This window comes from Cryptomeria japonica, chromosome 8, assembly GCF_030272615.1.
Source record: "Cryptomeria japonica chromosome 8, Sugi_1.0, whole genome shotgun sequence".
Lineage (NCBI taxonomy): Eukaryota > Viridiplantae > Streptophyta > Pinopsida > Cupressales > Cupressaceae > Cryptomeria > Cryptomeria japonica.
In genome coordinates this window covers 631,369,026-631,441,114 of record NC_081412.1, presented here as the reverse complement: position 1 = coordinate 631,441,114, position 72,089 = coordinate 631,369,026, and the positions used below count along the sequence as shown (strand labels likewise).

The window sequence follows — 72,089 nt, the reverse complement described above, 5'->3', positions numbered from 1 at the left end:
CATGTGTAATTTTTATAATGTATTTTATTGTGTAACTTGACACGTGCTGATTAGTGTCATTGATTTTGGCTTGTCTCTTGGAGGGAGTTTGTTTCTACCAAAGCCCATTCCAAACATTTGAGTGTGGTCCCAAATTTGCCTTGGGTAGGGAGTCTTGGGAGTGGTCAACTCAGGTTTGACCCGTAGGTTAACTTCAATTGGGTTTCTAAGGGGTCAAATGGGCTCCTAGGGTTAGTTTTAGGGCTCTTCCAAAGGTCCAAAGGGTATACCTATGGGTTAGGGGTATTTTTAAGCATGTGACTACTCCAATGTTACTGTTTAGTCACCTCAAAAAGTGGTTTTTCCAAGTTGAGCGAAAATTCAACTTAGAAGGTTCCTCCTAGGATAGACTACCTTCCCTTTTCATGTCAGATTCTCTTCCCCATCCTCTCTTACCTTTTCTCTTTCCAATTTTAGCAACATGTAAGAGGTTGGAAAGACCAACCAATGGGGACTCTCACTCTATCCAAGGGGTTGAGAAGAGTGAGAGAGGCCTTCTTAGGCAAGGATTAGGGACTTAGTGAGTTAATCACCCACTCTCCATTGTTGGAGATTATGCAATTTTGAAGAATAGTTGTAGGATAGAATTTTGGCTAAGTGTTCCTGAAAAGATTGTGTAGATTTGGGCGTCTCATCCCCAACTAGATCTAGCAAAACCTTTGGGTAGATTAAGGTTGGTTCTTACTCTCTTTTTGTTTATATTGCATATGTATGTTTGAAGAAATTCTTGTATGAAAGAAGTTGTTTATTGTATTTTACTTTGTGAAAGAATATGTGATTTTTCCCTTTCATTTCCTTTATGCATTTGCTTGTATTGGGAGTATCCAAGGCCTTCTACTCTGGGGAGAGTAGGATGGTCTTGGGGTGGAAGAAGTTTGACAGCCTTGGGTGAGAGGCTCTCATTGAGAGAGTGATCTCAAGGGTGTTCTTTTGTGACCCTTGCTGCATAGCCTTGTTTATGCATTTGGGGGTCATAAGGAGACATGATATGGCTTGTATGCCTTTGGGGGGCATAAGGATGTGGGGATGGACTTGTGTTGTATTTGGTTGCCATGAGGTGGCTTGAGGTATTCCATGCTTGCAGTCTCCCCAATGCTATTTGGTCCACTTCCACCCTTGGAAAATCATCACAAGTCATGGTGAAGTGTAGCCTTGGTTGGGAAAATTGTTTGTTGTGTGTTTATCCCTTGCTTGTTGTGGTTGTATGTGTGTAACCCATCTAGTGCTTGGTTCTCCAAGCTCAAGGGTGGCTTCTAGTAAGCCTAGGCTGGGAGGTAAGCACTCCATAGTCAAGTCATATGTTTTATTTGCAGGTTACTTGGGAGAAAGAAAAAAAAAGAAGCTAGGAGTTGCTGGTTTTTATTTAACTTGCAGAAAAGTTTGGGAAAGGGAATATTGTATTTTTAATGGTAGCAATGTAAAAAGGAAAGTTATATATTGTATTTATTTCAAAAGGAAATGTATTAATTTTTATTTCAAGTCCTCATTTAATGGAATGAGAGACTAGTTGGGCTTCATATCCATTTGTAATGTTAACTACATTCTATTCTAAATATGCTTTTAAGAAGTGCTTTATTTTGTTAAGTTACTTTTGCAAAATGAAATGTATATTCTTTTATTGAGTACCTATAGTTACTAAAATGATGTTTTGTGGTATTCTTGTTATATTGGAAAATAAAAGTTTATTTTATCCCTTCATGCAAATTGAAATTTTGGAATGGGAAAAGCAAGCATTTAGGCCTATTTGAGATAGATACAAATACAATGAATGGTTAAATAGGTTTAATATGTTTACATCCAAATTGATTTTAATTTTACATAGGCTAAAGTAGTTGTTGTTAGAATTTATTACATTCTGTCATTTATTTATTACAAAAAATATATTTAAAAAAAAAATAGATACTTCTAAAGTTAGCATCTAGACTTAGTAAAAAAAAAAAAAAAAGAAAATATTTATAGATTTAATATTTACAGATGTAATATTTACAGATTTAATATTTACAAATGTAATATTTACAGATTAAATATTTACAGATTTGATTAGTAGATTTAATTAGTAGAGGAAATGATTAGTTTGGGTTTAGTATTTCATATGTAACAAAATTGAAAGCCTAAATATTAACATAATAGAAAATGAAAATATTGCATCTATTATCATGCTGCTAATAATTTATTACTTTCTATATGTTATAAAGAGTAAAAAAAAAAAAGAGAATAAATAGAATGCTAAGGTGTGTATAAGTATATATACATATACATAAATATATATATACCAATATATATATATATAAAACCTCATATTTTATTTATATAAAAATGATCTCATCCTTCTGGAAAAAAAATAAAAAATGCTAATTGTGAACCATGCAGCCATAGAAAATGTATATATACATATATATATATATACATATGCATATAATAATTTATTTTTTTAACAACAAAAAAAAATTAATTAGCAAGCGATTTCTACGTGCAGGCGGGTTAGGAAGAATTACCGCCATGGGTGGTGACCCCAACAGCGACCGCAGCCGCTCTGTGGGCCACAACCCACAGTCGGGGAGGCTTTGGCCTTCCCTTGTGGGTGGTGCCCCACAGAGACGGCAGCCGCCATGCTGCGGGCCACGACCCACAGCGGTGGGCAAGCCATGACCCGTAGTCATAGCTGCGGTTGTGTCTATGGGGAGCCCCTGTAGGAACCGCCTCCTCTCCCCCCATTCTATAACCCCTCCACCTAATCCCCTGCAGTTGTAGTGAATTGTTTGCCACCACCTCTCCCCCTTCGGCTCTCCCAAAAAACTAGGCCGCTGCCTCCTTCAATCTGTACATTCACACACACACACAACACTACAAAAAATAAGATGTTTAAGAAAAAGGTATAAGATTAGGGTTGCTACACCCAAAAATATATATGCAACCCTAACCCAATTCGGGTTAGGGTTAGCATAGAGGCCTTTTAGATTCTTCATTAAATAAATAAATAAATAAAAAAGGGGGGGAATTCCCATTCAAATTTTGAATAGGGTTTTCCCAATCCCTTTAACTTAATAATATGTGTTAGTTTGGTTTTAATAATGAATCTCTATATCCTTCATATATATATATATATATATATATATATATATATGTATAATTATATGTATATATATATGTATAATTATATGTATACATATATATATATATATATGTATAATTATATGTATATATATATATGTATAATTATATGTATACATATATATATGTATAATTATATGTATATATATATATATGTATAATTATATGTATACATACATATATATATATATATATAGACGTATAATATCTAATCTTAGATTAATTAATTTACGTTCATATTTCATATGTATGTATAAACATTTAAATATGATGCCTTAAATTTTAACTTCTTTTGAAGATTAATCTTTAGGGATTTATAATGACGTTTGTAAGTCATGATGGCCCTTTAATTGAGTTTGTTAGGCACATTTTAATTAATGTTAAATTTGCATAATATGTTTTAATAATCTAAGTGTTAGGACTCATTAATTTATTTCCTTGCAATTAATAGGCTATTTGAGATTAATAATATCTCTTGAAAATTTATTTAGAGATTTTTGTTTAAATGAAATTATTATTATTTATTATTTGATGAGATAATAATAATTCTTTGGAGAATTAATATTCTGTATTTAATTTAGATTATCTCACTTACTTGTTCTAATGTTTAGATTACTGTTAGTTGAAAAGAAACCAAACTTAGTTAAGACAAGACTTGTTAATGCATTATTTAGCAAATTTAGTTTTATTAGGTTAAGTTTTAAAAAAAAAAATTATTCTATTTGTGCCCAAAATTTTGGGCATGACAATTTACCTCTTCAAATAAGAACAGGTAATTTACCTCTTCGAACAGGAACAGGTAACACTTACCTCTTCAAATAGGAACAGGTAATTTACCTCTTCAAACAGGAACAGGTAACACTTACCTCTTCAAATAGGAACAGGTAATTTACCTCTTCCAACAGGAACAGGTAACACTTACCTCTTCAAATAGGAATAGGTAATTTACCTCTTCGAACAGGAACAAGTAACACTTACCTCTTCAAACAGGAACATGTAATTTACCTCTTCGAATAGGAAAAGGTAACACTTACCTCTTCAAATAGAAACAGGTAACACTTACCTCTTTGAATAGGTAATTTACCTCTTCAAACTGGTGACACTTACCTCTTCGAACGGGTAATTTACCTTTTCGAACCGGTGACACTTACCTCTTCAAACAGGTAATTTACCTCTTCGAAAAGGTAACACTTCATTTCCAGAATTATTTCACGGGCACACACATACAGTGCCAATTTCCAAAATTTCAAGGAAGAGTTTACTAGTAAGGTAAATGGTGAAATAAACATACTGGAACTATTGACTAACCAAATCATGACATAATAGAAATAAGGATGCACCCAGCAAGCCCAATCTAAAATTCTTTCTTCTCAAAGAAGGGATAAATCAATAAATTGATTTCCAAGAACAAAACACACAACAGATAGAGAAATGAACCATTTCTTTCCTGAATGCAACCATATGATATAGATTTCACAAAACTAGCAGTAGTAAACTCTAATCCTTCCATTTCAATCATTCCACAAACATCTACGGGAAGATTGAATAAATTTCCATGCACAGGAAGCAAACTGAAAATTACAAAACAAATTCAAAACAAGAAGGAAACCTCCCACCTTGAAGCAATTAGCAAGAAAAAGGGATGAGGAAACTTCAGTCTTGTAGCCAGATCGAATTTCCAGCTCCTTTTGGAAGTTTTTCCAGAATTTTCTCTCCAAAAATCCTCTTCTTCTCCTATCGTAAATGCCCAAAATGGATGCCCAAAACTATCTTTTAACCCAAGCTTCTAGGTTAAATTTTTTCATCCAATCAAATTTAAATATTTTAAATCTAAAAGGCAATCAGATTTATTTCTTTTCCAAAAATATTAATTCTTTCCAACAATTAAAATGAAAAAGCAAAAGTCAAATGGAAAAGCAAAAAGGAAAACTTTTATTAATTTATTTTTCCATAAATATTTCCTTTCAACCTAAGCATTTAACCTTTTTAAATGGCTAGGAAATTTATTTGTTTCACAAAAATATCAATGCAACTTTACACAATAAATTAAGCCATTTAACCATTTAATCTAGCAATCATTAATTTAAACAAATCAATAATCACAAAGCATATTAATTAAATGATTATGCCAACACAAGATAGCATGATCCATTTAAATTAAATAACCATTTAAATAAATAGAAATATGCAAAACCAAGACAGATGAAATGATGACTCTCAAATGACCAAACCAAGGCACCATGACACGCCTAACAGCCAGACGGAGAAACACAACCGACTAACAACACTCACACGAGTGTAACTATGGTCAAGCTAGGGTACAACAACTATCTCCTCCACTCCCATTGGATATATAAGGCATACTCAAACTTACAAAACTAGGTGGAGTCAATACCCCATACCTACCTGGTACTAGTACCTACAATGTCCTGCACCAAAGAACCACACGTGCATATCGACAATATACATAAATACAAACATGGCACAGACACCGATGAAGGAGAATCATGATGTTACATGTCTCACTGGAGTGAGTGAAGGAAAATCATCCCCTCGCATCCCAATACACTTGCAAATACGCAACATATAAATAACGCATCACAATATAAGGGAAAAGTGTCAGTCCATGATAACGATCCATAAAAATAACATTACTCATAAGCACTGAAATACTGTATAAAATCATACACCATAACTCCAGATAAAGCATGAAATAACATCGCATAATATCTTAATCAAAATACAATAATGTTCCACAGAATAGTCACTAAAGTAACTCTAAAGATACAAAAGAGGCTGATCAAGGAGGGGTACTACATCCTCTCCCCCAAGCCTAGGCTTACTCCTGGAAGCCTAAAATAGATAAGAATAAATCTCTCTCATCTTAGCTACATCTTCCCAAGTCCCAGAGGACTCACCACTGGGGTCCCATAGGACCCTTACCTACTCGATGGTGTGACCACTGAGGGTCAAATCCTGATGTTGAAGGATGTGCACGAGCTCCATGGAAAGCTGCCCATCCTTGACTTGCAAAGAATTCCAATCAGGAACATGGGTCACATTACAATGATAAAGATGAAGAACAAAAACATGAAAAACATCATGGATGCGGGATAGACTCAACGACAAGGCAAGATGGTAGGTAACAGGTCCTATCCTCTCAAGGATCTCAAAAGGGCCTACAAAATGAGGTGCCAACTTAGAACCCTTTCCATAATGGATCAGACTCTTCCGAAGATGCACTCTCAAGACCACATGGTCGCCAACCAAAAACTGGCGATTGACTCTATGAGCATTGGCATACTTCTTCTGCCTATCCTAGGTAGCAACCAAATGCACATGAATCTGCTCAACCTGCTGCTCCATCTCATGAAGCAAATCCGGGCCTAAACACACCCTATCCTCCAACCAATCCCAACTCAAAGGAGTATGACAAGGATGATCATACAATGCCAAGAAGGGAGACATGCCTACAGAGCTATGATAACCGTTATTATAAGAAAACTCCACAAGGCAAAGATATTCCTCCTAGTGCGACTGCTGATCCATAACATACATGTGAAGCATGCCCTCCAAGACCTGATTCACACACTCAGTCTGACCATCAGTTTCTGGGTGATAAGCTGAACTAAAATTGAGCTGGGTCCCTAAAGCATGCTGAAGTGAGGTCCACAAGGCCAATGTAAAGACAGGGTCTCTATCAGAAATGATCCACCTTGGGATCCCATGCAACCTCACCACATCTTCCAAGAAGACTCATGCCACCACTGTTGTAGTATAAGAAGATCAAATAGGCACAAAATGAGAAACTTTGGTCAATCTATCAACAATGACCATGATGGCATCATGATTCCGCAAAGAAACAGGCAACCCTACTATGAAATCCATAGAAATGATGTTCCATTTCCAATCCGATATCAAATTCGGCTGTAAAAGCCCTGCAGGGTGCTGATGCTTTGCTTTCACCCACTAACATTCCAAACACTTGGACACAAAATCAGCAATGTCATGTTTCATACCAGCCCAATGATATATCTATCTAAGATCTGCGTGCTTCTTGACACCAGGGTGTGCCGAATAAGGTGCACAATGGGCCTCTAACATGATCAAAACACAAAGAACCTCCAAAGGAGGTACATAGATCCATCCAAGATGTCTAAGAAGACCATCTAACTCAAGAGTATATCCAGAATATCTACCTTCCAATGGTCTTCCAGTGCCACAGCTCTAACATCTTGATACCAAGTGTCCTGAGGAAGAACTCCAAGAATTCTCTCACTCAATTCCACACCAATGGACAATGCTGCAACCTCATGCCACCTACGGCTCAAAGCATTTGCCACCACATTCTCTTTCCCCTAAATATAACGAACTTCAAAATCATATTCGTAGAGGAATTCCATCCATTTTGGCTATCAAGCATTCAAGTTTGACTGCATGAAAATATACTACAAACTGCGGTGATCACTATGCAGCTCAAACCAATGCCCCAACAGGAAATGTCTCTAGTGAACCAATGCATGCACTATAGCTGCCAACTCCAAGTCATGAATTGGATAGTTCAACTCATGGTACTTGAGTTTGTGAGACTCATAGACAACCACACGTCCATCCTACATAAGCACTACACCTATACCTTCCAAAGAGGCATCTGTGCATACCATGAAATCTCTGGATGGGTCAGGAACTACCAAAATCAGAGCACTAACAAGGAGTTCCTTCAAGGTACGAAAAGCTAATTCACACTGCTCTGACCAAACAAACTTATTCCCTTTCCTCTAAAGATAAGTAATCGGATGGCCTATCCGAGAAGAGCTCTGAACAAAGTGATAGTAATATCCAGCGAAACCCATGAAACTTTGAACTTCAGAAACATTGGTCAGCACTAGCCAATCAACAATGGCTTGGATCTTAGAAGGATCCATGGATACACCTTCTCCCGAAACTATATTACCAAGATAGCCCACATCTGACTAGAAGAAATCACACTTTGTCAAATTCACAAAAAGTTGATTCTCCCTCAAGCACTGCAATACCTGACGCAAGTGACCCTCCTGCGCTTCCATGGATATAGAATAAATTAATATGTCATCCAAGAACACAAGAACAAAGTTGTCATGGTAGGTGTAAAAAACCCCATTCATAAGACTCATAAACACTGAAGGTGCGTTCGTCAACCCAAATGGCACCACTGTGAACTCATAGTGACCATAACGAGTATGAAACATCATCTTATGAATGTATGCATCATGAATGCACAACTAATGATACCTAGACTTCAGGTCTATTTTAGAGAACACTTTGGCTCACTTCACCTGATCAAATAGGTCATCAATCCGAGGCAATGGATATCAGTTTTGGATGGTTACATTATTCAACTGTCGATAATCAATGCATAATCGAAGAGAACCACCCTTCTTCTTGACGAAGATAATTGACACACCCCAAGGAGAAACACTAGGGTGAATGAATCCCTTGGCCAACAACTCCTCAACTTGCAATGTCAACTCACTCAACTCCTGAGTAGTCATCCGATATGGTTCTCTTGAAATAGGTTCTGCACCAGGAACCAAGTCAATGCGAAAATCTATGTCTCATTTTGGAGGCATACTGGGAATATCCAAAGGAAACACATCCGCATACTCTCGAACAATAGGGTGACCATCAAGAGTTATTTCTCGACTCTCTCCCTCATCCACATCCTCAAGAGAAACTGCAAAACGTTGACACACTTGACACATGCACTGCCTAAGCTGCATAATGGAAATCATACGTAAGGATATCGATCACTAAACTCCAACGATCCCCACTCCCCTGCCATGGTCATCTACACACTCTACTATCTTCTCACGATAGTCTACATGAGCACTATGAGATGATAACCAATCCATCCCCAACACAACTCCATAGGACTCCAAAGGAATGAATCGAAGGTCCACTGAAGTGACAAAGGGTCCTAGGTCCAACTCACAACTGGGAACAAAGGCATTTACAAACACTTGCACATTGGTAGCCAACTCTACTTGCCACCTATCTGCCTGCCTAGCAGACACGAGCCCACACCGCTCCACAATGGATGTAGAAATAAAAGAATTTGAAGCATTGAAATCAAAAAGTACAGAGATAGGGGTACCACGCAACACACCTGTGGTCTCAATCATAGTACTCTAATGCTCAGCCTGGCGGTCATCCACCACTACAAAAAATCTATGGGATCTACCTACATACCCCACTCTCAGTTCTGATGCAACTGGCCTCTGACTAACTGACTGATGTGAACATTTAGGACACTGAGTGGCCTTATGGCCAGACTGGCCACAAGTAAAGCAAGCTCCACTGCCAGGTCCTCTACTCCCAGACGGTCCACTAGACTGTTGAAAGCTCTTCCCACTAGGGGCCTAAGATGCTCCCTAAGAAGACTACCCTAGAAAGGTTTGCCTACCCCTCAGCCATCTCTTTCTCTTTTGGGACTAAGGGATGCCACCCTGTTGGCCCTAAGACTACTTCAGTCTCAGTGGCTACTGCTGCTGCTACTATCCACCCTTGGTGGGTACATGAGGACACCTAAAAGGTGCAGTAGTATGGGACTGATTCTGTCTACCTCTAGATCCACTGAAAGGATCACTCCCAACCTAAACTCTAGATTGGCCGCCATGGGCATGGCTAAGGTTCTACTCTAGCAACCTGGCTTTCGCCATGACTACTTCTACTGAAGCAGGCTCAAAAATTCTCACTCCTCCACTGATGCGGTCATTAAGACCCCTCAAGAAGTGTTGCACAAACATAGCCTCATCATTGTTGATCCCGACATACTATTTGAGCTCATAGAACTTATGCTCAAACTGATCCACTGACAACCCAAATAGGGGTAGAGCATAGAATTCATCTTCTCATGACTGCCTCCACTAGGGTGAGAGGAATCACACCATGAACCTCTCCAAAAAGATCTCCCAAGATGCAGTGTTAATGCTCACACTAATCCTCTCCTCCTCTAATTTCCACCAGATAGATGTGAAGCTCTCTAGACGCATGATCGTGCATCTCGCCTCCATATTGCTACTGTAAGGATACATAGAAAAACACCGGTCTAAACTGATAAGCTAGGTCTCTGCCTCGCGACTGGTACCTTTTCCATCAAAGAAGGGAGGATTAGACCTCATCATGTCCCTCATGTGCCCAAAGATAGCTAGATCCGGGTCCACTGGGACCTCTCTCCTCCTAGGATATCTCTCTCTCTCTCTCTCTCTAGAAATTTCTGAAATGATTCCTCTACCCAGCCATGGATGGGCTAATCCACCTCGAGTCTAGGGCCTAGTCTAGCTAGCACCTCCTGAAACATCTGACGTAGCTCCTCCCTTTCGGGAACCTACTCTACTGAAGGCAGATCCTCTTGATGAACCAACTGATCACTATCCACACTCGCATGAGTGGGTGGAGGTGAAGGACTATGGTGGTCAGAACCTCAACCCCTTCCTCCTCCTCTGCCTCTAGTGTGACTACCAACATGGCCACCTCCCTTGGCTTTCCTAGCCATGACCTAAACACTACACAAGAGAAAAATGTTCAGATCAAAGGGCTAAGAAAGATACAAGGAAGTCACACCACAAGACCTACACAAAAAGGTCAAGGCAAATGGGCACACTACAAACCCAGAGTACCCAGTGTTGAAACATGGACTCTGATACCAAATGTAATGCCCCGCCAGGAACCCCAAAGGAAAAGCCATAACAAGGGTGAAATGATTTTTTTTTTTTAAAGTATAAACATCATAAGTACATTTACACAACATACACGATAACACAAGTGAAAGACTTACACCAAAATCCTTAAGGGTTACCAACGAATAATTAACTTCAAGAATAACTTCCACAACATCCATAAATTCCACATAGGCATCATAACTCAATGATCACAAGAAGCCATAAGCAAATAAAGATTCATCATTGAAATATTGAAAGGATACAACATAATTTCCACTTCAATAAGCATTTACTAACATCATCAAGGAAAATGATAAAAACAACCAAACATAGGATTACATTGCTCTTCCAATACATAGCTTCTCAATAAACATAAAGGATAGATCTCATCCAATTACAAGGTTACAAAGGATCAATATTACAATGATACAATGACCACATAGGTCTACAAATACCAATAACCAGAAAAACATGAGATGAAGCATGAGTCACAATCCACAAGAACACCTGCGAAGCCAATCCTCTCATGAAGGCACAAATCCAAACATCCGATGAGAAGTGACACTACCACCCGACCATGTAATTCCCAAATGGAATCACCCCACCGTGCTAGCAGATAGCTGAGGACCCTCAAACAAGCATAAGCATGACATGGTCGACAAAACAATATGATTCCATGATAGCACAATAAGACTCCACAAGAATCCAGGTGACTCAACTTCACAAACACAAGTGAAGTGACATCACAAAACACAAGTGAAACAAATGAGAGAGTGTCATCACATAGCTTAAGATGGTTACCCTGGTAGGCCCTCATAGGTCCTGACTCTCTATCTTGGTAACCTCTCCCAAACCTTCGGCTCCAACTAAGTCTCATGCGGACCCTACCACCCTTTCGTGAAGATAAGGTAGTTTGTTTTCCATTCCTGGTGTTCTCACACAATTATGAGCCCTGTACTAGCACTCACCTATGCACGAGGTACATTTATCTTTATTAATGTTATGATACTACCCACCTAATCATTTCATTAGATTATTAGTTATTATCTAACTTTTTCTAGGTCGTAATGCCTACCACTTTGGGTGCAATCCCCAAGTGAAAGCCACTCTCTCAAAGGACACTACAAAAGCATGGTCACTCCCTGAGGACCCTATGGCGAAACAGATAGCCATAACACCACTATCAGAAACAAGTGGTCAAACAAGGACATACTAACTCTTGACTAACCATAAGGCAAAGATACTACATGGTTAAGACAATGGAGCCAACATATATCACTTGGTCAAAGGTACCAAATATACCACCACAGGATGATTGAACCACAGACTAAAATATCACAATAAACACTTGCAAGGATAGCTAAATACATCAAATCTGCACTCAGACAATCTTTAAGAATATTAGCATTATAAGCACTTGCAACATCATTGATTGAAATTAAATATAACACTCTTGCAATAGTCACATTATTCAATTTCCAAATAAATATTCCATCAGTAATGAAATTCACATTTAAACATTCAACCAGTTACAACATGAATTCCAAATAGGCATTTGAATCATTTTTAGAACATATCCAAATCTACCAATTTGAATCTCTAATTCGTGCCTTGATTTCCATTGGTAAATTTATTAACCACATAATAAAAATCACATGAAAATCACGTTACATCACACAAAACCACTTTAAACATTCCATTTATAAAATTTAAGTTCTTAACACAAACTGGCTTTTAAGATCGGTGAGGCCTCAAAACCAAGCGGGGCTCAAACCTACCCATGACTGTGCTACTACCAGAACAACAGACACCACTTACCGATAGTGCTGCTACCACTTGTAACACTGCCGCTACCAACTGGTAATACTACCACTTCGAACTGGTAACACTTACCACTTCGAACTGGTAACACTTACCTCTTCGAATAGGAACAGGTAATTTACCTCTTTTAATTGGTAACACTTACCTCTTTGAGCATGTAATTTACCTCTTTGAATCAGTGACACTTACCTGTTCGAACAGGTAATTTACCTCTTCGAACCGGTAACACTTACCTCTTTGAATAGGCTAATTTACCACTTCGAATAGGAACAGGTAACACTTACCTCTTCAAACAGGAATAGGTAACACTTACCTCTTCAAACAGGAACAGGTAACACTTACCTCTTAGAATAGGAACAGGTAATTTACCTATTCGAATAGGAACATGTATCACTTACCTCTACAAACAGGAACAGGTAAGTTAACTCTTCGAATAGGAACAAGTAACACTTACCTCTTCAAACAGGAACAGGTAATTTACCTCTTCGAATAGGAATAGGTAACACTTACCTCTTCAAACAGGACCAGGTAATTTACATCTTTGAATAGGAATAGGTAACACTTACCTCTTCAAACAAGAACAGGTAATTTACCTCTTCGAACAGGAACAGGTAACACTTACCTCTTCAAACAAGAACAGGTAATTTACCTCTTCGAACAGGAACATATAACACTTACCTCTTCAAACAGGAATAGGTAATTTACCTCTTCGAATAGGAATAGGTAACGTTGACCTCTTCAAACAAGGACAGGTAATTTACCTCTTCAAATAGGAATAGGTAACACTTACCTCTTCAAACAGGAACAGGTAACACTTACCTCTTCGAACAGGTAATTTACCTCTTCGAACCGGTGACAGTTACCTCTTTGAACAGGTAATTTACCTCTTTGAACCAGTGACACTTACCTCTTCGAACAAGTAATTTACCTCTTCAAACCAGTGACACTTACCTCTTTGAATAGGTAATTTACCTCTTCGAATAGGTAACACTTCATTTCCAAAATTATTTCATGGGCACACACATACAGTGCCAATTTCCAAAATTTCAAGGAAGAGTTTACCAGCAAGGTAAATGGTGAATTAAAAATACTGGAACTAATGGCTAACCAAATCATGACAAAATAGAAACAAGGATGCACCCAGGAAGCCCATTCTAAAATTCTTTTTTCTTAAAGAAGGGATAAATCAATAAATTGATTTCCAAGAACAAAACACACAGCAGATAGAGAAATGAACCATTTCTTTCTTGAATGCAACCATATGATATAGATTTCACAAAACTAGCAGTAGTAAACACTAATGCTTCCATTTTAATCATTCCACAAACATCTACAGGAAGATTGAATAAATTTCCATGTACATGAAGCAAACTGAAAATTACAAAACAAATTCAAAACAAGAAGGAAACCTCCCACCTTGAAGCAATTAGCAAGCAAAAAGGGATGAGGAAACTCCAGTCTTGCAGCCAGATCAAATTTCTAGCTCCTTCAGGAAGTTTTTCCAAAATTTTCTCTCCAAAAATCCTCTTCTTCTCCTACCATGAATGCCCAGAATGGATGCCCAAAACTATCTTTTAACCCAAGCTTCTAGGTTTAAGTTTTTCATCCAATCAAATTCAAATATTTTAAAACTAAAAGGCAATCAGATTTATTTCTTTTCCAAAAATAATAATTCTTTCCAATAATTAAAATGAAAAAGCAAAAGTCAAATGGAAAAGCAAAAAGGAAAACTTTTATTAATTTCTTTTTCCATAAATATTTCCTTTCAACCTAAGCATTTATCCTTTTTAAATGGCTAGGCAATTTATTTGTCTCACAAAAATATCAGTGCAACTTTACACAATAAATTAAGCCATTTAACCTTTTAATCTAGCAATCATCAATTTAAACAAATCAATAATCACAAAGCATATTAATTAAATGATTATGCCAACACAAGATAGCATCATCCATTTAAATTAAATAACCATTTAAATAAATGGAAACACGCAAAACCAAGATAGATCAAATGATGACTCTCAAATGACCAAACCAAGGCACCATGACATGCCTAACAGCCAGATGGGGAAACACAACCGACTAACAATACTCACACGAGTGTAACTGCGGTCAAGCTAGGGTACAACAACTATCTCCTCCACTCCCATCAGAAATATAAGGCATGCTCAGACCTACGAAACCAGGTGGAGTGAATATGCCATACCTACTCGGTACTAGTACCTACAATGTCCTGCACCAAAGAACCACAGGTGCATATAGACAATATGCATAAATACAGACATGGCATGCACACCAATGAAGGAGAACCATGAGGTTCCCTGTCTCACTGGAGTGAGTGAAGAAAATCATCCACTTGCAAACACACAACATATAAATATTGCATCGCAATATAAGGGAAAAGTGTCAATCCATGATAATGATCCAAAAAATAACATTACTCATAAGCACTGAAATACTACATAAAATCATACACCATAACTCTAGATAAAGCATGAAATAACATCGCATAATATTCGAATCAAAATACAATAATATTCCATAGAACAGTCACTAAAGTAACTCAAAACATACAAAAGAGGCTGATCGAGGAGCGGTACTACATGTATGTTCATCATTTAATTGATCATTCAATGATGTCTCTTCTTCAATTGCATTAGGTTCATATAGTAAATCAATTGTCTCTTCTTCAATTTTATTAGGTTCATTATGTTCATTTGGTAAATCGAATTGAGATGTTGAGGATGACATACCTTCTTGTCCTGTTGTTCTTATCTCACATAATTTCCTCATATGTTGCCTTTGTCTTTCCTTTTCCGCCTCTCATTGTTCCATCATTCCTCGCTTGTTCCTTCCCATGGTTGATATCGGTTGTTCTAAATAGAATTACATTACATATATATGTAAACAAAAGTAATTTTTTGAATCAAAACTATTAAACAATCACAATAATATTGACAAAACTAATAAGAACAACAATTCAATCATTTGAAATCATGCAAAAACAAAAAATCCACTTACTTCTATATATAAAATAGTGACAGAAGTGCAGACATAGTTGCAGTGGGGCCTTCAACAGCCTCAAAAACTTATTTTGAGTCCGTTGAGTCGCTTGGGCAACTAAAAGTATGTCTAAGTACCGTGTACATGGTCTATTACTAACTACGTATGTGCTGTTAGTCCCTAAAATTTTTGCAAGACCAACGGTATTTTTTGGCACCCTATACACACTTAGCACTCATAAATACTACGTATGCACTCCTAGGCCTTAAAAATGTTATGGCAGGGTAGCGAACTAATAAGCTCAGTACCCCATACGTGTTATTTGTAGTAAACAAAATGTGAAGGAAAAGGGAGAGTGGGAGAGGGAGAGGGGTAGGGATAGGGAGAGATGGAGGGAGTAGGAGAGAGAGAGAGAGGGGGGAGAGGGAGAGAAAGAGAAGGAGAGGGAGAGAGAGAGAGAGGAGAGAAGAGGGAGAGGGAGGGAGAGATAGAAAGGGAGAGAGGGAGAGAGAGAGATAGCAATAGGGAGAGAGAGGGGGAGAGAGGGAGAGAGAGGGAGAGGGAGGGATGATTTCCCCAAGCCCACCACAAGAGGAGTGTGGTGAAGGGATGATGCACAATGGGTTTTGTATAGTGAAGCAAATGCTAAGTCTATCAAGGAAAGCATAGGGCCTCTTGAACTCAAACTATGGACCTCGGGATTATTAGGTCTACTGTTCAACGAAATGGTGACCACTACATGACAAACCTAATTACAATACAACAATATAAAGTAAGGGAGATAAAGGGGGTAGGGAGAGAGAAAGAGTGGGGAGGGAGAGAAGAAGAGAGAGAGGGATGGGCTATGGAGGAAGGGAGAAGGGGAGAGAGGAAGAGAGAGTTAGAGAGAGAGAGAGAGGCACCCTGTACATTCTTGAGAGGGGGACACAGGGAGACAATACACACATGTGTATATATACTTAATATATAATATTTTATATATTATTATATACATATATATATTATATATTATATGTATATACACATATTATATATATAATATCATATTATTCATATTGTACACACTCCCAAATTTTAAACAAAAGTAGCACGTATGCACTATTTTAGCTTAATTACTGCATACATGCTTCTTATACCATAGGTACCCCATACATGATTTTGACTATTTAGGCTTGGAAATAGGCTTTGATAACAAAGCTATGGGCTGGAAGTTTGATTTCCCTCCATTTCCCTCCCTTTTGACAAGTTTTATTTTATCAACTTGGTTTCTCGACTTTGTCATCATCAAGTTTACACTTCATGAAGTGGGTATTTATAAAATTGCCACCATATTTTAACCTATCTTCTAAGCTTTATAACCATATATTTTTTTAAAATTTGAACAACAATAACATATTATTATCGAATTTCTTTTACCAGTGTCTCCATAGTTCTCACAGACATACATGTACCATTTTTTTAATAACCTTTGATCTACTTATCCAAATTTTAAAAACTTTATATATTATTGTAGTGAACTTTATTATTTACAATTTAAAAAAAAATTAATTGTATTTTCAATTTTTTTAATGCAAGTTATGCTTCATGCACGAATAGGTACCTAATTTTCAAGATGTGCTCGATTCGAAAAATCATTAAAAACAATAACTCAACAAAAAATTACAAACAAATACACAACTTGTAGTGCTCACTCTTAACTATCTTTCTACAAAAGGATTTTTCAAAATACTAAATCTAACTATGACTTTTTGATGCGCACGTCATACACTATGTTATGTTTTTCAGAAAAAATCAAGGTCTATTTTTTGTGCGCAAAGGATTTGACCCCTTTAATCTTATCCAATTTTTAAAAAAATTAGTAGTTTGGAAACTAGATTCAAAGTAATACAATATTTGTTCTTTTATTATCTTCATATCTTGAGTGGATGACTTTCAAATTTTGCCTCTAAGTTTAGGTTCACTTGATTTCAGAAAAAAACTGTCCACTTATACTCCCCTTTTTTACCACCATCTTTGTGCACTTACCCTAGTGAGAAAAGTTGTTTGATTTCTAAGATAGATGAGAGTTGGTTCTGGCATAGAAGAAAATGTCATGTAAGCTTTGATTGACTGATCAAGATTACTTCTACACATGATGTTAGTGATTTGCCTAAGATTGTTAAACCTATTGCTCCAGTATGCAAGGAATGTTAGTTGGGTAAGGAAACAAGAATCTCTTTCAAGAAAAAATGGTACACATCAAATGGATTGTTGGATCTTGTTCATACTGACCTATGTGGACCTAAAAATGTTAGAAGTGTGTAGGGATAATTGATGACTATTTAAGGATGATGTGGGTTGTCTTTTTGAAGGATAAATCAGATGCATTTGAGAAATTCAAGATATTCATAGCTAAAGTTGAGAGAAAGTCTAGATTGAAGTTGAAGTGTCTGAGATCTGATAGAGGTGGATAATTTTTTTTTAGTGAGTTCAATTATTTCTATGAGATGCATGGAATCAGAAGATATATTTCTACTCCTAGAACCCCACAACAAAGTGGAGTTGTTGAAATGAAGAACCGTACTGTTTTGGATCCTATAGGACTATGTTGATTGAAGGAAATATTCCAAAGATCTACTAGAGAGAAGCCATTAGCACTGTAGTCTACACATTTAATAGAGTTCATATCAAAGGTGATACCGATAAGACCCCTTATGAGCTTTTGTTTGGTCATGTTCCTACTGTGAAATATTTCAAAGTTTTTGGTAGCAAATGTTATATCAAGAGAGATGAGGATATTGGAAAGTTTGATGTGAGAATTGATGAAGGTATCTTTTTCGGATATTCCACAAAGAGTAAAGCATATCGGTGCTATAACAAGAGACTAAGAAATATTGTTGAGAGTGCATGCATGAAGTTGGATGAGATCCTTGGAAAGGAGATTAGATCTAATGATGAAGGTCAACATGTTGTTTTAGCTCATATTCAACCTAAAGGACCTAAGCAAAATGATCTGGTAGAGATAGAGATTGTTAATCCAGATGTTGTTCTTGTTGGTGATGATGTGCATGAATCTAAGAATCAGAAGACTCCGAGTTATGTTAGATTAAATCACTCTAAGAATTAGATTATTGGTGATAAGAATAAAGTTGTGATGAATAGAAGAAGGTTAGCTGCAGAAGAGATATGTTTGATATCCAAAGTTGAGCATAAAGATGTTGCTAAAGCTTGTAAAGATGAGAATTGGATAAAGGCCATGGAAGAAGAATTAGATTAGATGGAAAAGAATAATACTTGGGAACTTGTGCCTAGACCTAAGGATAAAAATGTTAGTCGTACTAAATGGGTTTTTAGGAACAAATTGAATGAACACAGTGAAGTAGTTAGAAATAAAGCTAGACTAGCCTACAAGAATGAATTGATTATGAAGAAGCTTTTGTTCTAGTTGCAAAAATTGAAGTTGTTAGGTTGTTACTTGCCTATGCTTATAAATATTTCAAGGTATATTAGATGGATGATAAATCTGCATTTTTGAATGGTGATCTAGAAGAAGTCTACATTGAACAACCTAATGGATTTTCACTATCCAATGATAGTGATATGGTATGAAAGTTGAAGAAAGAACTTTATGGATTAAAACAATCTTCTAGAGCCTAGTTTGCTAGATTAGATAAATAATTGTTGAAATTAAGATTCACTAAAGGTGTTGCTGATAGTAATTTGTACTTTAAAATTCAAAATGATAACATTTTGATTATTGAAGTCTTTGTTGATGACATTATTTTTGGTGGTGATGATGATGTGAGTATGAAGTTTGTCAGTGATAGGTAAAAGGAATTTGAAATGTCTATGATCAGTGAGACGAAATTTCTCTTAGGTTTGCAGATTGCAGATTGCACAGACAAAAAAAGGTATCCTTATATCTCAAACTAGGTATGTGAAGGAATTGTTGAAGTTTGGACTAGATGGTTCCAAACTGGTTGGAACTCCTATTGTGACTATTGTAAATTGTATAAAAATGATGAATCTCCTAGAGCTATTCAAAGTTTGTATAGATCTATGGCTAGTGGATTATTATATATTACTTAGACCAGGCCTAACATTATGCATGTTGTATGTATGGCTCCTAGATATCAAGCTGATCCGAAGGAAAGTCATGTTACTTTTGTTAGAAGAATATTCATATATCTTATAGGAATTGTGGATTTTGGTTTATGGTATATGAAGAAAGATGATTTTATGTTATGTGCTTACACTGATGTAGAATGGGCAGGTGATGTAGATGACCGAAAGACTACTACCGGTGGAGAACTCTTTTTAGTAGAAGGTTGGTTTGATGGGTTAGAAAGAAACAAGACTCAATATCTTTATCTACTGTTGAAGCTGAGTACATTGTTGCTACTAGTAATTTCACTCAAATAGTTTGGATGAAGCAAAAGTTGAAAGATATCATAATTATTTATGATAAGCCTACTATTATATACTGTGATAATTCCAGTGCTATAAACATGTCAAAGAATCTGGTACAAAATTCAAAGACTCAGTATATATCAATCAAATATAATTAATTGAAAGAGCAGGTCAGTGAACACAAGGTGAAGCTGGAATATGTATCTACAAAGGAACAAATTGTTGATATTTTCCCTAAGCCTTTGCCTATAGATACATTTGTTAAGCTAGGGGTAACCACCCCTCCTAATGAGAACTAGATGCATTGAATTGCATCGATCTGGTGGACTTTAGAGCCTTATTCTTTTTATCTAAATTTATGTATTCATGTTTCTCCTCTGTTGGAGTAGTCTATTGATTTGATTTTAACAAATTCATGTTTCTGTGTTTTGGAGGAGAGAGATCTGCATTTCATATTCAAGGGGGGAGAGTGTGTTTGGTTGTCTATTTTTGGAGAACTTTGGCATTTCTTTCAAAAGGGGAGAGATCATGTGGAAAACCACATTTTTTTTCTTGATCTTAGGGGGAGTCTGCTAGTGATATCTTCTTTCTTTACATTGACTATTTTTCACATTCATATGTTGCCATCAATGCCAAAAGGGGAGATTATTGAGATTGTTGGGGAGGTTATTGTAGTCTGTTAGATTTGGTTGTTGAATTCAGATATGTTATTGTCTTTGATGACAACATATTCTTGTGGGTTATTGCGGTGGTTTTGGGAAGATTTTCTGATCTGGTTTTCCATTCTTTGGTTACCAATTCCTGTTGGTTTTCCTGTCGATACCCCCTCTGGTATATTTTGATATGATCAGATCTTGTGCTAATACTTTGGGATTTTGTTTAGGATTATCTTTTGTATCTTGATTTCAAATGGTTCATGATTTGGTGACTCACAAGTTATCTTTCTTCGTGACAATTATTGTTTGGTTGTGTTCTTGAAATTTGAGACGTTGATCGATGAATATTTGAAAGGTGGAGTTGGTGCAACTATTTTGGATGATTCTAACATGTTTGTTAGTATTTCCTAATTATGTACTATTTGTTTTGGTGATCCACATTCAACATTGAGTGATTTTTGGTGATTTATATCAACCGGTGATGATTTGTGTGTTATATGATATTTTTGGTGGTGTAGTGTGTTGCAGTTGATCTTGGTACAATTTTCGGTGGAAATGATCATTTGGGAATTTAAATTAGGTCCATGATATGTAATATAAATCATAATATTGGTCTAATGGTCGATCCTTGTATCGTGTAATGTAAGTTTTTCATTTATGAGTTGAGGGTTGAGGGTTTAGCTGACCTTGCTATCAAGGATGATGATTTGTATATATAGGTGATATACTTATGTAATTTAGGTGTTGGTTTTATGTATGCATTATTAGAGATATTTGTATGTGTGAACAAGAGATATATCATTCGGTGACGTGTTGTGGTGAGATTGATGTTGTAGAGAAAATGACTATGCTTAACCAGAACTGTCATCTTGCATATGTAGATACTACTATTGCAATTCATTTTGTAAGTCAGTGAGGCTTCCCTAAGGGTTGTAGCCTTCCAAACATATATATCTATTGAGTAGTGAGCTCTAGGAAGTGTGCTTGAATGCATGTGCATTTCCCATTGTAATATTTTCACATACTACTATAGAGTATCATCTTATTGTGGGTAGGATCCACCGTTGTTTTTCCCTTGACCGGGTTTTCCACATCAAAAAACTTGGTGTTGTGTGTTGTGTTGTTCATTTGCTTATCTTTCAGATACTGCAGTTTAGCAATTTATGCTTTGGTATTTGATTATCTGATTTCCAGTGAAGACTGATTCACCCCCCCCCCTTCTCAGTCTTCCTTCTTGATTGCTTCTAACAATATTTTCTCTGTTGCCTTTCAAATTCTTATTTCCCCCACTTTGATAGATTTTGGGAATAGCTAATCCCTTAAATCTCTTAACCATGCGTTTATCCCACAAACTAAATGTTGAACCCTTTTTTTTTTTTTTTTTTCTAGCTTCTAGATTAACTAATTCTACCGCCCGATCTTCTATTTTCTTTATTAGAATTTCCACTAGCATTTATTTATTCTGAAAAATCCTTTTATTTCTTTCCTTCTAGATTTCCCATATCACTACTGAGGGGGTTACTTGCCACACTGATTCAAAAAGGCCTTTCTTCCCCATATCATTCCTTATTTGGAACAGGTTTAATAAATGATAAGGTTTGGGGCTATAAAATTCTAACTTATCTAGGATTGAATTCTAGCATTTACTTGAGTAGTGACAGTCTATCAATAACTGGTCCAGCAATTCTATATCCGCCTTACATAGGACACATCTACTTTCTCCTTGATATCCCATTTTGGCTAAGTGCACTTGTTTTAACACCTTTCCTTGAATTTTTAGCCAAGCAAAAACTCATGCCTTGGGGAGGAAATATTTGCTCCATAGTAACTTACATGGCCAATCCTCTTTAACTAGGGACGTCTCTTTAATTTTATATCTTAGGCCTACCTTATAAGATCCCAATTTTGAACCACACCATCTTATTCTATCTGGTTCATCTATCGGAATGAACAATCACATCCTATGGCTCCGAGTGATAAGGGTGATAGCAGTCAACAACCATTTGGGAAGTTTAAACCGAACAGAGATTCCATCAAATTCAATGAAAACATCATCAACAACAATGTGAATGCAACATCAGGTGTGCCTCCTATTTCTAAATTTTTCAAGAAAGAAAGAAAGTATACTCCTTTGAATGAATCATTGCATAGTATTATGAATAAGTTATTGGAGCAAAATGTGCTTACTCTTCCTCCTATAAGGCAAATTGATCCTGCAAAGATTACTTCACCTTATTTTGATAATAAAGCTTTTTGTCAATTTCATCGTCAGCCTGGGCATGATACTGAAAAATGTTTTTCTTTAAAGGGTAAAATTCAAGATTTGATTGATAATAATACTATTTCTGTTTCTGGAGTGAATGATAAAGGCAACACATCTTTAGCTCCTCCTAACCAAAATCTTCAGATTTTTACTGATCCATTACCTTCTCATACCTCTAATGCGATTGAGGCTAATGATTCCTCTCTCTCATCTGATGGTCTTGTGTCTATGAATCCGAATGTGATTAACTTTGTAGAGCAGCAAGAAAACCCTAAAGAACCTTCCATCACATTTGATTCTAGTGAAACCATTAGAGCACCTGATGGTCCTTTATACATAGTTGCAAAAGTCAAGAATACACCTTGCCGTGGAGTGCTTATTGATCCTTCGTGCATGGTTAATGTTATTACTGAAGAGTTTCTTTTTACTTTGCAATTTAATCAAGTGATCTATGACAAAACAGATGTGATTGTGAAATTATTTGATGCATTTTCTTCTCCTGCAATTGGTTCTATTACATTACCTATTGAGGTCCATAACAAATCCCTTGATGTGAACTTTGCTATTATTCCTTCATCCGAACAATTTCGTGTGAAGCTTGGCTATCCTTGGCTATCTTCCATGAAAGCTATTGCCTCTCCTATTCACAAATGTTTGAAATTTCCCCATAATGGTGAAGTTGTTACTGTCAATCATAGTCTCTTTAAACCAGCTGAAAGAACTTCTAGCGTTCCTATTGATTATTTTTGGCCTAAACAATTCCAGTCTCTTCCTCCGCGAAGTGATCATCTTTTCAAATCTTATCAAAAATGGAAAATAGATATGATCCTATCTCTAAGTGAACCTAGAACACCTAAACTTGATATTCCTATCGTTCTTGAGAAGGAAGTTCTTCCTTTGAAAGATAAAACTAATGTCTTTCCTCAAGAAGATTCCCAACCCATCCCTATGGATGTGACTATGTCTATGCCTAATAAACCTTCTAAAAGTAGACCTATACCTCCTCGTCATGATGGACTTGGTCTTCTTCCTAAACCAAAAATTCCTCCTTTATATGGAGCAGTTCCTCCTCCTTCCTTCTATAGAGAGAAGAGACCTTCTTCTTCTCCTTTTATCCAGCCTAAGAGACCACAACCTAAACACCCAAGTGATAAGGATGAGAACATTCCTCCTCCTCAATCTTCTCCAATTCCTACTAAGACTAGATGAAATCGTTCTGCATGTGAATGCCGACGAAAGCGTTGTCTTAGAGCTCAAGAAACTGCTTCTCAAACTTTGCAATCTCCAAAAACACCTTTAACAAGAATTATTCCATTTTCTCCTCAGCCGGACATTGAGCCTAAATCTCCTAAACATAAGATGCATGATGGTCTTGATCCTATGCGAGTTAAAGATCCTATTTTTATAAATCTTGATGATGATATAGATGAAAATGTTATTCATGATGAAAATGTTACTCCTCTTGCTTCTGATAATGAATATGAACTTGTTGATATTGATAACCATTTATCTAATGAATTTTCTAAATCACTTATCCTAGCTCCTAGACAAGAACAACATGGCTTGGAACATGAACATAGCCCTTGTTTGGATCTTGTGATAGCTCCATCTGCTGTGTTGGATGTTCCTCCTCTAGCGTGTTCCCTACCTTCCCGAAACATTGATCAGCAAGATTGGGGGGTAGATGACGTGCTAGACTAGTTACATTAGCATAGCAGATTCTCTCCCCCTCTCTTTTGTTACTTCTTCTATATGTTATTCTCATTCTTCAATTTGTTGTCCTTAGTGTTGTCTACTTGAGGACGATGCAAAGCATTGAGATCTCTTTTGGTCTCTCTCATGTTGACTCAAAAGACACATGTGTTCCCTTCTTCTAGGTGACCTTCCTTGATTGGGGAATGAAGAACAATTATGCATACATACATATGATATATATACATGACTTATCATACAGCATACTGACCCCGAGGAAAGCGAAGTCACCTCGTGCTTTGTGTTTTGTATCTATTATCCTTGGGTTTATCTCACACTTGGTGGCTAAATCTTTGTGATAATGTGCTCCTTTCCTTTCTCATTTCTTATGTGTATCACTACATTAAAACAATCACCCCCGTTGAGGCGTGTGCGATTGCTTTAACGTAGGGGGGCATACACCCTGTCTATCCCTTCAGGATACTTGAAAATTTCTTGATGAACTTAGCTTTGCCTTGAAAATCTTTGGTATTTCTTTTGCATGACTCATAGTGAGGGAACTTTACTACTAATAGTCATGGTTCTCCCTCATGATCTTCCCTTTTACTTTGTCAATCGAAGTCGTAAGATCCTTAGTCCACTGGGGGCTTGGTGTGTCTTGCCTCCTTGACGTGGTGAAAGTCTTTCAATGTTGTTTCCTTGTACTTTACTGGAAGTATGAGCATACATACTCCCGCTAAAGTGGGGGCTAAATGTAGCGTCCTAAAATTGCGACACTTGCAATTTCGACTGCATTTTGGTCTTCATGATGGCGATGCAACACGCAACCTGAATGGAGACCCCGAAACCTGTTTATGACACCAAAAACTGCATTTTCTTGCACCCTGGCCTGAACCTCCTATGCACCCTACTGTCCCGGGAGGTGGGACCAGAGCGCCCAGTGCCCTGGTCCTTCAGGACCAGGGTGCCCAGCGCCCTGGTCCCCCAGGACCATGGTGCCCAGCGCCCTGGTCCCCCAGGACCATGGTGCCCAGCGCCCTGGTCCCTGGCCCTATTTTGGGCCCAGTCTCCTATGGGGCTTCGGGTCTTTTTGTTTGCAAATTGGAAATTACATTTCCTGGTCGGCCTAAGGTCGGAAAAATCAGTCTATCAGCCCTAATTGACAAGTATATAAACTACATTTTTCTCTTTCATTCGATAAGATGGTACAAGCGTGGAAACTATACTCAAACATTCAAGCATTCAAGCATTCCTTCTAAGTCTCCATTCAAGGCTAAGTGTTGCATTCAAGACAAGGATTCAACCATTGAAGAGGAGATCACTTACTACATACTACTACAACATACAACAAACAACAACATCTATACCTTCGCACATAAGGATACAAACATCCTTACAACAAGGTATTAGTACTTGTTTTACATTACAGACATTTACATTTACAGCAATTTCTCATTTCTTGGTTAATTCCAAAACCGGGGTTTGACCGAAAGGCAAACCCTTAATCCCTAACCCCCCAATCGTCTTTGCTTTTCTATGTGTAGGTTGCAGGTACGCGGCTGAAATTGAAGTCTGGAATCCTTGTGCAGAGATGAACAGATCCCCCTTCGTTTCACGGATTTTTCGGAGGACCGTGTGCACGCCGGGCGCCATCGTCCCGTCAACTTTTGCTCAAATTTGCAGGACAGTGCCGTATCGACATTTTACTACTAATTCCAGGTCCACAGCTTCATCCTATATCCCTATCTCAGTTTATAAGCGAATCTTTCTCACTTTCTATGCATGCCTAGCTTAATTCTTCTATCAACATTCTTTACAAAAGAGGGTAGCCTTGCTGTCATAACCCTTGAAACGCATTTAGCATCCAATCTTGCATTGTGTGGGATTGGATCTTGTGGGTTTCAACCCCTCTTTTGAATGTAAAGTCTCCCAAGTGAAAACCATCAACCCTAGCAACCTCCCTTCTCTCTTCTCGGAGTTGGAAGAGGGGAGAGCAACTAGGGTTCGATCACAATTTTCCGCATTACAGTATGTATATACATATATATATATACATACATATATGTATATATGCATATATATACACACACATAGATATATAAATATATATATACATATATATACATATGTATATATGTATATACATATACATATACATATGTATATACATATATACATATCTATATATGTATACATATATATATGTATATGTATATGTATACATATATATGTATATGTATATGTATATGTATATGTATATGTATTGATATGTATATGTATATGTATATATATGTCTGTGGGGGGGGGGGGGGGGGGGTGTATATGTATGTCTATATGTATATGTGTATGTATATGTATGTATATATATGTATATATGTATATATACATATATGTATATATATGCATGTATATATATGTGTATGTATATATATACATATATGTATACATATATATAGATATATATATATTTATATGTATATGTATATGTATATGTATATTTATATATACATGTACATATATATACACATATATACATGCATGTATACATACATATATATATATATATATACAAACACACAAACATAAACACACAAATACATATATATATATATATATATATGTATGTATGTATGTATGTATGTATGTATATTCACATATGTATATATATATATATACATATAAATATATATAGATATATATGTAAACACATGCATACATATACACACACACACATACATATACATACACATACATGTATACACACACTCACACACATATATGTATATGTATATGTATATGTATATGTATATGTATATGTATATGTATGTGTATATATATATCTGTATATATATATTTATATATATATATATATTTATAATTATACATTTATATATATATTTATAATTATACATTTATATATATATATATAGACATGCATACACATACACAAATATGTATATGTATATGTATGTGTATGTATACACACACACACATATATATACATTCATATACTTCTACATATACATATACATTCATATATATATTTATATACACATACACATATATACATATATATGTGTACACACACACACATATACATACATACACACACACACACATATATATATATGTATACATATATGTGTGTGTGTGATGCAGAATCACCTAGAGTTTAGTTGCTATGTCAATCAGATGTTTGAGTCTTAGAAGTTAGGGGTCATGTCATTTTGATTCAATAAGGTCTATGGAGACCATTTGTAATGTCATTTCATGTTTTTAGGAGACTACTTTGACTTCAAGGAGGTCCTAGAGGACCAAAAGGTGAAGTTGGCTAAGACTAACTTGAAGGGGTCAACACTGACTTAGTGGAATTACACTTAGTCATAAAGGTTGAGAAGAGGAAAGCCCAAGATTAACACTTGGGAGATAATGGTAGCAAAGGTGAACGCTCAATTTCTACTGGGTGGTTATGAGGTCCAAATTTTTAGGAGGTTGCAGAACCTAAAACAAAAAGAAATGGATGTGATGACATATATAGAGGAGTTCCATAAATTTATCCTGAGGGCAAGGCACCATGAAGATGAAGTGGAGAAAATAGCAAGGTATATGAATTGGTTGAGACATAGCATACAAGATGAGTTGAGCCTAACTATCCCTAGGATTATAGAGGAATGTTTTCAATTAGCCACAAGAGTAGATGAAAAGGTTAAAAGGAGGTAGGAGTAGCAAGCCAAAGGTAGAGGAAAGAACAATAGAGGAAGAGGAAACTTTGGAGGAGGTAGAACACAATTCTAAAAGAATCAAGGGGAGACTAGTGGTCAGCAAGAACAAACTAATGAGAAAAGAGGTGGATTCAAAGGTAGGAGATCTAACACAAGAGGTAGATTTGGAAACCAAGGAAGGGGATCGAACACATTCTCAGGGAAGAAATTTCAATGTGGCCAAGTTGGTCACACTGCTAAGAGATGTCTGGACAAAGTGAGCACAAGATCATATGGAGGAGAAAGGAGTACACAAATTGTTCATGAGGAAGATGATGAAAGTGTGAATTCACCTTCATTGTTGGCAGCACCTATGACTTGAGAAGTTTTTATTATGAGGAGGACACTGATCAAAGTCCCAACTATCAAGGAACAACCAAAAAGAAAATCTTTGTTTAGAACCACATGTATGGCACAAGGAAAGGTATGTAAGGTGGTAGTTGATTCTGGTTCAACTAATAATTTAGTTGCAGTAGATATGATTGAGAAATTAAAGCTAAAAAGGATCCCCCACTCCATGCCATATAAGATTTATTGGTTAAATAAGGGTCAACAAGTACTTGTCAATTAGTCTTGGGTAGAGTTCAATATTGGTCCTTATGAGGATAAAATTTTGTGTGATATCATTCCCATGGATGTGTGCCAAATCCTACTTGGCAAGCCTTGGCAGTATGATAGGCAAGTCCAACATGATGGACAAAACAATGTTTATGTCATCGAGAAAGGGGGAGTATCTTATACCCTTAACCCATTGAAGCAATATGTGAGTGCATCTCATGAAGGACCTAGTGTAGTGGTGGTGAAGGAGAAGGAGTTTATAAAGAAATTGGAAGAAGGGGAGTTTGGATACACCATTGTGGGGAAACCAATCTCAGAAGCAATAGATAATGACAACAAGGAAGTCCCTAAAGAGGTGCAGACCCTACTTGATAAGTATGAAGGTATAGTAGTGAAGGAGTTGCCTGATTCCTTGCCTCCCATCTGTGATGTGAGTCATCATATTGACCTAATCCTTGGTGCAAGTCTTCCCAATAAGGCAACATACAAAATGACACCTCAACAAAATGAGGAGATCAAGAAGCGGGTCCAAGAATTTCTTGATAAGGGCTTGGTGAGAAAGAGCTTGAGCCCATGTGTTGTGCTAACTATCTTGGCACCCAAAAAAGATAGAGATTGGAGGATTTTTATGGATTCAAGGGCTATAAATAGGATAACCATTAGATATAGATTCCCCATACCCCAGATAGAAGATCTCATGGACAGTCCGATAGGAGCAAGGTACTTCTCTAAAATTGATTTAAAAAATTGCCATCACCAAATAAGGATCAGAGAGGGGGATGAGTGGAAGACACATTTCAAGACTAATGAAGGTCTGTATGAATGTCTTTTCATGCCTTTTGGGCTATCTAATGCCCATAGCACATTCATGAGACTCATGAATGAGATCCTAAGAGAATTAATAAACAAGTATGTAGTGGTATATTTAGATGATATATTGGTGTTTAGCTAGATAAAGGAAGACCATTTTAGACACTTGGAAAGGGTGTTAGGAAGGTTGGAAGAAGATAAATTGATGATGAATCTTAAGAAGTGTGAATGGATGAAGGAATAATTGGTATATTTGGGGTTTGTGATTTCATAAGGAACCTTGAAAATGAACCCACAAAAAGTAGAGGTCATACTCATCTATCCAACACCTAAATTAGTTGTGGAGGTCATAAGTTTCCATGGGTTAGAAATTTTCTACTCCAAGTTCATCAAGAATTTCATTCATATTGTGGCACCCATGATAGACACCATCAAAGGAGAGAAGAGGAGCAAATTCTAATGGACCAAGGTGGATGATCAAAGTTTTGAGTACCTCAAGACAAGTGTAGCACATCAACCTATCCTTACCTTACCTGATTTTAATATGGTATTTACAATAGAGTGTGATGTCACTAGCTTTTCCATAGGGGCACTGTTGAGTCAAGAGGGGAAGCCAATAGCCTTCTTTAGTGAGAAGTTGAATGAAGCCAAAAAGAAGTATTCATCCTATGATTTGGAGCTATATGCCATGGTGCAAGCACTTAAAAAATGGAGACACTACCTACTGCCCAAGAAGTTTGTGGTATACATAGATAACCATGCTTTGAGTTTCCTAAATTGTCAAGAGAAGTTGAGTCATCGACACAAGAAGTGGGTGGAGCAATTGTAGTCCTATACCTTCACCATAAAGCATAGTCAACAACAAGAGAACAAAGTAGTTGATGCTTTGAGTAGGAGGATAATGATGATACAAGAGGTGCAACTTCAAAGCGTGGGAATTGATTCCTTAAGAGGTATGTATCAGAATGATGCAGACTTTCATGAAGTGTTTATTGTTTGTGAGTAGCCACAGGGTTCTTTTCATAGTGAGTATGCAAATTATGTATTACAAGGTGGCACTTTGTTCAAAAGGGTTCAGTTGTGTGTCCCAAAGTATTCCATGAGAGAGAACTTAATTAGAGAAAATAATAGTGGCAGTCTAGGAAGACATTTTGGTTGTGACAAGACCTTGGATCAGGTCAAAAGATTCTATTATTGGTTGAAGATGCATCTAGATGTGAAGAAGTTTTTGGAAGGTTGTGGTATATGTCAGAGAGAAAAGGGGTCAAGTTCTAATGCAGGGTTGTATCAACCTATTTCCATACTTAATAGACCATGGTAAGCCATCAATACGGACTTTCTTTTGGGTCTAACAAGAACCACAAGGGGATAGGATAGTGTGTATGTAGTTGTAGACAGGTTTAGCAAGATGGCTCAGTTCATTTCATGTAAGACAACTAATGATGCCTCTCACATTGCAAACTTATTCTTTAAGGAAATTGTAAGGATCCATGGATTTCCATTATCCATTGTGTCTGACAGAGATTGAAAGTTAATTGGACATTTTTGGAGAATATTATGGATAAAACTAGGAACCAATCTGAGTTTTAGTTCTGCCTATCATCCTCAAATGGATTGGTAGACTGTGGTTGTCAGTAGGTCATTAGGCAACCTACTGACTGATGAAAAGGCATTGGTATCTCACATGGATAGTAGTGATGAGTGGATAATAGACAGTGGTTGCTCACACCACATGACCGGTGATAAAAGTAAGTTCATATCCCTTGAAGAGTTTGATGGAGGTGTTATAAAGTTTGGTAATAACTCTCCCTACATGGCAAGAGGTAAATGGTCTATTTCATTAAATGGAAAGAGTAATACAGATGATGTCTTTTGGGTTGATGGATTAAAACATAATATTTTTGAGTGTTGCAGAACTTAAAGATAAAGGATATCTACTTGAATTCAAAAGTGGAGTATGCAGGATTCTTGGAGGTAATGGTGAACTGATTGCTACTGGAAAGAAAACAAAAGGTAACCTTTTTCATCTGAATACTAATGTGAGTAATTGTTTGGTAGCTAAGATTGAGGACAACTGGCTACAGGACAAGAGATTTTGTCATGTAAATTTTGAAAATTTGATAAAGGTTAGTAAATCAAGTATTGTGAGAGGTTTGCCCCAGCTTGTTAAATCGGACAATGTGTTATGCAAGGACTGACAGATGGGTAAGATGACCTTTGTATCTTTTAAGAGTAAGTCCTTCTCTTCTGAGAATATCCTAGATTTGGTTCATACTGATCTTTGTGGTCCTATGAGGACTAAGAGCTATTATGGTGATAGATACTTTATGATTTTCACTAATGATTTTTCAAAGATGATGTGGGTAACTTTTCTAAGAGAAAATACGAGGCATTTAGTAAATTCAAATCATTCAAAGATTTAGTTGAGAAAGAAATTGGTAAAAATTTGAAATGTTTAAGATCTGATCGGGGAGGAGAATTTACTTCTAATGAATTTGTGAAGTTTTGTGATGATCAAGGAATCAAAAGGTATATGTCAGCTCTTAGAACTCCACAAAAGAATGGGATAGAAGAGAGAATGAATAGAACAATTATTGAAGCTTCTAGAACAATGTTGATTCAAGGTGAAGTATCAAAAATGTTTTGGAGAGAAGAAGTCAATATAGTTGTTTATACTATGAACCGGGTACTTGTCAAAAGAGGTAACAACAAAGCACCTTATGAATTATGGCATGGAAAGACTCCTAATGTGAGTTATTTTAAAAAAAATAAGACTAAATGTTTCATTAAGAGAGATGATAACACTGAAAAGTTTGATGCTAAGTCTGATGAAGGTATATTTCTTGGTTACTCTACAAAATGTAAGGCATTTTAATGTTATAACAAGAGAACTAAGAAGATCATTGGGAGTGAACATGTGAAGGTAGATGAACTCTCTGAGAAATCTGATGGAACCAATAGATCTGAACTTGAGAATGATGAAGAAAAACTTGTGTTCATTGAACCAGAGGCACAAAAGAATGATAAAAAGAATGAACCAGAAAGAGGTGCTCAATCGGTAAATGAAGAAAGCGATGAAGAACAACAACAAGAAGGCACAACACTGGAACCAGTAATACAAAGTTATGTCAGACTGAATCATTCAGAAGACCAAATAATAGGAGATAAAAATGTTGGTGTACAAACAAGAAGGTAAATCAAAGAAAACTCCTATCTCATTTTAACTATTGAGCCTAAAACAGTGAGGGAGGCATTAAAAGATAATGATTCAATCAATGCTATGAATGAGGAATAAGATCAGATAGAGAAAAACAAGACTTGGACACTTGTTCCTAGACTGGAAGACAAGAATGTGATTGGCACTAAATGGGTCTATAGAAAAAAGTTAAATGAAGAAGGCAAGGTTGTGAGGAATAAAGAAAGATTGGTTTGAAAAGGCTATGTATAGGAAGAAGGAGAAGATTATGGAGAAACCTTTGCAATGGTGGTGAGATTGGAAGGTGTAAGAATGCTACTTGCCTATGCTGCATTTAAAGGATTTAAAGTCTACCAAGTTGATGTTAAATTAGCTTTTCTTAATGGCGTCCTTAAGGAAGAAGTGTACATATAACAACTAGATGGATTTGCTTTGTCTGAAGATAAGGATATGGTATGCAAGTTACACAAGGCAATTTATGGACTAAAATAGGCACCAAGAGCTTGGTATGAAAGATTACATGCACATCTGATCAAGATTGGATTCCAACGTACCAGTGAGGACAATAATATATATGTTAAGACTGATGGAGATAGAATATTAATAGCTGAAGTATTTGTGGATGATATAATCTTTGGTGGTGATGATGACTTATGTATGGAATTTTCCAAGGAAATAAAGAAGTAATTTGAAATGTCTCTTATTGGTGAGATTAAGTTTTTTATTGGGTTGTAGGTCCAACAACTAGATGGTGGTATCTTTATCTGTCAGAGTATGTATTTTAAGGAGGTGTTGAAAACATCTGGCATGGAGGATTGTAAATCGATTGGCACCCCGATGGTGATAGGCTACAAATTGTCTAAACAAGATGATTCACCTTTTGTTGATGAGAAGGAATACAGGTCGATGATTGGTAAGTTGCACTATGTTGTTCATAGTAGGCCTGCCATTACACATGTTGTTGGATTGGTTGCTAGATTTCAAAAGAATCCCAAGGAGACTCACTTGGTAGTAGTGAAGAGGATATTACAGTACTTGAAAGGCACAATAGATTATGGTTTATGGTATCCTTATATAGGAGATTTTTGTTTGAATATATTTACTGATGCAGATTGGGTAGGCAATGTTGATAACTAGAAAAGCACTACCGGTGGAGATTTTCTTCTTGGAGGTAGATTGGTTGCATGGACAAGCAAGAAGAAAACTTGTGTTTCATAGTCAACAGTAGAGGTAGAGTATGTTGCAGCATCAATGAATTGCATGCAGGCAATCTGAATGAGAGATGTTTTAGGAGGTTTTAAACTTCATGTGTCTAAACCGGTGACTATTTATTGTGACCATACAAGTACAATTAATATTTCAAAAAATCTTGTATTACATGCAAGAACAAAGCACATAGAATTGAAATACCATTTTCTAAGGGAATGTGTATAGGAAAAACAAGTTAGAATGGAGTATGTGACAAGCAAGAAACAACTAGCAGACATTTTCACAAAATCATTGTTGAGGACTAACTTTGGGTACCTCAGAGGTAAATTAGGGATCAGATACCTACTAAAGAAGAACTAGGATGTGGGAGATGCATCAATCTTGTGGACTTAATGATTATTTTTCACCATGGATTGATGAGTTGCAGGCTACTCTGTAGGGGGAGTAGCTTAGATGTGTTTTGCAAAGATGATGATGGAAGCAACAACAAATTTGAAGACTGGTGATGCATATGCACCTTTGGCATTGTTGTCAAAGGGGGGAGAAGAAAAAGATCAAACATGGGAGATCAACTACAATAGCTAGAGGGAGAAGAAATATGATTGAAGATGTGTAACAAAAAAGGGGAAAAGAATTGGAAGAAGTATCAGACATGGGAGATGAATCAGAATCGACAGAAAAAGTGTAACCGACAGAGAAGTGCAGCAGAGAAGTTCCATAAGGTTGGCATGATTACAATTGAATTTGTTGGTGTTTTTGTTAGTGTTGCCATCAATGCCAAAGGGGGAGAATGTTGGCATGATTGGCATGATTTTTGCAGATGGAAAATATAGACTGAATCGATGAAAGATTGTTTGTGATGATAGAGTTGAACTGTGATGAAGAGATTGAAATTGCATGATTGGATGACTTTGACCAATTATTTGTATTGTCATTGATGGCAACTGATATTTACTATGTTGCATTTTGTCATCTAACTATTTTTAGTCTACTAGAAATTGCTTGCCGGTAATGAATCAAGAAACTGGGAATTGGGATCTTAATCAATAAACAAGTAAATGTTTTGATTGGATCTGGCAATTGGTGATGATTGAAGTGTTGTGGTTTGGAATGTGAGTTTGTATCATTGTAATATGTACCTGACTGGAACCGCATCTTGTTTTGGCTATCGGAAGTCATATTTATGATTTATATTAATTTTTTGCTAGGGTTTAAAGAAATCTCTTAACCAGTAACGATTTTTGGTTTGGCGGTGATCTACATCAAGTTCAAATGTTGGAAGTGACGTGACACAACCCGCGTTGATGGTTGAGTTTCTATTTTGGTGCATTTAAAGGTATAATCTCTTGGGAAACAACAAAGCACTTGGAAGAATGTTGTAAGGGTTTAACAACCTATCAAATCGAGTTGCTGTGATGACTTATGGTCACTCAATGGTTGATATTATCTTGTAAAATATTATAATAATCTATATGATGATCTGATATGATCTGTGATGATCTGTATTGTAAATTATTGATGTATCTAGGGTTTAGTAACTGACAATGTTGTAAAAGTTATTTATGTCGGTATTGTTGATGTTTGTTGTGTCGGTGGTTTTGAGAAGAGTGTGAAGCCAAACCAGAGAGAGTGTGAGATCTGCCAGAGTGTTGCAAATATGGAGTATAATTGAATCTGATGAAGAAAGTAGTTAAGTTCAAAACCCAGATCATTCATTGTTGTTCCCTAATAGCTACAGTAGTTAAAATCCCTTAACCGAGTAGGTCCTAACAGGCCTTACATTGTAAATCCCCTAACAGGGTAGCTCTCCATCAGAGTTTTAAATCCTCTTGTGAGGTTGATCCTAACAGATCAAAGCTCCTAATAGGACTGAGGTAAATCCCTTAATCGGGTGACTCCTAACAGGGTCTGCTCCTAACAGGGCATATTTGTAAGCTTTTAACTAGGCTTGGCCCCTAGCAAGGCACATTCCAAAAGAGTGCAAATTTTTGTGGGTACCAATTCCAACCGTGATTTTTCCCTATTTGGATTTCCATGTGAAAAACATGGTGTTCATATGGTGAATGTTTTTGATGTGTTGATTTCATTTACTTTCAATTTATGCATGGTTAATGAACACTTAATGAGTAGCATTGATATATCAGTTTAGTAGATGATTATCAGCAGATACCGGTACTGGTAAATGGTTTGTTATTGATTTAAAGTTTGATTTGGTGATAGTTTTACAAGGTTAAGTTTCAGATTTCAAAGTTGTTGTTAATACTGATTCACCCCCCTCTCAGTATTAACTGAGTCCTCTAAAGATTAATAGGGGGAGCAAAAAGTGAAGGAGAGGATTGCATAGAGTGCCATTGTTCTATGCACTAATGTCCTACCTTCTGGAAAATATTATAAGCAAAATTTCAATCCTAAAAATACCTTTGTTGTCTACATCTGACACTCTAAGGACAAGGTCATATGGAGCTCAATTGTCCTTTCCATAAATGTCCAAGATTTACACCCAGGTCCCTCTCTACATCCTATTTCTAGATTTATACTTTATGTCTACATATCTAATCTATAGCTAACTATGTATGTTGATTCATGTCAATTTTACATCATTTTAATTCACATCCTTTCAACAGTCTATTTTCAATTCAATCAAAGAAGAGTGGAATTCAATCTACAATCAACCCTCTTTCTAATATGATTGAGGTTGAATCTCTTGAGTCCATTCTCTCTTTAATGTAATCATTGTGAAATAGGTCTTGTTTTTAGTTTTCACAAATAAGCTAGAGAACCCTATTTGCATCCAAAATATGATTAAATATAGATTAAATGACAATGACTCTCCTTGTGGGTTTCCACCACTCAAGGGTTTCATAAATAATCTTTTCTCACTTCATAATGGTAGGAAATTATTATGTACTTTTTTTTCACCATTTATTTTTTAATTATAGAAATTTATGGATACTTTTTTAAATGGTTACAACATGATAACATGAAAAAGGAAATTCGTTTTTAAAGATGAAGCAATGTCTTCCTCGCATGCCAATTCCCTCCAAAATTCTCTACTAAGCTCTCCTAAATAGCATAATCCTAACTAGGTTGTTATACTCCTCCTTTGGTTGTGGATATAGGCCCCAAAATCACTTTGATTAAAGGGAAAAAAATTTAGATGAACCCTAACTATGGTCACTATAAGCCCATGAGTGATAAGGGCAAAGCGATTTGCATATCCTCTGAAGACAACCTTGTTGTTTCTCTCTTCTCTTCCATTGACTTGTTTAACTATGATCCTACTAAAGATAATATTATCAACTCCTCACATGAGTAGGTCAACTAGACTAGCCACGTTATCTACAATTTCTAAAATTGTTGAGGCCATAGAGAATGCCCCTCTAAAGAGAAGAGTGAAGATCAATCTAAGGACTCCACCTTCAATGAAACTAGCTCTAAAAGCAATGAGGAAACTCAAGAGGATTCAATTGATTTGGTCCTAGAAGACTATTTGTCTTTCTTTCCCCCAATGGAAAGGAAATTAAATGAAGCCTTGGAAGGACTAAACAACCTTAAGGATAATGAGGAAGTTGAAGCTTTGGAAGTTGAAGGGGAACCCGAGGATCAATATGATTGGTAGAGGATCATTGCAAAGATAGAAGACCTAAGTGCAGGATTCGTGAACCTAGAAACACCTCAGAATTGTTTGGGATGTAAAAGAAGTAGGGAGTGGATAAGAAAGTTGGAGGGCAGTATACATGATCTGATAAAGATCCATCGATTACTCATGCCAAATTGTGTTATGCAAGTTTTGACTATTTCTAAAAGGGTCAAGAGGAAGAAGAAATGAAAGAGCCCTACTATAAAGGATGATGGAAGGTTGAAGGCACAATACAACAACTACTTGCTGCCATGGCGCCCTTATAGCCTCTTGGGTTTTTCTTAGTTCTAGGTGCTCTACTTCTTCTTTTTGGTTGTGATCATTGCTCTCTTGACTATTATGGTTTTATTTTGCTTTGGATATTTGGCTAAAACTCTTCGGTTTTGGGAACTTTCTCTCCAAGCCCATGTTTTTATTAAATGTTTTAAGTGTTGAAATGTAAGGGTTGGGGCCCTTCCCCACTTAATTAAAAATATTAAAAAGAAAAATTTCATTTTAATGGGTATATGGAGATGGATGAAACCCTATATTTCTAGTTTCTTGTGGTTTAACCTATATACAACTATTACTTTGTTTTTTCATTGTAAACATGTAAAGGAGGTAAACATTGTGTACATATTCACATCAAACAATTAATTTGTCAATACTATTTTCCATTCTAAGGATTAATGTAAAATTATTATAGTATAATTTTTTATTGTATTTTATTTTAATAAAATCCTAGTAAAGTGATTAAAGAATTTTCACTTAAGGATAAGTGTGATAATGGTGAAAATGAAATGAGCAAGGGCTAATAATTTTATTAAAAATTAGACACCTAAAATATGTTGTAAAGAAGATGTTTTAGGAACTGTGGAATAAAAGAGAGTACAAAATTTCAAACATTTGGAATGAAATTAGAGATATTATTCAAGACTTCATAATTATAAGTAAAATAATATAAATTTGTCTAATGAATATCTTAATCATAAATTTACAGATTAAAATTTAAGTAAAATTAAGTTTGAATAGATGAAAGGCAAATGCTTGGCTATGTTTTCAGCTAAAAGGGCCGACACAGAGCATAACAAAATTAGCATTAAGTTGGATAATATCAAAATTCGGTTCTTTCAGCTCCACAAAAGCAGCTTCAAAGGTTGTTAAATCTAGATTGTAATCTTGACCTATGCTCTGAGCATTGCTCATAATTAAAGCTCTACTGAAAAATCTGATTTGAATGTCCCGTCATATAAAATCAAATTCGTAACCAAGCAAGTCATATGTGACATGAGAGGGATACATACCAGATTTCATGAAGTTATTTGTATATCCGATATCTAGATGTGACATGAGGGAAACATTGGATGCAAGAAAGAATCAAGCACAAACAGTAAAATGACATAGGTAAAATTTTGAGTAAAGTGGGCTCACAAAGTCTTACGAGGTTGGTATAGAGATGAGATAAGGGTGATTCAAACATGACAAGGTTCATCTCGTGGACTTGAAAGCTCCACGTAACTATGATTCATATGGACCATATAAACATAAAGATGTGTTTTATTATTATAAGTTCTACTTGAAATTATATATGTTTTTAAAATATATATGATTTAAGTTTAGAGGTGATTTCAAGGAAATATTTCAAATTATCTAGAATAAAATTGTCTTGGATAGAACCTGGAAGATTTAAATCAAATCTTTGACAGTCTCTTTCATGCTTATCAAAATACTTCGTAAAGATTTCAATTTTTATTTTATTTTTAGGGATCAAATGAAATTATTTGAAAATGTCATTTTACATATGTATCTCTTGTTTTTAAATTTTTGAGAGGGATAATTTGTATAATGTTTTGTCATTTTTGATTTTTTTTTTTGTTTATTATGATGAATGTAAGTAAATTACAAAAAAAAAAAAAGATATATGTATTCATCTTGGATATTATTACACCTTACTTAAGTTTACTTAGGAAATGCATTTCAGAGTAGTTTATGTATGAGACACTTGGGTGTTTGTGCCACATTGGGATACTGTATTGTAGGAGAATTTCCAATTTTTGTGGTCTTGTCTTGTTGTTACATTCCACATTTGGGGGGTGATCCACCTTTTGTGGAGTATTATAGTGTTTCTCCTACTTATCTCTACCTACACTTGTTTTTTATTCAACCACATGTCATGTTTGTGTGCTCACATATCCATATAGCCTTGCCTATATAAGCAGGCTTATATTCATTGTATGTAACTTTAAAAATTGATCATTTATCTATTGATGAGAATACAGTTTATTTTTGTCCTATATTTTGTTTCTCTTATTTGTGCTTTCCATTTCCTCTAGATCTTGGCAAAATCTCACATGGTATTAGAGCCACTGGAGTGCCATTGGTTTGCCAATTGAGAAAAAATTGGAGTTCTGCATTTTGGGGCTTTTTATTGCAGGTTATCATTGAATCTTGTTGGGTCAAATCTAAGGTTACCATTGGATTGAGGAGGTTCAAGAAAGTCAGAATCGCCTTTTGTTTCGTCCAAATCCGACATTCGAGGCCAAATCTAGAGTCGTTTGAAGGTGGAGGGTAGTGGCTTGTCCTAACAGTGATCTGCAATTTTGGAGAAATAATAATTGTGGGGGCAGGTGGGGGTGGGGGGATTGAATTATTTTTTATTTTTTTTTCAATACCCCACGAGGGGGTGGCTACGGTACTACGTACCATAGTAGGCACCCGACGGGGTGCCTGCCACGACAGGGCCTGATATGGGATGCATCCCACAGCCCTGTGTACTACAAGGTACCTGCGGGGAAGCCCTACGGCCCCTGCAGGCCTTGCGTACTGAAGGGTACCTGTGGGTGCTGCAGGGCATTTTTTTTTTTTTATAAGTTTTTTAAATTAAAATTTTTTTCTAATTTATGGTTTTTTAATTATTTTTAATAAATTTTTTAAATAATAAAAATAAACAATTTTGAAATAATTTTTTTTCTTTAATAATTTTTTATTAAAGTTTTTTTTCAAATATTTAAAAATTAAAAAAAAAATTATTTTTTCTTTATTATTTTCTAATCAAGTTTTTTCATGGGCTTTTTTAATAATTTATTTTTATTAAACTTTTAATAAATTTTTAAAAACAAAAATATCATGGAATAAGTCAAATTGGGAACATACATTTTTCTTGTCCACTTCACACCTGTCTTGCAGTGCTTCCAACCGACAGTCAAGGGGGGGGGGGGGGCTATTGCTCCTTTTTTTTTTTTTTTCTTGGCAACATCCTAATCGGAGGCGTCTTCATCTGCAATTTTCCACAGGGCTTCTTTGGTGGCATCATCTTCATTCTTCCAGATTTGCAAATATTTGATCATGTTGTATTCTCATGCATGATCAATGTTGTACTCGCACTATCATAAAGTGCCACACCTCTTTCTATCTTGTCTTTGATGACTATTTGATGTAATCCTCTTGTACGCATAGATTAGGAATATCTTGTGAGACTTGGTGCATGGCTCCAATTGAGACTTAGATTGTACACATTTGTGCATGGCTCCCGTGAGACTTTGATTGTACCAGTATTTCTGTTACTTACGAGTCCCGTGAGACTTTGATTGTACCAGTATTTCTGTTACTTACGAGTATCCAGATGATGCTCAAAGTAGGTTGTCTCCATGCCTAATCTTCATTTTGTTATAGCAAGTGATTCATCATCATCGACATTGGTACTTGGTTTTTTCACACTTTGATATTGGTGCAGCATTGACCCTCTTTCTTCCTTATGGGGAGGTATTTTGCTCAACATCATTAGACCATCTTTGTAGGAGATTCTACATTGAGGGGGTGCTTCTATTGGTATTTTGGCTATGTTTATATGGTTTTATCATTGATGTCAACACTTATCAACTCTGGTCAACCTACTGGCACTTGGAGAATTGGCAATGTTCACCGGCAATCAAGTGACTTATGCACAGTCATTGGTATTTGGTTCACCGGCAGGATATATTGTTCATCGACACTTGGAATGACATGGAAAACACTTGGTTATGTCGAAGACATCATTCAAACACTTTGTCTTGGAGATTTTTTCATTGGTATATTCGAGTTTGCATATTTGTTGTTACCAGTAAATAGGTCCAGGATAAGCACTGCCAGGCTTATCTATTCCAGATTAGCATGACACGTTATGGAGATGATTTATTATTGTTGTAAACACATTAAGCTGACATGTTGCATCAGATATTGCATCGGTTATTGTTTTACTTGTAAATTATTTTTATTGTAATATCTTTTGTAAAAGCCAACCTACACATTTTGGTCCTAGGCTTCGATATATATGTAAGATCTTATTTGTAAGATTGATGTGTGAAGTAAGGAAATGTGAATAAGTTATATGCGAGAATAAGAAGAGCTATATATGCAGACATCATTTGAAGGTTGAAGGAAGGTTTTTGTGAAGGCATATCAGAGCTAAACCGGTACTGAATCCAGTATATAAAGATGTTATTTTGAGCAGTACATTATCATTGGATTTAACCATCCAGTTGTAGTCAGTGTGACTCCCATTTGTGATTGAGCAGTGAGCTCTAAGCGCTTGGCCTTTCTGCATGTGCAGAACCCCTATTGTATAAACATACTATCTGCAGTAGGATCATATGATTGTGGGTAAGGTTTCCCATCATTGTTTTCCCCTTACAAGGTTTCCATGTGCAAACATTGGTGTTATGTGTTGTGGATGTTATTGTCTTTCTCTTTCATGCATTAATCTTTACTAGTATTGCAATTAACTGATAAACTGTCTACCGACATAAAGTTTGGTTTACCATTATTAAGCATTAAGTTTTGGCTAAGTTAATTTTGGTTTAAATTTATTGACAACTGATTCACCCCTGCCCCCTCTCAGTTGTCTCTGGGACCTAACAATGGGTATCAGAGCCTAGTCCTCTTTTTGTAGAAGTTTAACAGCTTGAGGAGATCCAATGTCTTCTAACTATTTCAGGAACGACAGTCCGAAACTTGATGGAACCAACTATGGCATATGGAAGATTAAGATGGAGACACATCTAAATTGAATTGGAAAGGACATCTAGGAAGTTACAAAGAATGGCTATACTGCTTAGTCCACCTAACTTCGCTAAAGATGAAGAAAATGATTGCAAAGCTAGAGAATCACTTTTGAGCGCATTATCAGATCAGCAAATCATGGGATTATTAGATAGATCTACTACTAAAGCTATTTGGGACCATTTGAAAACATTGAATGAAGGAGATTCCACAGTCAAAATTGCAAAACTTGAAAGCTTCTAGGTCAGGTATGAAAATCTGAAAATGGAAGAAGATGAAAGGATTTTTGCTTTTATGGAAAGAGTAAATGAAATTGTTTTGGGTATTAAATGTTGTGGAGGAGCCTTAAGTGAAGATGGAATTGTTTCAAAAATTTTAAAAAGATTTCCACCGGCATACAAAATGAAAGTTACTACAATAAATGAATTGAGAACAATTCCTAATACATCAGTAACTAGAGATACATTGATTGGAAAACTTTCAGCTTTTGAAATTGAGGAATTTGGTCCTGTTGCTACTATAAAGATAGATTTAGTTTTTAAGGCATCAACATCATCTGCATCATCATCATCATTTGACAAGTCTGATTGGAAAGCCTTTTATGCAAGAGAACATGAAGAAAGCAAGAAAGAAAATGAAGAACTTGAAGCACTATTTGCAAGGAAAATGCCTAAAGGTCCAATTGGAAGTAGGTATGAAGGTAAAGCACCCTTTAAATGTTTTAACTGTAATAAGATTGGTCATATGACTTCAAGATGCCTTGATAGACATGCTATATTGAAAGAAGAAGCTAGAAGAACATACAAGCCTAACCCTAAATATCAGAGATACAGATTTAAGAAGAATAGACACAAATCTTGTTATCTTGCTAATGAAGGAGTCACTGATGATTCTAATGAGGATCCGATAGACAATGGATGGATCTTTGTTGCTATAACAGAAGATCAACCAGCACCTACTGTTCAACTGGTAGAGCAGGCTCTGGCAGCTAAAGTTGAAAATAAGGATTAATGGATCATTAATTCAGGATGTTCACACCATATGACTGGTGATAAGAGTAAATTCTTATCCTTTCACAAATATAATGGAGGTCTAGTAAGATTTGGAGATGATAAAGCTTGTTTGATCAAAGTTAAAGGTACTATATCTCTTGATGGTAAGGACAATACTAACAATGTTTACTATGTTGAAGGTTTAACGCATAATCTCTTAAGTGTTGGTCAATTAGTTGAAAAAGGATTTAAGTTACAGTTCACGAATGGAAAAGGCAAAATCATGAACAAAACTAGTTTGGAAATTGCAATCGGTAATCAGACTAGAGGTAATATATTTCATTTGAATAAGAGTGAAAAGACATGCTTGATTGCACATATTGATGAATGTTGGCTATGGTATAAGAGACTTTGTCATGTAAATTTTGATTGCATTGTGAAAATCAGTACAACTAAAGCAGTTAGAGATTTCCCTAGAATTGTCAAACCTCATAATTCGGTATGTAAGGAATGTCAATTTGGAAAACAAGTTAGAGCATCTTTTAAGAGTATTCTAGAAAAATCCAATAATGTTCTTGAATTAATTCATACAGATTTATGTGGTCCAGCTAGAACTAAAAGCTTGCAAGGAGATAGATATTTCATGCTAATCATTGATGACTATTCTAGAATGTGTTGGGTTACTTTTCTTCGAGAGAAATCAGAAGCACGGGAAATTCAAGCTATTCAAGGTGATAGTAGAGAATGAAACCAGTAAGAAAATCAAATGTCTAAGATCAGATCAAGGAGGAGAATTCACATCCAAGGAATTCAATACATTTTGTGAATTGAATGGGATCAGAAGACAGTTATCAGCACCTCGAACACCCCAACAAAATGGAGTTGTAGAAAGGAAAAATAGAACTATCTTGGGTGTAGCTAAAAGTATGTTATCAAAAGAGAATCTACCACATGTATATTGGAGAGAGGCAATAAGTACAATAGTCCAAACATTCAACAAAGTTCACATCAAATGTGAAACTTGTAAGACCCCTCATGAACTATGATTTGGTATTACTCCTACTCTTAAATATTTTAGAATATTTGGAAGTAAATGCTATATTAGAAGAGATGAGTATATTGGCAAATTTGATCCTAGAAGTGATGAAGGAATATTTCTTGGTTATTCATCTAAGGGAAAAGCATATACATGTTTTAACAAGAGATTGTAGAAAAATTTTGAGAGTACAAATGTGAAAATTGATAAACAATTTAGAGGAACTTCAAGGTATATAGACTCTGAATCGGCAACAAAGATACTGACAAATGAACCTATATTGAACACACCAGCACAAAATGAAGATCCAGTTACACCAGCATCATTTGAAAATTCCACAGTAACTGAAGAACAACAATGAACAAAGACACCCCGGTATGTAAGATTGAACCACTCTGAAGATCAGATAATTGGGAAAAAGTATCAAGGAGTTATGACTGGAGGAAGAGTGGCAAATGAAGAGGTATTTCTTATTTCTTAAATTGAACCAGCATCAATTAATGAAGTATGTGAAGATAAACACTGGATTAAAGCTATGGAAGAAGAGTTAGAACAAATTGAAAAGAATAACACATGGACATTAGTTCCCCGGCCTAAAGACAAAAATGTAATTGGAACTAAATGGGTATTTAGAAACAAACTTAATGAAGATGGTAAGGTGATAAAAAATAAAGCAAGACTAGTGTGTAACGGATATTCACAGAAAGAAGTAATTGATTACAATGAAACCTTTGCACTGGTAGCTAGAATTGAGGCAGTCAAATTATTCTTGGCTTTTGCAGCACACAAGAACTACAAAGTATATCGAATGGATATTAAATGTGCATTTATGAATGGAGATCTTGAAGAAGAAGTTTATATTGAACAACCTGATGGATTTTCTTTGACAAATAACAAAGATATGGTTTGGAGGTTAAGGAAAGCTTTGTATTGGTTGAAGCAAGCTCCAAGAGCTTGGTATGGTAGATTGGACAAATATCTTTTGAAGATTGGTTTTTCTAAAGGTAATGCTGACAGCAACTTATACTATAAAGTGACTAATGATGACATCTTCGTTATAGAAGTTTTTGTTCATGATATAATCTTTGGAGGAGAAGATGGATTATGTAAAGACTTCTCCAATGAAATGCAACAACAATTTGAAATGTCTATGATTGGAGAGATAAAATTCTTTTTAGGATTGCAAATTTCATAGACTGATAAAGGCATACTCTTGAGTCAATCTAAGTACTTGAAAGAGTTACTAAATAAATTTGGCATGGAAAACTCTAAACTGGTAAGCACACCTATGACTACAACTGATAAATTATCTTTGAAGGATGAATCAACACCTGTTAATCCGACAAGATACAAATCTATGATAAAAGGACTACTGTATTTGACACAAACAAGACCTGATATTATGAATGCAATATGTATTGTTTCAAGATTTCAGAGTAATCTTAAAGAAAATCATGAATCGGCAATAAAAAGAATTTTTTGATACTTAGAAGGCACTACAAATATTGGCTTATGGTATCCTAGAGATGAAAACTTTGAAATATGTGCATACACAGATGCAAATTGGGCAGGAGATGTGGATGACAGAAAAAGAACCACTGACAGAGCATTTTTTCTTGGAAGCAGATTAATTTCTTGGTTGAGTAAGAAACAAAGGTGCACATCTTTATCAACAACAAAATCATAATATGTTGCAACAACAACAAATTGCAACACAGGTATTATGGTTTAAGCAAATGTTGAAAGACATAAAGGTAAAATGCAAGGAACCTATAACTATCTATTCTGATCTATTCTGATAATACAGCAGCAATTGATATATCTAAGAATCCAGTACTACATTCTAAAACTAAACATGTTTCTATCAAATTGAATTTTCTGAAAGAGAATGTTGAGGCAAAAGAAGTAAAACTGATTTATGTGAATACTAAAGAGAAGATTGCAGATATTTTCACTAAACCTTTCCCTAAGGAGACTTTTGAATATCTCAAAGATCAGCTTGGGGTCATACCCCCACCAGTAGAGACTTAGACAGTTGATGTTGGTCATCAATCGACAGTACTAACAAAGAATTTTTTTTTCTGCCTTTGATGAGGAGAGCTACTTCTCAAGGGGAGTAGTTGGTATACTGAATGAGTTCGTATTTTGTATTTTGAACCTAGTTTTTGTATTGCTTTGGCATTTGATGTCAAAGGGGGAGAGATTGATATGGAAAAACACATGTTACTCCTAGAGGGAGAGATTGTTACTTTGGGGAGAGATTAATTACTCTCTATATTTTTGGTTATGATCTATTTTGGGAGATTGTTGGTATTTGGCATTTCTGTTTTGGCACTTTGATTATTTTTCCATCTTGTGTTGCCATCAATGCCAAAGGGGGAGATTGTTGGTATTTTGGCTATGTTGATATGGTTTTGTCATTGATGTCAACACTTATCAACTCTGGTCAACCTACTGGCACTTGGAGAAATGGCAATATTCACCAGAAAGTAAGTGACTTATGCACAATTACTGGTATTTGGTTCACCGACAGGATATATTGTTCACCAGCACTTGCAATGAAATGGAAAACACTTGGTTATGTCAAAGACATCGTTTGGACACTTTGTCTTGGAGATTTGTTAATTGGTATATTCGAGTTTGCATATTTGCTGTTACCAGCAAATAGGTCCAGGATAAGCACCGCCAGGCTTATCTATTCTAAATCAGCACAACACATTATAGAGATGATTTATTATTATTGTAAATGCATTAAGCTGACATGTTGCATCAGATATTGCATCGGTTCTAGTTTTACTGGTAAATTGCTTTTATTATAATATCTCTTGTAAAAGCCGACCTACACATTTTTGTCTTAGGCTTCGATATATATGTAAGATCTTATTTGTAAGATCAATGTGTGAAGTAAGGAAGTGTGAATAATGTATATGTGAGAATAAGTAGAGCAATACATGCAAACATCATTTGAAGGTTGAAGGAAGGTTTTTTTGAAGGCATATCAGAGCTAAACTGGTACTAAATCCAGTATATAAAAATTCTATTTTGAGCAGTACATTATCGTTGGATTTAACCATTCAATTGTAGTTAGTGTGACTTCCATTTGTGATTGAGCAGTGAGCTCTAGGCGCTTGGCCTTTCTGCATGTGTAGACACTCTATTGTATACATATACTATCTACAGTAGTATCATCTAATTGTGGGTAAGGTTTCCCACCATGGTCTTTCCCCTTATAGGGTTTCAGTTGTCTCCGGGACCTAATAGCTTCATGGTCTCTTCTTCTCTCTTATTCATCATTGAGAGCATTGTGTGCTTTCATCATCTCTCTTTTGGGGGAGGGTTTTTTCCCATTGGGTTTTTCTCTCTTTCCTCATTTTGTGATAGATTTCATTGCATTGGTTTGCATGCATTTGTACATGGGTACCTAACATGCCCTAGTAGTCGGGACCCATCTTGCATTGCTTAGTTGCATTGTAGACTTAAGTGCATTCCCCTAAGTTGCACTTAGGTGGGGGTGTTGGTGTAATTATTTGTTCATCTTGGATATTATTACACCTTACTTAAGTTTACTTAGGAAATGCAATTCATAGTAGTTTGGGTATGAGACACTTGGGTGTTTGTGCCACAGTAGGATAGTGTGTTGTAGGAGAATTTCCACCTTTTGTGGTCTTGCCTTGTTGTTACATTCCACATTCGGTGGGTGATCCACCTCTTGTAGAATATTATATTGTTTCTCCTACCTACCCCTACTTATCCCTACCTACCCTTTTTTCTTATTGAGCCACATGCCATGTTTGTGTGCCAACATATCCATATAGCCTTGCCTATATAAGCAACCTCATATTCATTGTATGTAACTTTAATGATTGATCATTTATCTATTGATGAGAATACAGTTTATTCTTGTCCTATATTTTGTCTCTCTTATTTATGTTTTCCATCGCCTCTAGATCTTGCCAAAATCTCACATTTTACATATGTATCTCTTTTTAAAAAAAATTTGAGGGGGATAATTTGTATAAGGTTTTTTCATATTTGCATTTTTTTTTTGTTTATTATGATGAATTTAAGTAAATTACAAAAATAAAGATAGATTTTGATTCCAAACATTATAAAAATAACACCAATATTAAAAGAATCTCAAAAAAATGTATTTCCCTTCACATGGATGACCTTGTTTTAATAAAAGAATGACATATATGTTAAGAGAAATGCAAAATAGTAAAACATAGATCTATTTTTTTAATGCTAATTAAAAAATTAACAACCATAATATAACATTCAATAAAATTATTAACAAATTCATGTCCAAAAAAATGGAATTGCTACTTTAATTTTAAAAATTGTGAAAAGTTTTATTTGTAATGAATATTATGTAATATGGTAGAATGTTGAAATAAAGGGGTAAAAATTTATTGAAAATCAGACACAAGAATTACAAAGAGAACCAGGGTCCCAAGGCCCTAGAAATGAACTACAAGCCCAGCCCAAGATCCACCAGTTTCATACCCATCCCTGTCCTCAGCAAGAATTTTTTGCGAGTCTTGACAGTAATCCGAGGAGAGATGCTCCCAACCTTCAAATTTCCAATCACTACCATGTTCCAAGGCCCACTTAGCCAAACAATCTGTTGCTCTATTCCACTCACAATAAATGTGGATGGAAGACACCTGCTCCATTGATGAGCTAATGTGAATAATCTGACGAACAATCTCAGCCAACTGCTAATGAATCACACTCACCTTCTGCTCTATCAACAAGTTCACAACAATTTGTGAATCCGATTCACAGATAACCTTCCCTCGACCCAACTCCCAAGCACGTTCCAAGGCATAGAGAATCACAAAACCCTCCATAAAAATATTAGAATGCTGCCCTTTATGAACCAAGAAGAAGCAAACCACCTCCCCCATACGATCCCTACCAACACCACCAACCCCAACAGGGCCTAGTTACCCCTAGAGGAGCCATCGGTATTAATCTTGATAAAATCATCATGAGGAGGCATCCATCTTCCCACCCTTTGAACCTTCTTCAATGTACGTCTACCTCTCCTGACACAAGCTGAGGCAGGAGACAACTCTTACAATCCCAACCTACTCACAATATCCACCTCATCTCTATTCAGAGGAAAATGCACCTCACATTTAGCTTCCACCATCTCCCGAATCATAACAATGATTCTAATCCACACTTGCTGAACTACCAGTCTGACCTCATAAAAGATCCTCTTATTCCTCTCGAGCCACATCTGCCACAGTATGAAAATGGGCCCAATGTACTAGACAGTCTGGAGGAAGGAGAAGAATATAGGAGGTCTACCCAAACTCCTCCAAAACTCCACTAGAGAATCCGTGTGAACATAAGAATGCTTCCACACCCCCCACCAATAGTGCCAAATAAGCCTAGAAAAGGGGCATCTGAAGAACAGATGTGAGGAGTCTTCCTCCCCATTACTGCACAAGGCACAAAGGGAAGGCCCCAAAAATCCCTGCTTGTGAATATTGTCTCAAGTTAGGCATATGTTCAAAGCCAAAGTCCAAGCGAAGCAGTTACACTTCGGCCAAGAAAAAATATTTCACACCTATTTCCACTAGAGCATCTCTCTTCCCTCAAGTCTTCGGTTCAATAGTTCTTGGTATCTAATAGCTTCAGTAAAGATGCCCTTAGAATTCAGAAACCAAGCAAGTCTATCCCTACCCTTGATTGAACTACAATGTCTATTCACCAGAATTCCATGCAACTCAGCACAGTCTTCCTCCATCCCAGCAACCAACCACTCATTAGGAGCCTTCCACCGCTCCATCTCCAGCTGTCCACACCTATACATAGCCTTGAAGTCACTCACCCTAGAACACCCTGCCTCCAAACACCTTTGGCAAAGATTCCCAAGGTTGGGAAACTGGTCCAGGATGGGGGGGTAACCATCCCAAGAGTCATTCCAGAATAGGACCTCTTCCCCCCTCCCGCAAATCCAAAAGAGACCTTCCTTAATAAGAGAAGCCCCCTTCTTAAGAGTACTCCAAATTGTTGATACTTTTCCCTCAAGCAGATATCTTTGAATTTCCTCCATCGGTATCCTAGGCATATATTTGTAGGCCAAAATCTTAACCCAGCCATGATCCTACTCAGCACACCACCTCCAGTACAATTTAGCCACCAGAGCCTACCCAAATAAAATAGACTTCCTTAAACAAAGCCCCCTCAACTGCTTCGGGGTACACACTAAATCCCAATTGACGAGACTCCATTCGGAGGAGGAAAGAGTGCCTGCCCATATGCCTTGCTAGAGAGTCCAATCCCTTCAAGAACCACTTAGAAGCCACTTGAAGCATACATCGATAAATCAAAAGAGCCTGAACCACCGACTGAATTAGCTAAACAATCCTAGCAAAGGATAACCATCTATTTGTCCAGTGATGAACCTTCGTGTGAAATTTATCCAAGATACCCTGCCAAGATTCCCTAGTGGGGTTACTAGGAGAAATAGGAATACCCAAATAGGTCAAGGGCAAAGAGCCAACTTGGAATCTCAAGATAAGAGCAATCCTCCTTTGAATAGAACCAGGAGCGTTGAAGAAGAGGATAGAAGATTTATCCTCATTGATCACCTGGCCCGAGGCTACCAGATAAACATCCAAAACCTTTCTCAGATTAGTGGCCTCTCTGATCCGAGCAAGTCCCATTAGGGTCGTGTCATCAACAAACTACAAATGAGACTGCGGCTACAAGTCATTACCCCAACTCCATCCCTGAATAAAACCCAGACCCACATTATGCTTAATCAACCTCCCCAGACCCTTAGCCAGAAGAATGAGTAGGTAAGGGGATAGGGGGTCCCCCTAGCGAAGACCCATAGAAGCACCAAACAACTTTGTATGATCTCCATTGATAAGCACTGAGAAAGAGGCAAACGTAACACAACTCATAACCCATTGGATCCATTCATCAGCAAAGCCAAACACCCTGAGAATCTTCTGGAGGAAGGACCAATGAACTCTATCATAAGCCTTAGCCATATCCAGCTTAATAAACATAGCTTTTTCCTTGGAAGTTGCCATAGAGTGAATGGTCTCTGTAGCAATGACCACCTTGTCCAGGATTTGGCGCCCTTCCACAAACCCACTCTGCTCCTCAGAGATAACATCCCCTAGACACTTTTTCAACCTATTCGCTATCAGCTTAGAGATGATCTTGTAAATCACATTGTAGAGAGAGATAGGTCGGAATTGGCCTAACCGGTCAGCCCCATCAAACTTGGGGATAAGTGCAATGAAATCTGCATTCAAAGCCCGAAGCATCTGCTTGTTCCTCTGGGACTCCTGAACTACTTCCCATAAATCCGGTTTGATAATATCCCAAAAATCTTGAAAGAATTCAACTGGGAACCCATCTGGTCCAGGAGCCTTTCCCTTTCTCATGTGAAAAACAATCCTCTCAAGTTCTTCTAGTCAAATGGGACCCATAAGCTACTCATTCATTTCCCTAGTAACTAGAGAAGGGATGCAATCAAGAACTTGATTCTCCTCCACTGATTCCACACAAGAATCCTCCCTGAAGAGGGACCGGAAATAATATAAAGACTCCCTACAGATCTCCTACAAGGATAAAAGATGCTCACCTCTATCATTGACCAGAATAGGAATGGCATTGCCATGTCTTCTTTCTTTCACTAGGTTGATTGGAAGGTAGTGTTCTTATCCCCTTCTTGAAGCCAATCAATACGAGCTCTCTGTTTCCAGTATATTTCCTCCCTAAGCTCCCATTCCTCTAAAGTCTTGATAGCCCTGTCTTCTTCCCTAAGCAAGGCTTTAGACAAACCATGCTCTCTAAGCTCGTTGGTGATACAATTCAACACTATCTGAGCAGCTTTCTTAGCATGAAAACTATTCCCGAAACCCTGACGGTTCCACTATTTAAGCTGAAACTTAACAAATTGCAGCTGCTTGGCAAAAGTGTACATAGCAGTGCCAAAGGCAAGCCTCCCTTTCCTCCACCACTTTGCTACAAGAGTTTGCAAAGCAGGATCTCGAAGCCACATAAGTTGGAATTTGAATGTAGGAGAGTGAGTGACAAAAGAAGAAGAAGAAACCATCTTGATGGGCCAGTGATTGAACTCTCTCCAATCAAGAATCTTAGAGCTTGTGGACCGCTCCCCACCAATCCAAAAACTAGAAACCATTAAATGATCCAACCTTTCCGCAATCCAATACTCCCCTACCATCCTATTGTTCCAGGTGAATAGACCATTACCAAGCTTAATGTCAACAAGATGCAATGAAGCTATATTATCCTGAAAAAGGAAAGATGAAGGTTCCAACTACATAAGACCCTCCTTCTTCTCACTCAACTCAAGGATGGCATTGAAATCGCCTGCCATAATCCAAGGATGAAAAGGGACCAACCTTCGCATACAAGAAATATGGGACCATAAATTCTGCTTACCCTGAAGGTCAGTGGGGGCATAGATGTCAGTAAACAAGATATATTCCCCAGTCTCAAGACTAGAGACAACCTTGGATAATGAATATTTGGAGGCCACCCACCAAAGAGGGCAAATCCTTAAAGGGTTCCAAAGAAAGGCCACCCCTCCCGAGGAGCAGCCCCAATACACTGACACTAACATCTCCCCCAAAGCTTTGGCACCAGATCCATCATACTTTCCATAGATAGTTTTGTCTCCTGCAACATTAAGATATCAAGAGAATGATTCCTTATCAACTCCTAAACAACTTTTTGTCTAGGGCCACTATTCAAGCCCCTCACATTCCATGATAACACAATCATTTAGGGGGATTGGAAAACTAAGAATCTAGAGTCTTTACTAACCCCAACTCAACCAAATTCTCCCCCATTAATTTAATCTTCTCCAAATCCTTCTTTCTGCCAACCTTTGAACTCTTCTCCGTTGATCCTTTCTTAATGTCCTTCTGGTGGAGAGCCAAATGTAAGCCCATCTTGTTACTTTTGGCCCCAACAGAATCCAATTTTTGAGTTGAAGGAGAAACATCCCCCCCAGCCAACTCCACTATAGCACTAGGAATGGTCCCCAACTGAGCCACAATTGGTAGATTAGTCTCCATTTGCTGGCTCCCAGCAAATTGCAGAGCTTGGGTCGAGTCCCAATTCACACTATCATTGACCAACCCTGATGTACCCTCATCCAAAGGAGTCAGCCCAGGGTTCACCTCTTGCTGGGTGAGGTCGTCCAGGGCTTCAAACATGTTAAAGGTACCCTCCTCCTATCTCTTCTGTAGGGGCCTCTTTTGTCCCCGATTCCTGTTCTTTGTCTTAACTGGGACAAAACCATCGGTACCCACAACTTCCCCAGTCATGGTGGCTTTTCCTTTGTCAGCCCCATCTATGTTACGGGTTGGCTATTGAGGTTGGCACAACATCGATTTATACCTCGGACACTTGCCTTGCAAATGACCATACTCATGACATAGACAATACTGAAATGGTAAAGTCTCATAATCCAGATGCTGAATCGAGGAATAAAAACCTGTACACATATCTATAGCATCTGGCAGAGGCTTACTAAGATCAATTTCAACACAGATACATGCGAAGGTCATTACCCTTCTCCCCAGGGTTTGTGATGAGGCTCCAATAGGCCTCCCAAGCACTGAAGAGAGTATTCGTAGCACATTCTCTCGACAACATTCCACTAGAAAATGTGGTAAACAGACCCACACTGGGACCCTATTCGGGAGTTCCTCCGAAGGGTTGAACCCTGCATGCCAAGGTTTGATGAATAACCCCACCTAGTTGTAAAAATATGGCCCTCCTTCAAAAACCCTACTCCGATCCTCCATGCAATTGAAGGTAACCATGAAGTAGTTGTTTGCCAGTAACATAATCTCTATTTCCCCTTCGGGTGCCCAAGATCTTTGAGCCCAGTTCTCTAAAAACTATAGAGAAACCCTCATCCCCAAACACTTGCAGTATAACAAATGTTTTGAAAAGTAATCAACATCTTCCGCTATCATCTTCGGAGGAATACTCAACCTTGGTCTCTCCCTGTACCTCTCTAGGCAGCCATTAATCTTCGAGATCCGAGAGCCCACAGCACTTCTAGCCCCAGACTCTGAGGCAAAAAGGTTATTATCAAATGTCTTTACATTTTGGGGTGCAGATTTCAAACCCATCGCAGCCCGGAAATCCATTTCATGAGATGCCTTCAAGGCCTATCCACCAGATCTAGCCATCGCACCACTCAAAGAGCCCACCTCCTGAAAGGAACTAGGCAAGGATGCCACACCCCCTTGCAAGAATACACACTCTCCCCACCATACCAATCAAAACCCTCCCTGCCCTTCCCCACAAACAAGTTGCGACTCTGCAGGAACCCCAAGCCCCTACCTCTCGTAGCACCTCCCACCACCCGCAGCCACTGCACCACCTTCCGCCCCCACAGACCCATAGCTAACCCCTTCCGCAGCAACACCCACACCCACGAATGCCACCCTCCCGCCGCTGCACCAGCATGCAGGCTCCACTCAAGAGCTAGGGCTGCGATGCCCTAGCCCACATTCGGCTCCCTCTATGCACAACGCCATCTTCAATATGGTAGAATGTTGCTCATTAAAAATTAGTATAATTAAAAAAAATGACTATAATTCAATAATGCAAAAAAATGAAATACATTACTATGTTGTCACTCCATGCAAAAAAATAGGAAATTCACAAGCAAAGACAGTCTCATATTAGTTATAGATAAGCTATAAATGTCTATCATAGTGAAGTAGGGGAACACTTTCAAGACAAAGATAGAACTAAAAAAAAAATATTAAATTATTGCACAATTTTAGAGTGTGAATGGCTTCAAGTCTAAATTGAGTTTTGGTGTGTTGAGATATGAAATATCACATTAATAATTATAAAGATATTAAATAAATTTCCTTATAACCTACCTATATGTTAAATCGTTATTAATTTCTAGACAAATAAGTATCTTAGAAAACTATGTTGTTTATAGCTTATCATTTGAAAAATGTAAATAATTTATAAGGAATTTAAAACCATGACCATCAAAAATTCTCTCTATGCCTCCCTCTACAATGATAACAAGAAATTAAAAATATAGTAATGATGTTAATAGAAAAACTTTTTAGATTCTATCTTTATGTATAAATAATCATATACTTATGTTAATCCAACTGCCATTTACAACTGATTTTTTTTTTGGAATATGAAAATATATTTAAAAAATGTTAAGAATCTGATTTTTAGAAGGAAAAAACAGTAATTTTCCAATAAAGATAGTGGTAAAGCTTAGAAATATCATTTAAACATTATATACCTAATATATGAATCCTTTTTTTTATCCTAATCAAATCAATTTTTTTAATGACCTGTTTGACCTAATATAAGAATTGTAGATATGTTCCAATTAGTTGTGAATCCTATTTAGTTTGTTGTGAAACAGTTGTAATTAGTTGTCAAAGTATTTAGTAAATTTATAGGAAGTTGTTGAGTCATCTTGCAGCTATAAATATATAACTCTATTTATGAACAATGAAAGTGTAACACATGTTAGAGTTGTTCCAGGTTTTATTTAAAGTTTTATAGATTTTAGTTGGTATATCATGGAAGAAAATGATGTTTGATAGTAGTCTATAACAAAAATAATATATTTATTGTTAAATTTTAAAGAAAGATAATCACAATACTAATTTTATTGATAAATTCTTTACAATTATCCCTACACAACTCGATAATCATGAGTTTATTTTATTATCATGATTTTATAAGTAGATGTTTAAGAAAACAAAGAATTCTAGTATTTAAATCATCTAACACATAAATATACTATGCAATCTCTCACATATTTCTACAATAATGCCTGTTGGGAACTTAATCAAATCTGATTGTTGAAGCTTTAAATTTGAAGAAGGAAACTCAAGAAGGTGAATGCATTTAATGTTGACGGCTACAGAATAGATGCAAGGTCATTTGTGTAGCTCGAGAAGTTTTGAAATCTTCAATCAATGGGTAACAGAGACAGTGTACATGTGAAGTTACTACAAATAGTAATCTAAATGCAAACAATAATATCTGAAGATGGAAAGGGTTCATTTAATGATGGTGGCAAACAGCCTACTAGGTAGATGGAAGATCTAATGTTTTTGCAGCTTGTGAAAAGTAAATTAAGATGCATGTTATGGGATTTCTTGAGTAAAAGAAGAAAACCAACAGTTTGCAAGGTAGCTGTAAAAGAGAAAAAAAAAATTGTGTGTCCTGACAAGAGTAATTAATCTAGGTATGGTGAGAGATTCAAGTGCCAAAGGAAGAGACTATCTAAACATGATTTTGCAGTTTATTGTGGAGTAGTGTTGTGGAAAGAAGAGTAGAGGACAGAGAATAAAGATTGCACAGAGCATTGAAAGAATTTCTAAAAGAAGGTGAAAAACAGTGAGTGAATGTATGCATAACAAAAAAAGGGGCACACAGAGTGATCAAGTGAGGGAGAAAATAAGAGAATACAGAAAGCCTAAATAGAAAGAAGGAGAGAAAAGGCTAAGAGGAATATTAGAGTAAAAAGAGGAAGAGTTGTAGAGAAAGAGAGTAACTGAGGCAGAAGTGTAGAAGAATACAAAGAGTTACAAAATATTGTTTGTAACTAGTTACTTCAAGTGTAATTGAAATTCATTATATTTCATTTGAGGTTGTGCTTAGATCAGGGGTTGGTTCTCCTATGGGTTCGTGCCCATAAAATTTGTAACTAAAGTATTTACATTACGAGGCTAGATTAGAGCATTGTACTCTAGCAGTATTTCTCAACGAGGTTTTTTGCCATCATGAGTTTTCCTCATATATCTGATGTTATATATTTGCATGCTTTCCTTGTGCTTGTGTTTTGATCTCTTTGCATTTCAGTTAGCAGTGTTTGATTGATTAGAAAGTAAAATTTTAATTTCCACCAATTCACCTCCCCTCTTAGTGGTCTATTTGTGTTCCATCAAAAACACAAACACGGAGTTTGACATATAATATAAATTTATCATATGAATTATACATTTAGATTACAAATTTTTCTTGTTAATTTAGATATTTATCTATAAAAATCTTAAGAACTGATGGTTTAGTTTCATCTAATTCAAATTAGATTTGAATCGACGTCATACAACATCAATGACCCATGAATCTGATTTTTGTCTTAACCAAACCAAGATATTTTTTGAATTTTGTATCAAATAAGATTTCAAATTTAATTCAAATTAAATTTGAATAGACATCATACAACATCAATGACCAATCAAACCATGATATAATTTTGAATTTTGTAAGTTTGAATAGGACTCTCATTTATTCTTCATTTAGTAGTACTGTTATAAGTAACATGAAGCATTATTAGCAGGCATCGATAAAATCCTTGCACATGGTTTCTGTACATAAATTTCACATTCATAATTAAAGCTCTACCGAAAAATCTCATTTGAATGTCGTGTCAAATAAAATACTTTATCGAGGTATTTTCTCACCTCTACCAGTCAAATGACCATCAAATAAGTAACCAATAAGTCTTATGTGACATGAAAAGGATATATACCAACTTTCATTACATTCTAGGTCTACATGATAGCTAGATGGAACATTGGACAAACAACCATGATAAAGTTTGAATAGGACTCTCATTTATTCTTCATTTAGTAGTACTGTTATAAGTAACATGAAGCGTTATTAGCAGGCATCGATAAAATCCTTGCACATGGTTTATGTACATAAATTTCACATTCATAATTAAAGCTCTACCAAAAAATCTCATTTGAATGTCGTGTCAAATTAAATACTGTATCGAGGTATTTTCTCACCTCTACCAGTCAAATGACCATCAAATAAGTAACCAATAAGTCTTATGTGACATGAAAAGGATATATACCAACTTTCATTACATTCTAGGTCTACATGATATCTAGATGGAACATTGGACTAACAACCATGATATAATTTTGAATTTTGTAAGTTTGAATAGGACTCTCATTTATTCTTCATTTAGTAGTACTGTTATAAGTAACATGAAGCATTATTAGCAGGCATCGATAAAATCCTTGCACATGGTTTCTGTACATAAATTTCACATTCATAATTAAAGCTCTACCGAAAAATCTCATTTGAATGTCATGTCAAATAAAATACTGTATCGAGGTATTTTCTCACCTCTACCAGTCAAATGACCATCAAATAAGTAACCAATAAGTCTTATGTGACATGAAAAGGATATATACCAACTTTCATTACATTCTAGGTCTACATGATATCTAGATGGAACATTGGACAAACAACCATGATATAATTTTGAATTTTGTAAGTTTGAATAGGACTCTCATTTATTCTTCATTTAGTAGTACTGTTATAAGTAACATGAAGCATTATTAGCAGGCATCGATAAAATCCTTGCACATGGTTTCTGTACATAAATTTCACATTCATAATTAAAGCTCTACCGAAAAATCTCATTTGAATGTCGTGTCAAATTAAATACTGTATCGAGGTATTTTCTCACCTCTACCAGTCAAATGACCATCAAATAAGTAACCAATAAGTCTTATGTGACATGAAAAGGATATATACCAACTTTCATTACATTCTAGGTCTACATGATATCTAGATGGAACATTGGACAAACAACCATGATATAATTTTGAATTTTGTAAGTTTGAATAGGACTCTCGTTTATTCTTCATTTAGTAGTACTGTTATAAGTAACATGAAGCATTATTAGCAGGCATCGATAAAATCCTTGCACATGGTTTCTGTACATAAATTTCACATTCATAATTAAAGCTCTACCAAAAAATCTCATTTGAATGTCGTGTCAAATAAAATACTGTATCGAGGTATTTTCTCACCTCTACTAGTCAAATGACAGAAAAGCTATTTAAAAATCTAAGACTTAGATTTCGGCTATCATAGGAGTGCGTTACCATCATGCGAATTTTCCCCTCCTTGAATATGAACAGACGTTATTGAGACTCTCGTACACCGCACTCCCACTCGCATCCATTCTTCTTACAACAATATTTAAGCACGGGAGGGGATTTTTTTAACATTCATTTCCATTGGCTTCTGATCATCTCTTTCCTTCAAAAGTAAATAAGATTTTCAGCAGCTGGAAGAAATGGAAGGTGTGCTTTCATATGGCAGAGTTGCATTTGCACTCATAGCAATATCATACTGCTTCTTCTGCTTCACCTCTTCTCCTGCAATTGCATGCCCTCTCCCTCAAAGAAATCTTCTCCTGGATTTCAAGGCAACCCTTGTAGATGTGAATAACACTCTAAGTGCCTGGAAGGGATATAATTGTTGCATGTGGAGTGGAGTCAGTTGTAACCTCCGTACAGGCCATGTTTCTGGACTGGATTTCAGAGGATAGTATTTAAAAGGTAACATCAGTTCATCGCTGTTCCAACTTGAACAGTTGGAATACCTCGATCTCAGTGAAAACCTATTCAATGGTAATTTCACTCTACCCTATTATGGAAAGTTGAAGAGTCTCACTTTTCTTGACTTGTCATTTGCTGGTTATGTAAATGATTTTTTTGTGAATTTGGAAAGCTTATCAAATCTGGTGAGCTTGGAATTCCTCTCTCTTGATGGAGTGAACATCTCTGTGAATAAAAGGTGGGGTGAAGCTGTTGGCAGTCTATCTAACCTTCAACAACTCCACATGTTTTCCTGTGGGCTTCGAGGAACAATTCCCAATTCCCTTCTCAATCTTACCACTCTCCTCCATCTCAACCTTTCTTCCAACTATTTGTCAGGGCAAATACCAGCTTGGTTTGTAAATGTGACAGTCCACCTGATCTCACTTGATCTCTCTAAGAATGAGAATCTAGGAGGAGACATTTCTTTCATTGGACAAAAAGGGTCTTATCCGTCATTAACCACCATTGATCTTTCACATACAGCTGTGAAGGGCCACATTCCATCTGCTATAGGGAATATCTCATCCTTGGAGAGTCTTGCTCTAAAATATACGAACATTGAAGGTGAGATTCCTCTCTCCATAGTCAATCTCTCCAACCTTGTTCACTTGGATCTGTTCCATAACAAGTTAACAGGGATAATCCCACCTTCGTTGGGATCACTTTCTTCCCTTTCTTACCTTGATCTTGGTTACAACCTACTGAATGGTGCATTTCCGTCCACAGTTTCAGATCTTGTTAACCTGAGAATCCTTTATCTAGACTCCATCAATTTAACAGGCTCCATTTCCTTTTCTCTATTCGATAATCTCACTAGACTTGAATTCCTGGTTCTTTCTTTCAATCACTTAAGTGTGAGCATTGATTCAACATGGATTGCACCGTTCGAGAAGCTCAGCTTTTTAGGACTAGGTTCCTGCAGATTAGATAGAGTTCCACCCTTTCTTGCGAAGCAATATGACTTGGAACAGCTGGACCTATCCCTTAACAGTGTGAAAAATATTCCATCCTGGATATGGAAATTACCCAATCTTGATAAATTGAACCTTAGTTGTAATCAATTAACAGGGTCACTACCATCTAGCTTAACATCCACTGCTTTTTTGTATCTAGATTTGCACAATAACAGCTTACAAGGTGCTCTTCCTGTTCCTCCTGCTGGTGTTAAAGTGCTGGACCTGTCGATGAATCAGTTCAATGGTTCTATTCCTACTGATATTGGTGAACATCTTCAACATGCTTTGTTCTTTTCTTTGTCGAGAAACAATCTCAGCGCAGCCATTCCAGATTCCGTCTGCACTTCATCTTTGCAGGTTCTTGGGCTTTCAAATAATATGCTAAGCGGTATGATTCCTCCTCATTTAACCAGGAATTGCTCTTTTCTCAGAGTTTTAGATCTGGCGGAAAATCATCTCGAAGGTAAAATTCCAGCAGAATGGGGAAATCTTAAAGAGATTAATACATTGAAGCTTGCAGGTAATCAGTTGAGAGGAGTTATTCCCTCATCCATGCTAAAATGTCAATCTCTGCAAGTATTGGATTTGGGAAATAATAATTTGGAAGGTACAATCCCCCACTGGATTGGAAACCTATCACAACTGCATGTCTTGATATTGAGATCCAATAAATTTCAAGGTAGTATTCCACCCCAGGTCATTGACCTTCCGAATCTACAAATTCTGGACCTTTCTAGCAACCATCTTTCAGGACCCATTCCAAACAACCTCACAAACTTGCTTGCAATAGTCAATGCATCACAGAGTAATCCAAATCATATGGAACAACACACTTCAGAGAAAACTGTATTTACAATAAATACGGTATATACAAATAACATTGCAATTTCATGGAAAGGTGGGCATGCTGAGTTTCTGAAAGTTCTTTTCATTCTTAAATGTATTGATCTTTCAAACAACAATTTATCGGGGAGCATTCCTCTCAAAATGGGATCCCTTCAAGGCTTGATAACCCTTAATCTTTCTAAGAATCATCTCAGTGGTCGAATTCCAAAAACATTAGGGGGCATGGATCAGCTAGAGTCTCTGGACCTCTCGCTAAACAGGTTGCATGGTGAAATTCCGTTAGAACTTCAGCTGCTGAGTTATTTACAGTTCTTGAATCTGTCTTACAATATGCTAGATGGAAAAGTACCCCGTGGAGGGCAGTTTCTAACTTTTGGGGAGTCATCCTACATAGGCAATCCTAAGCTAAGTGGAATTCCTTTTAGCAACACAACAGTCTGCAACAACTCTTCTGGCTATGACAACTGCACAAGCATTGATACAGGTGGTGAAGCAGATAATTCAGATGCCGATATGATAGGATGGGCAGTCGGACTTGGATTGGGTTCTAGTTTGGGATTTTCTATTGTGATTGGAATATTAACTTTCAAAAAGAGGATGAGAAAGAGAGCCTTCAATTTGTATGATTCTATAATTTTAGCTGTTGATCGATGTATGAGAGGGAATAGATGAAAGTAGGTACCACTGTATAGAGGGTTTTGTTAAAATATGGAGAAAGTTTTTGGGTAACAGTTAGAGTTTCACTAAGAATCATCTGTTTTAGTTAGTTGTCAAGAATCTAGTTAACTGTCAATCATATGTAATTTGTCGTCAAGCAATTATAATCAGTTGTCAAGGTATTTAGTAAATTTGTAGGATATTGCTGAATCATCTTGTAACTATAAATATGTAACTCTGTTTATGAACAATGAATGTACATCAAGTGTTACAGATGTTCTTATTTTTATTTGGGGATCAGAGTCATTGCACTCTATTGATTTTTCTATTTGAAAAATTTGAAGTGCTGCATTTTTTGGGATGTGAAGTCCAAATTGATTTCTTCTAGTAGTGGTCTTCAATTAGGACTTTGCAACTCAGTTGTTTTATGCTCCTCGAAGTCATGTTTTGATGTAGAGTTTTGAGATTGTTGTAACTCTGTAATTCTGAAGAATCAATACGAAAGATATTTTGTCTCTGGCTTTTTAGTGGTATATTTTTACCATATTTTCCATGGAAATCTGAGCGTTATGCGATTTTTTCCTTCTCTGTAATTTTCTACTCTTGTATTTTTTCTTACAATTGGTATAAGAGAAAAGGTCATTTTTGTAGAAGTTGTTTTCTTTGAGAGGTGAGCAATGGCAGGAGATATTGTTACCAGGGTTGAGGTGCATAAGTTTGATGGTTCTAATTTTTCTCTATGGAAGCTTATGATTCAAGCTTTGCTGGTGAAGGATGGATGTGACAGAGCTCTTAAAGGAGTAGCATCTAAACCTACAAATATGAGCATTTTAGATTGGAATACCATGGATAGCATGGGTAGAGAAACAATCTAGTTATATCTAGCAAATTAAGTTCTATTCAATGTTGCAAAAGATAAATCTGCTCATGACTTGTGGAATAAGCTTGCAAAGTTGTATGATACGAAGTCATTGGTAAATAAGATAATGTTACAAAGGCAGCTATATAATTTGAGGATGCGTGATAATTCATCAGTCACAAATAATTTGAATGATTTCAACACACTGACAAGCAAGTTGGCTTCAGTGGGAGTGAAAATTGATGAAAAAGTTAAAGCAACAATATTATTATGCTCCTTGCCAGACAGTTAGGATCAACTGGTTATGGCTCTCAGTAACTCTGCACCAAGTGAGAAGCGAGTCTTTGAAGATGGTCTAGCTGTGTTAATCTCTAAAGATTCAAGGAAAAAGACATCTCAAGGATCTTCTTGAAATGAATCCCTAGTTGCTAGAGGCAGAACTTAGGAAAGAGCCAATAGTGAGTGTGGACAAACTAGGTCCAAGTCTAAGGGGTGGAAAAAGGTGAAATGCTAGAACTATGGCAAGAATGGATATGTCAAAAAGGATTGCAGGCTTCCAAAAGAAAGCAAAGAAAATCGTAGTCTACAAGTGTTTGAGGCAAACACAACACAAGTTGAAATGCCATTGGAAGATGGAGAGGTATTAACTGCTAATTTTAGAAGCTCTTTATTTCATATTTGGATTCTTGACTCTAGTGCTTCCTTTCATATGACCCCGCACAAAGACTGGTTTTCTACTTATCGGTCTTGTGATGGAGGTATGGTTTACATGGGAAATGATAACCCACGTGAAGCTAGTGGTGAAGGTGAAGTAAGAATCAAGATGTTTGATGGAGCGGTAAGAACTATTAAGAATGTCAGACATGTACCAAGATTGAAGATAAATATTTAGTCACTTGGAGTTTTTGATGAACATGGTTACTGATTTAGTGGTGAAAATAGCTATCTCAAGATGACAAAATTTGTGTTGGTTGTGCTGAAGGGAGACAAAGTTGGCAATCTCTAAAGGCTAGTTGGAGAAACTTGCATTGGAGAGGCTAGAGTGGTATTTGATGTTGATATGGGTTCATTATCAACCTGGCATCAAAGGCTAGGCCATATGAGTCAATGAGGTCTCAAGGTATTGCTAGATAGAAATATTCTCCCATGTGCAAAATCTAGAGATTTAAGTTTTTGTAAACATTGTTTATTTGGTAAGCAGAATAGACTACGTTTTTCTAGAAGTGTTACCAGAAGTCAAGATGTTTTAGATCTAATTCATTTAGATACTTGGGAGGCCCCTGTAATATCTATTAGAGGTTCATCATATTTTGTTTTATTTATAGATGATTATTCTCATAAGGTGTGGGTTTATCTTCATAAGAAGAAATCTGAAGTGTTTTCTTATTTCAAGAAGTTTAAGGATCTAGTAGAGAATTTGAAGTGTAAGACAATAAAATGTCTGAGAATAGATAACAAAGGTGAGTTTCATTCATGAAAATTTAACTAGTTTTGTAGTGAGCATGAAATTTTAAGGTAATTGACGGTTGCTAGGAAACCACAACAAAATGGTGTTGTTGAACGCATGAACCGTACAATTATGGAGCGAGCCAAATGCATGTTGAGCACTGCTAGGTTGGAGTAGAAATTTTTGGGTGAGGCTATCTCTACAACTTGTTTCTTGATCAATAGGTCACTAACTATTTCTCTAGATAACAAAATTCCAGAAGAATTATGGAAAGGTAATCTAGCAGAGTATTCATTTGTTTATGTTTTTGGTTGTAATGCTTATGTACATATTCATAAAGAGAATAGAAATAAGATGGACAATAAGTCGACAAAATTTATTTTTCTTAGCCATATAGAAGATACAAAGTGTACAGGTTGTGTGATACTACTACTCACAAGATTGTAATTAGTCGAGATGTGGTTTTTAATGAAAATTCAATGCAAAGAGGTGAAGAATAGAAAGTTATGGAAGGTATTCTAGTAGAGGTGGAAAAACATGATGATCATCTAGATGTGCTTGATGAAGAGCAACTAGATAAAGATCAACCAAAAGAACAACAACTAGTTGATCCATAGGGTGAATCATTAGCTATTTTAAGTAGATCTAGTAGAGTAATCAAACCACCTATAAGGTACTCTCTTACTTGTAATTCTGCTTATGCATTACTAAGTGATGTTGGTGAACCTAGTTCATATCAAGAGGCTTGTGAAGTTGAATGTGCAAGAAAATGGAGAGTTTCTATGGAAGCTCTACATAAGAACAAGACATGAGAGCTTGTGCCATTGTCTAAGGGGAGAAAAGCTATTGGGAACAAGTGGGTCTTCAATTGAAGGGGGCTATAAATGACAATATGGAGAGATATAAAGAGCGGTTGGTCGCAAAGGGATGTGTAGGGAAGTTTGGTATTGATTTTGATGAAATTTGTTCACTTGTTGTACAATTAAGTACTGTTAGTGTAGTTTTAGCTCTTTTTGCTAGTCTTGATTTGGAGTTAGAATAGTTAGAGGTTAAAACAACCTTCCTACATGGTGATTTCTCTGAGGAGATTTAGATGTAGCAACCAAAAGGTTTTGAGGAAAGAGGCAAAGAGAATCTTGTTTGTAGGTTGAGAAAATCGATGTATGGTTTGAAACAAGTGCCAAGGTTTTCATACAAGCAGTTTGATTCTTTCATGATTAGTTTGGGTTTTAATAGATGTGAGGTTGATCATTGTGCCTATGTTCAAAGTAATGATGATGGTTGTTTTATTATTCTACTACTATACATTGATGATATGTTGTTAGCAAGTCCCAACATGTATAAAATCTTTCATTTGAAAACTTAGCTTGCTAGGGAGTTTGAGATGAAGGACTTAGGCAGTGCAAATCAGATTCTTGGAATGGGGGTATATAGAGATGGGAATAATAGGAAATTATGGTTGCTACAAAAAACTTATGTGGAGAACATTCTACAATGCTTCAATATGCAAAATGCACAACCAGTTAGTTTTCCATTTGTTGTTCATATTAAATTGTCCTTGGAATAGTGTCCTAGCATAGATGTAGAGAAGACACAAATGTCTTATGTATCATAATCATCAATAGTAGGAAGTATTATGTTTGATAGGGTGTGCATGGGACTAAACATTGAACAAGTAGTGGGAGTTGTCAGTAGGTACATGGCAAATCCTAGTACCGATCACTAGACAACTATGAAGTGGATTATCAAATATTTGAGAGGCACTTCAAATGAGCTGCTATCTATTATAGTGGGAGTAGTCTTCAAGTTAATGGATATGTGGATGCAAATTTTGGTGGAGATAGAGATAAGGGAAAGTCAACAAGAGGTTATGTTTTATCTTTAGTTGGAGGTGTTGTTAGTTGGTTGTCAAAGTTATAGACAGTGATAGCATTGTCTACTACTGAGGCAGAATATATAGTAGAAACATAGGCTAGCAAGGAGGTAATTTGGATTCATAGAAGTTTGGGTGAATTGCAAGTGGATCAAGATAACACGGTACTGCATTATGACAGTCAGAGTGCTTTACACTTAGCACCTAACTTAGCATAACATTCTAGAACAAAGCATATTGATATTCAATATCACTTTGTTCATGAAGTGTTGGAAGGAGGACAAATCTCTTTGGCCAAGATAAACATTGATGTAAACCCTGTAGATATTATGACAAAACCTATTAGTAGAGAGAAGATCACTTAGTGTAGAACTTCTATTGGTTTGCAGATTATGTGATGATAGGCAACTTTGGCAATGGCCTTTCAATAGAGGAATTATTTATTAGTTTGAAATTTGACTTCAAGTGGGAGAATGTTGGAATGTGAAGTCCAAATTGATTTCTTCTAGTAGTGGTTAAGTCATCATAGCTTCTCATCTAGATTTGGTTGATCCATCATGGATTCTCATCTAGTGCTTCGCTAGGTTCTCGCTATTAGGTGACACGTCATTTGGCGTCCTGCCAGGAGGCTCAATTTTTTTTTGAGACTTTACCATAAATAGCAATGTCGACATGTGTTTTACATGTAGTTGTTCGAGTCATAGTTACTATATTTAGTAAATTGTCTTCAATTAGGACTCTGCAACTCGGTTGTTTTATGCTCCTCAAATTCATGTTTTGATGTATTTTGAGATTGTTGTAACTCTATAATTCCTAAGAATCAATACAAAAGATATTTTGCCCATAATTTTCTTTTAGTATACTTCTACTAGATTTTTCCACGTAAATCAAAGTGTGATGCGATTTTGTTCTTATTTGCAATTTTCTATAGTTGTATTTTTTTTATAACGATAGTGTACATATTATGGCAAGGGTGGAGATATTGAAAATTATCTCATTTTCAAACGAATAAAATTTCAGCATGATGGTTGCATTCTATATTACAAAGAAATATATTTGAGAGGATCAAAGTTAGAATCTACTCTTCAAGTTGATCAGATCTTAGAGTTTGAAAATAATGTAGAGGTAAAGCATTTACAGAGAGAAGCTACCACATTTCAGCTTACCTGCTAAAAACTTGCACTTTATGAACCTTGTGTGACCAAATTTTTTGTGTGTGATGAGGCCTACAGAAGAACCACCAGATAGTAGTGACATTAACTTCATTGAAGAAGAGACACTTATCTTAGTTTGAGGAGGTCAACACTTTGAAGACTGAGAGAGATGCATTAGAGAATAGATAAATGCTTAATAGTATGAGTTGATAATAGATCAGATAAATGATATCTCCTTGGAGTTATGAGACATACATGTGAAGACTGGTGTCAAATAGTTCCATCGAAGATAAAAAAATCTAGAAGTTCAACATTTTATCTTTACGAGGGTGACGAGACACTTCATTTGCAATGATGTCTAATAATGTTGGTAACTTGGATGATAGTTGCACTACTATATCAGTAGTTGAGGATTACATTCAAGAATTCTTACAAATCTGAGACCTCTTTTCAAAGAGCAAATTTTGGCATAATGTATTTATTTTCTTTTCTTGTAGAGAGACTAATATTGTATCATTAAGAGGGGGTGTTCGAATATAATGCTCTAATAGTTAGAGTTCATATAAGGATCATATAAGAATTGTAGATATGTTCCAATTAGTTGTGAATCCTATTTAGTTTGTTGTGAAACAGTTGTAATTAGTTGTCAAAGTATTTAGTAAATTTATAGGAAGTTGTTGAGTCATCTTGCAGCTATAAATATATAACTCTATTTATGAACAATGAAAGTGCAACACATGTTAGAGTTGTTCCAGGTTTTATTTAAAGTTTTATAGATTTTAATTGGTATATCATGGAAGAAAATGATGTTTGATAGTAGTCTATAACCAAAATAATATATTTATTGTTAAATTTTAAAGAAAGATAATCACAATACTAATTTTATTGATAAATTCTTTACAATTATCGCTACACAACTCGATAATCATGAGTTTATTTTATTATCATGATTTTATAAGTAGATGTTTAAGAAAACAAAGAATTCTAGTATTTAAATCATCTAACACATAAATATACTATGCAATCTCTCACATATTTCTACAATAATGCCTGTTGGGAACTTAATCAAATCTGATTGTTGAAGCTTTAAATTTGAAGAAGGAAACTCAAGAAGGTGAATGCATTTAATGTTGACGGCTACAAAATAGATGCAAGGTCATTTGTGTAGCTCGAGAAGTTTTGAAATCTTCAATCAATGGGTAACAGAGACAGTGTACATGTGAAGTTACTACAAATAGTAATCTAAATGCAAACAATAATATCTGAAGATGGAAAGGGTTCATTTAATGATGGTGGCAAACAGCCTACTAGGTAGATGGAAGATCTAATGTTTTTGCAGCTTGTGAAAAGTAAATTAAGATGCATGTTATGGGATTTCTTGAGTAAAAGAAGAAAACCAACAGTTTGCAAGGTAGCTGTAAAAGAGAAAAAAAAAATTGTGTGTCCTGACAAGAGTAATTAATCTAGGTATGGTGGGAGATTCAAGTGCCAAAGGAAGAGACTATCTAAACATGATTTTGTAGTTTATTGTGGAGTAGTGTTGTGGAAAGAAGAGTAGAGGACACAGAATAAAGATTGCACAGAGCATTGAAAGAATTTCTAAAAGAAGGTGAAAAACAGTGAGTGAATGTATGCATAACAAAAAAAGGGGCACACAGAGTGATCAAGTGAGGGAGAAAATAAGAGAATAGAGAAAGCCTAAATAGAAAGAAGGAGAGAAAAGGCTAAGAGGAATATTAGAGTAAAAAGAGGAAGAGTTGTAGAGAAAGAGAGTAACTGAGGCAGAAGTGTAGAAGAATACAAAGAGTTACAAAATATTGTTTGTAACTAGTTACTTCAAGTGTAATTGAAATTCATTATATTTCATTTGAGGTTGTGCTTCGATCAGGGGTTGGTTCTCCTATGGGTTGGTGCCCATAAAATTTGTAACTAAAGTATTTACATTGCAGGGCTAGATTAGAGTATTGTACTCTAGCAGTATTTCTCAACGAGGTTTTTCGCCATCATGAGTTTTCCTCATATATCTGATGTTATATATTTGCATGCTTTCCTTGTGCTTGTGTTTTGATCTCTTTGCATTTCAGTTAGCAGTGTTTGATTGATTAGAAAGTAAAATTTTAATTTCCACCAATTCACCTCCCCTCTTAGTGGTCTATTTGTGTTTTATCAAAAACACAAACATGGAGTTTGACATATAATATAAATTTATCATATGAATTATACATTTAGATTACAAATTTTTCTTGTTAATTTAGATATTTATCTATAAAAATCTTAAGAATTGATGGTTTGGTTTCATCTAATTCAAATTAGATTTGAATCGACATCATACAACATCAATGACCCATGAATCTGATTTTTGTCTTAACCAAACCAAGATATTTTTTGAATTTTGTATCAAATAAGATTTCAAATTTAATTCAAATTAAATTTGAATAGACATCATACAACATCAATGACCAATCAAACCATGATATAATTTTGAATTTTGTAAGTTTGAATAGGACTCTCATTTATTCTTCATTTAGTAGTACTGTTATAAGTAACATGAAGCATTATTAGCAGGCATCAATAATATCCTTGCACATGGTTTCCGTACATAAATTTCACATTCATAATTAAAGCTCTACCGAAAAATCTCATTTGAATGTCGTGTCAAATAAAATACTTTATCGAGGTATTTTCTCACCTCTACCAGTCAAATGACCATCAAATAAGTAACCAATAAGTCTTATGTGACATGAAAAGGATATATACCAACTTTCATTACATTCTAGGTCTACATGATAGCTAGATGGAACATTGGACAAACAACCATGATATAATTTTGAATTTTGTATGTGTGAATAGGACTCTCATTTATTCTTCATTTAGTAGTACTGTTATAAGTAACATGAAGCATTATTAGCAGGCATCGATAAAATCCTTGCACATGGTTTATGTACATAAATTTCACATTCATAATTAAAGCTCTACCAAAAAATCTCATTTGAATGTCGTGTCAAATTAAATACTGTATCGAGGTATTTTCTCACCTCTACCAGTCAAATGACCATCAAATAAGTAACCAATAAGTCTTATGTGACATGAAAAGGATATATACCAACTTTCATTACATTCTAGGTCTACATGATATCTAGATGGAACATTGGACAAACAACCATGATATAATTTTGAATTTTGTAAGTTTGAATAGGACTCTCATTTATTCTTCATTTAGTAGTACTGTTATAAGTAACATGAAGCATTATTAGCAGGCATCGATAAAATCCTTGCACATGGTTTCTGTACATAAATTTCACATTCATAATTAAAGCTCTACCGAAAAATCTCATTTGAATGTCGTGTCAAATAAAATACTGTATCGAGGTATTTTCTCACCTCTACCAGTCAAATGACCATCAAATAAGTACCCAATAAGTCTTATGTGACATGAAAAGGATATATACCAACTTTCATTACATTCTAGGTCTACATGATATCTAGATGGAACATTGGACAAACAACCATGATATAATTTTGAATTTTGTAAGTTTGAATAGGACTCTCATTTATTCTTCATTTAGTAGTACTGTTATAAGTAACATGAAGCATTATTAGCAGGCATCGATAAAATCCTTGCACATGGTTTCTGTACATAAATTTCACATTCATAATTAAAGGTCTACCGAAAAATCTCATTTGAATGTCGTGTCAAATAAAGTACTATATCGAGGTATTTTCTCACCTCCACCAGTCAAATGACCATCAAATAAGTAACCAATAAGTCTTATGTGACATGAAAAGGATATATACCAACTTTCATTACATTCTAGGTCTACATGATATCTAGATGGAACATTGGACAAACAACCATGATATAATTTTGAATTTTGTAAGTTTGAATAGGACTCTCATTTATTCTTCATTTAGTAGTACTGTTAGAAGTAACATGAAGCATTATTAGCAGGCATCGATAAAATCCTTGCACATGGTTTCTG

General features: G+C 36.1%; 1 protein-coding gene across 1 annotated transcript; it reads left to right on the top strand.

Annotated features, from left to right (window-relative positions):
* The first annotated feature begins 29,063 nt into the window (after positions 1-29,063).
* Positions 29,064-62,791, top strand: LOC131043837 (receptor like protein 22). The gene is made up of 3 exons (XM_057977070.2): positions 29,064-29,543; positions 32,724-32,912; positions 60,311-62,791. Exons 1-3 carry the CDS (start codon positions 29,064-29,066, stop codon positions 62,789-62,791), a joined length of 3,150 nt encoding a protein of 1,049 aa, XP_057833053.2.
* The last annotated feature ends 9,298 nt before the right edge of the window (positions 62,792-72,089 follow it).

Coding starts and splice junctions, on each gene's coding strand:
- LOC131043837 (XM_057977070.2), top strand. CDS start 29,064: ATGGATGTGTGCCAAATCCTACTTGGCAAGCCTTGGCAGTATGATAGG. Junction 29,544..32,723: donor AATTTCTTGATAAGGGCTTG/GTGAGAAAGAGC, acceptor GAACATGTGAAG/GTAGATGAACTCTCTGAGAA. Junction 32,913..60,310: donor AAGGCACAACACTGGAACCA/GTAATACAAAGT, acceptor CAACTTGAACAG/TTGGAATACCTCGATCTCAG.